General features: G+C 57.2%; 8 protein-coding genes across 15 annotated transcripts; 4 read left to right on the top strand and 4 right to left on the bottom strand.

Annotated features, from left to right (window-relative positions):
• Window positions 1–582: 582 nt before the first annotated feature.
• Window positions 583–8,430, top strand: MRPL4 (mitochondrial ribosomal protein L4). Of its 2 annotated transcripts, XM_007168998.3 has the most exons (9): window positions 583–905; window positions 991–1,057; window positions 1,144–1,294; window positions 3,384–3,435; window positions 4,569–4,686; window positions 5,493–5,599; window positions 5,691–5,800; window positions 5,898–5,974; window positions 7,252–8,427. In XM_007168998.3, exons 1-9 carry the CDS (start codon window positions 849–851, stop codon window positions 7,395–7,397), a joined length of 885 nt encoding a protein of 294 aa, XP_007169060.1. In that variant the 5' UTR covers window positions 583–848; the 3' UTR covers window positions 7,398–8,427. The 2 variants fall into 2 exon arrangements, with proteins under 2 accessions (XP_007169060.1, XP_057396709.1); XM_057540726.1 differs by lacking the exons at window positions 583–905; window positions 991–1,057 and adding an exon at window positions 2,169–2,290 and having other exon boundaries at window positions 1,169–1,294; window positions 7,252–8,430.
• Window positions 8,431–15,613: 7,183 nt separating this feature from the next.
• On the top strand, window positions 15,614–24,758 carry ICAM1 (intercellular adhesion molecule 1). 2 transcript variants are annotated; one of them, XM_007168997.2, is made up of 7 exons: window positions 15,625–15,806; window positions 17,441–17,701; window positions 21,596–21,904; window positions 22,275–22,562; window positions 22,643–22,897; window positions 23,106–23,354; window positions 23,438–24,758. In XM_007168997.2, exons 1-7 carry the CDS (start codon window positions 15,740–15,742, stop codon window positions 23,617–23,619), a joined length of 1,611 nt encoding a protein of 536 aa, XP_007169059.1. In that variant the 5' UTR covers window positions 15,625–15,739; the 3' UTR covers window positions 23,620–24,758. The 2 variants fall into 2 exon arrangements, with proteins under 2 accessions (XP_057396708.1, XP_007169059.1); XM_057540725.1 differs by lacking the exon at window positions 22,643–22,897 and having other exon boundaries at window positions 15,614–15,806.
• A 391-nt stretch (window positions 24,759–25,149) lies between these two features.
• On the top strand, window positions 25,150–26,209 carry ICAM4 (intercellular adhesion molecule 4 (Landsteiner-Wiener blood group)). The gene is made up of 3 exons (XM_007168996.3): window positions 25,150–25,543; window positions 25,662–25,967; window positions 26,091–26,209. The coding sequence occupies exons 1-3, from the start codon at window positions 25,150–25,152 to the stop codon at window positions 26,207–26,209; spliced, it is 819 nt and encodes a 272-aa protein (XP_007169058.3).
• Window positions 26,210–27,850: 1,641 nt separating this feature from the next.
• On the top strand, window positions 27,851–34,436 carry ICAM5 (intercellular adhesion molecule 5). Its single transcript, XM_057538862.1, has 11 exons — window positions 27,851–27,946; window positions 28,880–29,149; window positions 29,332–29,652; window positions 29,874–30,161; window positions 30,554–30,808; window positions 30,930–31,178; window positions 31,676–31,921; window positions 32,000–32,278; window positions 32,380–32,619; window positions 33,022–33,288; window positions 34,042–34,436. Exons 1-11 carry the CDS (start codon window positions 27,865–27,867, stop codon window positions 34,314–34,316), a joined length of 2,772 nt encoding a protein of 923 aa, XP_057394845.1. The 5' UTR covers window positions 27,851–27,864; the 3' UTR covers window positions 34,317–34,436.
• Window positions 34,437–37,572: 3,136 nt separating this feature from the next.
• ZGLP1 (zinc finger GATA like protein 1) lies at window positions 37,573–39,970 on the bottom strand. The gene is made up of 5 exons (XM_057540462.1): window positions 39,834–39,970; window positions 39,211–39,585; window positions 38,323–38,408; window positions 37,876–37,969; window positions 37,573–37,702 (listed from the first exon to the last, which is right to left on the bottom strand). The coding sequence occupies exons 1-5, from the start codon at window positions 39,968–39,970 to the stop codon at window positions 37,573–37,575; spliced, it is 822 nt and encodes a 273-aa protein (XP_057396445.1).
• A 487-nt stretch (window positions 39,971–40,457) lies between these two features.
• On the bottom strand, window positions 40,458–44,739 carry FDX2 (ferredoxin 2). 4 transcript variants are annotated; one of them, XM_007168994.3, is made up of 5 exons: window positions 44,403–44,719; window positions 44,261–44,315; window positions 44,010–44,113; window positions 41,085–41,172; window positions 40,458–40,886 (listed from the first exon to the last, which is right to left on the bottom strand). In XM_007168994.3, the coding sequence occupies exons 1-5, from the start codon at window positions 44,557–44,559 to the stop codon at window positions 40,730–40,732; spliced, it is 561 nt and encodes a 186-aa protein (XP_007169056.1). In that variant the 5' UTR covers window positions 44,560–44,719; the 3' UTR covers window positions 40,458–40,729. The 4 variants fall into 4 exon arrangements, with proteins under 4 accessions (XP_007169056.1, XP_007169055.1, XP_007169057.1 ...); XM_007168993.3 differs by having other exon boundaries at window positions 43,946–44,052; window positions 44,403–44,587; XM_057540265.1 differs by lacking the exon at window positions 40,458–40,886 and adding an exon at window positions 43,552–43,682 and having other exon boundaries at window positions 44,403–44,739.
• A 110-nt stretch (window positions 44,740–44,849) lies between these two features.
• Window positions 44,850–58,542, bottom strand: RAVER1 (ribonucleoprotein, PTB binding 1). Of its 3 annotated transcripts, XM_007168988.2 has the most exons (14): window positions 58,279–58,541; window positions 56,654–56,720; window positions 54,584–55,053; window positions 50,648–50,839; window positions 50,399–50,528; window positions 49,983–50,077; window positions 49,139–49,226; window positions 48,581–48,792; window positions 48,393–48,486; window positions 48,193–48,317; window positions 47,339–47,413; window positions 46,750–46,890; window positions 46,279–46,362; window positions 44,852–46,191 (listed from the first exon to the last, which is right to left on the bottom strand). In XM_007168988.2, exons 1-14 carry the CDS (start codon window positions 58,495–58,497, stop codon window positions 46,045–46,047), a joined length of 2,139 nt encoding a protein of 712 aa, XP_007169050.2. In that variant the 5' UTR covers window positions 58,498–58,541; the 3' UTR covers window positions 44,852–46,044. The 3 variants fall into 3 exon arrangements, with proteins under 3 accessions (XP_057396246.1, XP_007169050.2, XP_007169049.2); XM_007168987.3 differs by having other exon boundaries at window positions 48,193–48,486; XM_057540263.1 differs by lacking the exon at window positions 50,648–50,839 and having other exon boundaries at window positions 44,850–46,191; window positions 48,193–48,486; window positions 58,279–58,542.
• Window positions 58,543–58,604: 62 nt separating this feature from the next.
• On the bottom strand, window positions 58,605–64,234 carry ICAM3 (intercellular adhesion molecule 3). Its single transcript, XM_007168989.3, has 8 exons — window positions 64,133–64,234; window positions 63,928–64,019; window positions 63,000–63,266; window positions 60,617–60,925; window positions 60,011–60,292; window positions 59,484–59,738; window positions 59,115–59,363; window positions 58,605–59,026 (listed from the first exon to the last, which is right to left on the bottom strand). The coding sequence occupies exons 2-8, from the start codon at window positions 64,007–64,009 to the stop codon at window positions 58,833–58,835; spliced, it is 1,638 nt and encodes a 545-aa protein (XP_007169051.1). The 5' UTR covers window positions 64,010–64,019; window positions 64,133–64,234; the 3' UTR covers window positions 58,605–58,832.
• Window positions 64,235–64,783: the final 549 nt, after the last annotated feature.

Raw genomic sequence — 64,783 nt, 5'->3', positions numbered from 1 at the left:
ATGGGCTCGTGGCGCCGCCTGGAGGCCTGACGGGGAACGTGGCAAAGAACCTAAAAAATGAGCGTTTGGATTTCTGTTGGTGAGAGTGGACGAGGGAGGCAACGCAGAATCTGTGGACTCCCCAGTTTGCTCTCGGAGACCCCTGGCAGTCTGAGACGCGACAGGACCTTGGCCTAGGAGATGGGGGGAGTCACATCTCTTAACCTGACGCATTTGAGGGGGACGTGCCCTGGGGGAATCTAAGAGGAGAAGCACGATCCGCCAGGCCCTACCCTGAGGGCTTTCTGTGAGAGATAACGCTCTGCATTTAAACAAACAAGCAAACAAAACCACGTTCCTGGAGAAACCAACGGCTAGGGTCTGGGAGGCCCAAAGCGGGCGGGCCCTGGGGACGTGGCCGACAAAAAAAAAAGCGTAACAGTTATTGGCCATATTCCCTTAGGTGCCCGCCCTAGCACCGCCCAGCCACTTTTTCCAGACTTAACGCTCATTGGCTGAACGAGGAGCGTGCCCTTTGAGTAGGGAGGTTTCATTGGCTGGATGACCGCACCGGCTCTTTGAGGGCGGGACCGAAGAGGGGGCGGGGTTTCTTGCTGTGGGGTCGCGCTCCCAGGTGTTGCAGAGGGTTCTTGTGGCCAGCAGTGAAAATTAGCGTCTGGGGTTAGTCTTGGGGCGGAGGTGGGGACAGGCGTTAGCGGGCCCCGCCGTCTTTGCTCTTGCTCGCCCAACTTTCTAACGCCGAATACAAGCCCGGCCGGCGGTGTCGCGGGCGTGACGTCATCGCGAGGCGTCGAGAGAGTCCAGCAGAGGAAGCCTTGACCTCTCTAAGCGTGGGGAGCTGCGCGACAATGCTGCAGCTAGTCCGGGCCGGGGCGCGGGCCTGGCTTCGGCCCAAGGGCTGCCGGGTGAGGCCGGGGACTGAGGGCGGGGTCGGAGGACAAAGGTTGGAGGGTCCGGGAATCGTCTCTCACTCTTGCTCACCGTTTACAGGGCCTGAAGGCGCTGGCAGAAGAGGCAGTGCAGCCGGCGGAGAAACCAGAACCGGTGGCGAGCGCGGGTGAGGTTGTTGGGGTTGCCCTAGGAGGGGTGGCAACCGGAAACTCTGACCCTTGCCCCTGACCCCTGACCTCCCAATCGCTCCAGGTCCCCGGGTGCCCGTGCTGCGCAGGTGCGAGCTCCCGGTACTCGGGCACCGGCGTCCCGTGCAGGCCTGGGTCGAGACCCTGCGGGGCTACGAGCAGGAGCGCTTGGGTCTGACCGAGCTGCACCCAGACGTTTTCTCCGCGACGCCCAGGTGAGTGGGAGCCGAAATGGTGAACTGGGTGGCAGAGGGACGAGGAGCGGGGATTTAGGAATCAGGATGACCTGGGCTCGAGCCTCAGTTTCTCCACCTGTTAGAAGAGAGTGAGAAAAAAAAAGAGAGAGAATGATGGTTTTTCTTGCTGCAGAGTTGTGTGAAGGTGAGGGCTGACAGGTAACATCCACTGAGGGTTAGGGACGCAGAGCTCTGGAACCCGAGTGGCTGGATTCAAATCCTGCCTTCCCCCTTGTGCTTCAGTGTCTCTATTCTGTCAAACCTCAGACAATTAAATGAGATAATTCTGGCCCATAATATGGTCTGTAGAAATGTTGGTTATTGTTGCTGTTATTGGTTTTTGCAAAAATGAGCACTAACAGTGGTTAAATCCTTACTGTGTGCCTGGGACAGTCTATTTGTATTTTATTTTATTTTATTTTTGGCCACGTGGCTTGCAGGATCTTAGTTCCCCAACCAGGGATTGATCCTCAGCCCTCAGCAGTGAAAGCACAGAGTCCTAACCGCTGGACTGCCAGGGAATTCCCTTTTTGGGGGGGTTGGGCGTATTTGCATTTAAAATATATATATTTATTTAGCCGCGTCGGGTCTTAGTTGCCGCATGCAGGATCTTCGTTGCCGCACGCAGGATCTTCGTTGCAGCATGCAGGATCCTTAGTTGCGGCATGCAGAATCTTTTTAGTTGCGGCATGTGAGATCTAGTTCCCTGACCAGGGGTCAAACCCGGGCCCCCTGCATTGGGATCGCAGAGTCTTAGCCACTGGACCACCAGGGAAGTCACCCTACTTGCAGTTTAATTAACCAGATCCTCATAGCAACCCTAGGAATGGATTCTATTATTCTTATTTCGTAGGTAAGGAAACTGAGCACAGACATGTTAAGAAATTTGCCCAAGGTCACACAGCTTATAAACTTTAGAGCCAGATCTCAACCCTATATGGGCCAACTCCCAGGACCAAGTTTTCGCTTGCCAAGGTGTGTGATGTCTCTTATGTGTACTGTGTCTGGCACATAAGTGCTATTAGTCTATTACTTTTACTTATTTGTATGGTTTGCTCTCTGTCTTTACAGAGTCCCAGTCTGCTAGAGGGTGACAAAAAAAGATAAAAGCGACATATTTTGTTGATTCTGTAAATACTTATGAAGCACTTACTGTGTGCCAGCTTCCATTCTAGGTGTCAGGGATACAGCAGTGAATGAGCACTGAGGTTGCCGATGTTGCTCACAGTCTAAGCCGGGATCAGCAAACGTTTTCTGTAAAGAGCCAGAGAGTAAATGTCTTTGGCTTTGCGGGCTGTAACGTCTCCATGGCAACTACTCATCTTTGTTGATGTAGTACAAAAGCAGCCGTAGACAATGTGTAAGTGAATGAGCGTGGCTGTGTTCCAGTAAAACATATTTACAAGAACAGGCAGCAGGCCAGATTTGGCCTTACTAGCCATAGTTTGCCAACCCCTGGCAAACCAGCCTGGCAGCCCTGTCCAATGCGAGCCACACGTGTAATTTAAATTCTTCCAGTAGCCAAGTTTTCTTTCAAATAGTGAGAAACAAATGAGATTGATTTCAATAATATATTTCATTTAGCCTGATAAATCTAAAATCTTGTCGTTTCACCATGTGGCACTGGCCACCTTTCAGGGGTTTAGTAGCCCCACGTGTGGCCAGTGTCTACTGTATGGAACAGCACAGGGGTAGAGAGGCAAACCAGTCTGTAAAGAAGTGGCAGTAAGGAAGTCGTAATGGGAGGAAAGGAGTAAGGTAAAGCCCTCTTTAGCAAGGGGACTCCTCTTGGAGATACCATTTGGGCTAAGACCGGTAGGCAGAAAAGGAACCAGCCAGGGGAAGAGCATATCAGGCAGAGGGAACGGCAAGTGCAGAGGCTTGGAGGCTGGACTCCGTAGAACGGACACAGAGTGGAGCTGGAGGTGGTGCAAGATGGGCTCAGAGAGGGACCTGGGCAGGTGACACAGGGCCCTGGAAGTGGATGGGGAGGAGCCGGAGTTTTCATCTAGTGGGGCGGAGAGGATTTTAAGTGGAAGTGGGCCTGTCGTGTCTCCTTCCTCCACAGGCTGGATATCCTGCACCAGGTTGCCATCTGGCAGAAGAACTTCAAGAGAATTGTGAGTGCCCATAGTGGGGCGGGGCGGGGCTGGGGGGCAGAGGATGCCCCTGCCGTGTCCTCTCTGGACGGTGGGGCTCAGGCCCCATCCTCTCTCCTGACCCACTCGCCGATGGGCCATTTGCCGGGCGTTTTGTGAACTGCCGCTGTGCCCTGGGCATTGTGCTGGGGGACAAGACAGGCGAGGCCCCTGTCCTTTTGAAGCTCCCAGTCTAGTTGGTGAGGAGAACATGAATCAAGTAGTCATGCCTGTAAATGTATAATTAGGGAAACTGTCTCAGAGAAAGGGGCGTTGAACCTCAGGTGTGTGACAGGCGCTAACCAGGTGAAGCGGGCAGTGGGGCTGGGGTGGAGGGCGTTGGAGCAACACAGGCAGAGCCTCTGTGGCAGGGATCAGAAGGGGCCCATTGTGGCCATGGAGGTCAACAGGGGCAACGTGAGGTGTTTGGATCTTACGCCAAGAGCATTGGTGATGCTGTCATCAATCAGGGTCCCTGCCTTCCATCCGCCCACCTCAAGTCTGGCGAGTCCTCCCTGGCTCGCTGTGGCCCTGGAGATGAAGTCATCAGCCTGGCATTGGAAGCCTTGCATGATCCCCTACCCCGCACCTCTCCCTGATTCTCCCTAACCCCCATGTCTTTCCCCATGCCCCACCTTCCTTTTATTTTTGTATTTAATTTTATTCATTTATTTATGGCCACGCGGCTTGCAGGATCTTAGTTCGCTGACCAGGGATGGAGGGATCGAACCCGTGCACCATGCAGTGGGAGCTCAGAGTCCTAACCACTGGACCGCCAGGGAATTCCCCCAGCTTCCTTTTAGTTACAACCACATGGAAATCATTCAAAAAATACTAAGCACCTACTGTGTGTCAGGCAGCAGAGCCCCTGCCTCTCTGAGGCTGATGTTCTGGAGTGGAGGAGGGAACTCTTGATTTCTTTATCCCTCCCTCCCTCCCAAAGCGCTCCATGCTGTGCTTGTCCCGACGGAGCCCCAGTCTCTGTGTCTCCTGTCCGGCTCCCCAGCGGCAGGCCGGTCCACCCAGCTCACTGCTGTGTTCCTGGGCCTGGCACCTTCCGTCTGCAATGGCACCTCCCTTGTGAACCTGACTCCTTCCTCACTCTGTGCCTACAGAGCTACGCCAAGACCAAGACCAGGGCCGAGGTGCGGGGCGGTGGCCGGAAGCCCTGGCCACAGAAAGGCAGTGGGCGCGCCCGGCATGGCAGCATCCGCTCCCCAATCTGGCGAGGAGGTAAGCAGGTCTGCCCACGTGCGGTCAGAGGTTGGAGAGTCCGTCCACTTCGCCCCATTTCCCCACAGCTCTGGCCTTGGCCTCTCATCAGGCCATGGCCACAGCCCCTCTTGCCCCACCTCCCATCTCACCTCTCCTGGCCCACACTTCACACAGCACCCAGAGGGCTCTTCCTAAACCTCCCAGCTCCTGCGGCCTTTGCGTGAAGTCTGAGCCCCTCATCTTGGCCTTCCAGGCCCTGGTGGCTGCAGACCGCGCCCCCTTGTCCCTTGTACACCCTCTCTGACCAAACAGAGCTGACTCAGAGTCATCTCCCATTTGTCTGGCCAATCCCTCTCATCCTTCTGATGTGTTTGGGCCATGCCTCCTCCAGGAAGCCCTCCCTGACCCTCTTTGGGTCTCCCCACCCCCTGCAACCCCCTGTGCTGCCTGGCGCAGCCCTGGTTCCCTCTGGGATCAAGTCTCTGGCTGAATATGAATGGCATGAGGGCAGGGATCCTGTCCCGCATGTTCCCTGCTGCACTCCCAGCGCCCAGCAGAGGGAGGACACACGGGTAGACCATCCTCACCCAAGGTTTGACGGCTGAAGACACCAAGCCCCAGTGAGGTGAAGTTACCTGTCCCAGGTGATGCCCGATCCAACCTCCCCTCTCCATCCCTACCTGAGGCCCTGCCCTCTTTGCTGGGGTTCTGCCTGGCCGCGGGCAGCCTCCCTCCTACCTCCCCTGTGCCAGCCACTGGGGCAAATTTCTGACCTCCAAGCCCAGCTGGGGCCTTCACCTATTCACGTACCTCTGCCCCCGCAGGAGGCATTGCCCATGGCCCCCGGGGCCCCACAAGCTACTACTACATGTTGCCCATGAAAGTGCGGGTGCAGGGCCTCAAGGTGGCACTGACCGTCAAGCTGGCCCAGGTACAGCAGCAGTCCTGCCGGGAGCCACGGGGGTCCTGGGGTGTGGGCTGTGGGTGCAGGGTGGGCTCAGACTGTCCTTTCCTCCCACCAGGACGACCTGCACATCGTGGACTCCCTGGAGCTGCCGACCGCAGACCCCCAGTACCTGATCGAGCTGGCCCGCTACCGCCGCTGGGGCGACTCCGTCCTCCTTGTGGACTTGTGAGGGTGCCGGGCAGAGCAGGGGCGGCTGGGGCAGGGGGGCACGGGGGGCGGTCCGTCCTCAGCAGGGGCTCACCTCTTTTGGCCTCTGTTTCAGAGAACATGAGGACATGCCCCAGAACATTGTGGCAGCTGCCTCTGGGCTGAAGACCTTCAACCTAGTCCCTGCTATTGGTGAGCAAAGGGCCCCGCTCTGTCTCCCAGACCCCCAGAGAGTGCAGCATGGGCCAGTTCAAATCCTGTATCTGCAACTTGGTCACAGAGTGGCCTTGGGCAGTGACCACCCTCCCCCACCCAACCCTCAGTTTGCCCAGACGGAGCATTGGGAGAATGACGTGTTTCTTAAAGAAAACTTCTGAGGGGAATTCCCTGGTGGTCCAGTAGTTAGGACTCCATGCTTTCACTGCTGTGGCCCGGGTTCGATCCCTGGTCCAGGAACTAAGATCCCACAAGCTGCACGGTGCAGCCAAAAAACAAAAAACACTCTGAGATCACGTCTGTCCAAGCTTGGGCCACAGTGCCAGGCGTGGAGTGAGTCTGAGGGCCCACTGGCTGTCCCCACCCGGCTCCTCGCTCAGAGACTCAGGATCAGGGCTGTCCTGAGTACGTCACACCAGTGGCTGCAGTGACTAATCCCCAGAGCTCTCTCCTGGTCTCCTGATTGTGTGCCCTGATGCCTCCTGGACAGCGGCACGTGGGGTCTCCTACTCATCTTGGCACACAAGACCTTCCTCCTCCCAGCAGCTCTGGCCCCAAACCACACTGTCCCCCTCCACTTCGGTCTGTTAGCTCACCGCCAGCGCTGTCTCTAAACATATCCAGAATCCAGCCGCTTCTCACCGCCCTGGGCCAGCTCCCACCATCTGCCTGGACCGGCACAGTTAGGGCACAGCGGCCTCTGCCCTGGTCTCAGGCTCCTGCTGACCGACTCCTCCCCACAGTTTGTCCTGCACTCCCGTCCCCGCCACTCCCACTACGGCCACTAGAGGGCGCCTGAGCACCTGAGTCAGGTCCTGTCCCTCTGCCCACCACCCTCCAGGGCTCCCTTGTCACTCAGGGCAAAAGCCCAAGTCTTCCCCAGAGGACCACAGATCCTGCATGCCCTGCCCTGCCCTCCCCTTCCTTCCCCTCATCACTCACTGCAGCCCCATGGGCCTCCCTCAGTACATCGTGTTTGTTTATCTGCTCTGTTTACCGTCAGCCTAACCCACTGGGGTGTGAGGTGGGAACCGTGCCTGAGCACAGGGCAGAGTTGGGCACTCAGGATGCTCTCGGTTGGAAGTTGATGAGCTAAGGGCAGTCTCTTGCCCAGGGTCTTGCTGGGGGTGAGCGACTGAGCCAGGGTTTGAACCCAGGCTACGGGGCTCAGGACCGACCCTACACCAGACCCTAGTGCCTCTGTTGGGGGCAGGGGGGGCCCGCCCTGACTGTGCCTCCACCCCGCCCCCCAGGCCTGAACGTGCACAGCATGCTCAAGCACCAGACCCTGGTCCTGACCCTGCCGACCGTCGCCTTCCTGGAGGAGAAGCTGCTCTGGCACAACTCGCGCTACACGCCCCTCTACCCCTTCCGCCTGCCCTACCGCGACTTCCCCTGAGCCCCACACTGCACCCCCAGGGCCCATCGGCCACCCTCCTTCCTGCTCGCTGACCACACAGTGCGCCTGCTCCGAGCCAGGCCGAGCCCCTGGTGGGCTTGGGAGCCTCCCGCTCACCCTGCAAGGGCGGCCAGAACCCCTCATCCCGGTGGGAAGCTGAGGCCACTCACAGCAGCCAAGCAGGCATCACTACCGGGAAGGGGCCGCTGACTGGAGCTTGGGGCAGCTTCTGCCCCAAGTCTCTCTTTTGTGTAAGATAAATTTTACTTTTTAATCAAAGAGGAGAAACAGAACAACAGCTCATTGCCGTTTTGTGAATAATTCCATTTGGCGAGTTAGGCTCTTTCCCCGGTGCAGGGCACCACCGGGTACCCGGCTGCCTCAAGGCACTGTTTATAGAAATGACCCACCATCAACTTTTCTGGGGTGAGTCAGCCTCAGGGAGCACGCAGAGAACCAGCCGTTGCTAGGAACCCACTCGTGGTGCCTCCCAATCCCAAGCACTCTCACCGAGCGCTTGCATCCCTGACGGGGCTTGTGGTCCCATTTATTACGGTCCTTCAGTCCAAGTGTGGACCTGATTCCCCAAGTGGGTGCAGTGTGGAAACCTGAGCTTTCATCACAGTGATTTTCCCTAAGCACAGAGTATCAACGTGGTCAGTAAATGGGTGAATAAACATTTTTTAAAAACACCAAACCGGGGCTTCCCTGGTGGCGCAGTGGTTGAGAATCTGCCTGCCAATGCAGGGGACACGGGTTCGAGCCCTGGTCTGGGAGGATCCCATATGCCGCGGAGCGGCTGGGCCCGTGAGCCACAATTGCTGAGCCTGCGCGTCTGGAGCCTGTGCTCCACAGCAAGAGAGGCCGCGGTGATGAGAGTCCCGTGCACCGCGATGAAGGGTGGCCCCCGCTTGCCGCAGCTGGAGAGAGCCCTCGCACAGAAACGAGGACCCAACACAGCCAATAAATAAATTAATTAATTAATTAATTAATTAAATTAAAAAAAGCACTGCACTAGCCCAGGGGAAAGAAGCAGAACAGGCTAAATTAATAAAAAAAAAATAAAAAAATAAAAAATAAAAACACCAAACCGGTATCCTGATCCTTGAGTCTGCTGGCGTTATTTGCCCCCCACAAGTTGTTGTTGCTAATTGTCACAATACAGACTATAAAGTAACGTGGTCAGTTTCTTTAAAGTCAGCTGGGGGCTTCCTTGGTGGTGCAGTGGTTAGGAATCCGGCAGCCAATGCAGGGGACACAGGTTTGAGTCCTGGTCCGGGAAGATCCCACACGCCGTGGAGCAACAAAGCCCGTGCACCACAGCTACTGAGCCTGCGCTCTAGAGCCCCTGAGCCACAACTACTGAGCCCACGTGCCACTACTGAAGCCTGCGCGCCTAGAGCCCATGCTCTGCAACAAGAGAAGCCACCGCAACGAGAAGCCCGCGCACCGCAACAAAGAGTAGCCCCCGCTCGCCACAACTAGAGAAAGCCCACATGCAGCAACGAAGACCCAACCCAGCCTAAATAAATAAATAAAATTTATTTTTTTAAAAAAAAAGAAGGGGTGCAGGGGCTGGGTGGGAAATGCTGGGCTAAACCCAAGCCATTACCTACCTCTCCCTGTGCCTCTCACCAGCCCCACAGGGACACCGAGGCCCCAAGTAAGGCCCATCTGTTGTCCTGACAGCGCCCAGCCTAGTCGTAGCTATGCGTAATCAGGCTCAGTTGTCCACATCACAGCCGTCAGGAAACAGAGTGAAGGAAGGGGTCAGAACCTGTTGCTGACACTGGGATCCCTCGGCCAGATCAAGGATGGAAAAAGACATAAGAAAAAAATGATCCGGGGTCTAGAATGTGCTAATAATCAGGGCATAGTATGTGTATTAGTTTCCTAGGCTACCTTAACAAAGTACCACAGACTAGGGCTTCAGCTACAGAAAAGTACTGTCGCATGGTTCTTGGAAGCAAAAGACCAAGACCAAGATGTCATTCCTTCCGAGGCTGTGAGGCAGGCTCTGTCCCGTCACTCTCCCCTAGATTCTGGTGGTTTGCTGGCATCCTTGGTATTTCTTGGCTTGATACATCACCCTGATCTCTGTCCTCATCTTCACATGGCATTGTCCCTCTGTGTGTGTGTGTGTGTGTGTGTGTGTGTGTGTGTGTGTGTGTGTCTGTGTTCAAATTTCCCCTTTTTATAAGAGCGACAGTCATGTTGGGTTAGGGCCCACCCTAATGACCTCACCTGAACTTGATCATCTGCAAAGACCCTATTTCTAAATAAGATCAAAATCTGGGGGTTAGCACTTTTTTTCCCCCTGGGGAAGAGAGGTAGTTGAACCCATGACAGGGTGTAAGGGGAAGGAAAGCACAAGATTGGCCGTGAGGACCGTGGAAGTTGGCACATGTGGCTTCATCACATGTCCTCTTTGCTGTCTATTTTGAAATTCTGTATAATTTTTTTAAAATTTTTTTAGAAAGAGAGAGATGGGTGAAGACATTTCTTCAGGGGAGCTGTCGCTACCTGTACATCCCTATCACAGGGGGACTTCCCTGGCGGTCCAGTGGTTAAGACTCTGTACTTCCAATGTAGGGAGCACGGATTCAATCCCAGGTCGGGGAAATAAGATCCCACATGCTGCGCGGCACGGCCAAAAAAAAAAAAAAAAAAAAGCCCTATCACACCCTCTTGGGACATGGGTTAACCCAGAGCCTAGAGAGGAAGGTGACTTCACAGCCTTTGAAAAATATCCCTGAAGGCAGGACACCAGAGACTCAGGCTGACCCTGGCTTAAGAAAGCTCAAGTGAGTCAACGGGGCTGGGATCTGACCCCCAGTAGATCCAGGGGGCGAGGCAGGCGGTTCTCATGGTGGAGTCAGGGTGTCTGCTTCTTGGCGGTCAGCATGGAGGCCCACCAGGAGAGAGATGAGAGGGTAGGACCAGACCCCAAGAGCTGAGGGAAGAGCCACAACCCATATCAAAGATGCCTCCATGCCAGCGAAGGGGTCTCCAGGAAGAGGAAGCCTCAAAGAACCCCCCCAGAACACTTTAACACACTGCTGGGGTACCCAAAAGGGCAAAGCCACCAGCCATGGAGGAAATGCCCTGTCCCCTCCTCCTTGCACCTGGGCAGGAGGGACCCACAGGCTGGTGAGAGGAGGTGAGGGGGACAGAAAGAGGGTCAACAGCAGGGGCACCAGGCCCTTCTTCTCTACCAAAGCTTCCAGCCTGAAGAAGCCTGACCTGGGGCTCCCATCCAACACCAAGTTCCGAGATTTGAACGTGATGCTGATCGGGTCCTGAGTCCGGGGCGGTATTCTCAGCCAGGCGCAAAGCAGAGTCCACCACAGAATAAACTTTCAAGTGGAAGGAGAAGCCAAGTTATGTTTTGATCAACATCCAAACGTCATGCATTTTTGCTTTACACCCTGGGGCTCTGATGAGGAACCGTGATGCTAGAATGAACTAATCTGTGGGCACAGAGGAGGAAGTCTGTATTCCTAGGAAGTTTGAGGGGGGATTCTCAGAGCTGAGTCCTATGGAAACAGACAACTTGTAACTCCTGTTATCTGTTCCTGCACACGAATGGTCTTACTGAAATCTCGGGACTTCCCTGGTGAGGCAGTGGGTAAGACTCCGCCCTCCTAGTGCAGAGGGCCCGGGTTCGATCCGTGGTCGGGGAACTAGATCCCACATGCATGCCACAACTAAAAGTTCACATGCCATAACTAAGGAGCCCACGAGCCACAACTAAGGAGCCCACCTGATGCAACTAAGAACTGGCACAACCAAAGTAAGTAAATAATGTTAAAAAAAGAAAAAAAATCTTAGACCCACCCTTTGAGGGATGCATTACCATCCCTTTCTACAGCTGAGGCCATCTAGGTACCACCAGGGAAAGTGGCTTGCTCAAGGTCACAGCTGGTGGCAGGTGCACTTTGGCCACATCCCCTCGGTACTTGCTGGTCCGTGCACACCCCCAGTTGCCTTTGCTGCAGGATTGTGCTTGGCTTGTCCACTGGACAGATCAGAAGGACTGGGGAACCACAATGAGATACCACTTCCCACCCATTAGGATGGCAATCACCATAATAATAAAACAAAATAAATATTGGCAAGGATGTGGAGAAATTGGAATCCTGGAACCTTTGTACTTTGCTGGTGGGAATGTATTGATAAAATGGTGCAGCTGCCATGGAAAACAGTCTGACAGTTCCTCAAAAAGTTGAACATGGAATTACCATGGGACTCAACAATTCCACTCCCAAGGTATACACCCAAAAGAAATGAAAGCATGTTCATGCAACAACTTGTACCTGAATGCTCATGGCAGCATTACTCATAAGAGCCAAAATGTGGAAACAACCCAAATGTCTATCCATTGATGAATGGATAAACAAACTGATATAGCCTTACAATGGAATATTACTCAGACTATGGCCTGAACAGTATGAAGGTTCCTCAGAAAATTAAAAATAGAACTACCTATAACATAAATCAACTATATTTCAATAAAAAATTTTTAAAAATAAAAAATAAAAATAGAACTACCATATGATCCAGGAATTCCACTTCTGGGTATTTATCTGAAGGAAACAAAGTTGTTCTCTTGAAAAGACATCTGGGAATTCCCTGGCGGTCCAGTGGTTAGGACCTGGCACTTTCCCTGCAGGGGCCAGGTTCAATCCCTGGTTGGGGAACTAAGATCCCACAAGCTCTGTGGCAAAAAAAAAAAAAGAAAGAAAGAAAAAAAAGATATCTGGACCTTGTGCCCCTAGCCCTGTTACAACCTGGTAGATGAAATCCTCTGGTAACCTTTTGTAAAAGCGGTAGGAGGGGAATTCTGGGCTGGAGGAACAGCATGTGCAGAATGTTCAGAGAATAAGAGAAGTTCATTCATTCAACAAATATGTATTGACCATCTGCCTATAATGACCAGACATTGAATCAGATGCTGGGGCTGAGAGGGTCCCTGGCCTTCTGGAGCTCACGCAAATGGTGACACAAGTCAATCAAAAGAATTTCAGCAAGTGAGGGGCTTCCCTGGTGGCGCAGTGGTTGAGAATCTGCCTGCCAATGCAGGGGACACGGGTTCGAGCCCTGGTCTGGGAAGATCCCACATGCCACGGAGCAACTAGGCCCGTGAGCCACAACTACTGAGCCTGCGCGTCTGGAGCCTGTGCTCCGCAACAAGAAAGGCCGCAATAGTGAGAGGCCCGCGCACCGCGATGAAGAGTGGCCCCCGCTTGCCGCAACTAGAGAAAAGCCCTCGCACAGAAACAAGGACCCAACACAGCCAAAAATAAATAATTAATTAATTTATTTTTTTAAAAAAAAGAATTTCAGCAAGTGAATGAAGTTTCAGTAATGAAACCATAAGAGCGAGTGACAGGGAATGTTTAGGGTGTGGCCCAGGATGGAAGGAGTCAGGGAGTCGGGGAGCATCCGGGAAAGCTTTTAGGAAGAGGCTCAGGCCACAAGAAAGGGCTGGCCATATCAGGGATGAGAAGAAGAGCATTCCAGGTCAAGGGAACTGCAATGTGGTCACGCCAGACCTCAGAATGAGGGGCGAGCAGGCATGATGCCATGGAGTGGGGTTTGGGTACTTCTGCCCTGGGTCCACAGCCTCTGGTCTGCAGTGGGGCCATTCCCTGACCTTCCTGAGACTGCCTGGCACCCTGGAGGAAGCCCTGCCCTTCCTGGTGGCTGCAGCAAAGGGATGGGGAACATCTGCTTCCCTTTCTTCCAAGAAAACACAAAGGGAACGTAGACTAGGGGGTGCGTGCTTCTTCTGCCAAACTGCCCCCTATTATCACCCCATTCTCATCTCAGGAAATGGCCCTCCACCCTCCTAGGACCTCAGACCAGGACCTAGTAGTTGATCTTGACTCTGCCTGCCCCCACATCCCAGCAAACACAGTTGGACCTGCTGCCAAAATAAATGCCAAATTGGACCGTATCTCCCCAGTGCCATTGCCCACTCCAGGCTCCATCATTGCTCCCCTGCACTGGAGCAGTCACCTCCTTTCCAGTCTCCTGGCTTCCTTCTACCCTGTCCTCCCCACCATCTGACTCTAGCTCCTGCTGTCTCAGGAGGGTGCCTGTAAAGGCCTGAGTCAGGGCGTGTCCCTGCTCCGCTCAGAACCCTCCATGGCTCCCACCTCACTCAGAAGAAAGGCCAAAGTCCTCCCCAGGCCATGCTCTACCCCATTCCCTCCCTGCCCTCCTCTCTTCCAATTCTCTCCCTCCCTTACTGCATTCCAGCAACACTAGCCTCCTGGCTGTTCCTTAAGGCAGTTCCTACCTCAGGGCCTTGGCACATTCAGTGTTCTCTGCTTGGTACATTCCTTCCCTGATATTGTCAGGACTCTCTGCTCTTTGCTCAAACGTCACCTTCTCAGTCTTTCCCAGAATACTCTATTTAAAGGTTTATTAACCTTCACATTTCCTATTCCCTTCCCTGCTTTACTTTCTCTTAGCACTAATCACAAGCTATGTCTCCATATATCTTATTTTTGTTTCTGTCGTCCGGACTAAGACGGTCTCTGCATGATGGTAGGGATTTTGGTCTATTCTGTTCATTGCTGCGTCCCCAGCACCTGGAACGATGCCTGGCACACAGCAGGCTCTCAATCAACGCTGCGTAGCAAGTGTTGAGAGACAGAAGGAAGAAGCACGATTTTCCCGCTGTAAGAGGGACCAGAGCCGCGCGGGGGAGCTCGCCGCCTGCACTTGGGACAGAGGCCAAAGTAAGCAGTGATCTGAACCTGGTAAAAATTCTCCGTTAAATGACCCCCCGGCGGAGGATTTTCCTAGACCCTCCCAGGGACGTCCCCGGCCCCCGCTCTGCGCCTCTGCCCAGTCCATTTGGGGCGGGAATTCAACACCCTCCACCCTCCAAGAAGAAAGATCCCCGTGGAAATTCCTTAGGAACAACCGGGGCGGAGCGAGGGACTCTTTTCTGGCTGGCGAGTAATTCGCAGCCCCTTCCCCGGGAGGAAGGGGTCGAGCGTCCTTGAAGCCCCCTCCCTTCCCCGTCTGCTGCGCGACCTCCTTGGCCCTTCTGAGGTCTCCCTGGCGACGCGGCGCGCGCGCCACAACAGGAAGCCTTAAGCGGCGGGGTTCCGCGCTCGGAGACTCCAGGATCCCCAGCCTTGACATGGTGGATGCCGAGTCTTGGGCGGTCACACGCGCAGGCGTGGCTTGGGGGGAGGCGGTGGCGTGGGACGGCCTATAGACGCGGCGCGGGACCTCACAATGTCCCCCAAACACCCTAATGGGACAAGCCGGGGCAAACACCCGCACAGATTTAGTGCTGGCGCCCGGGGTTCGAGTTACAGGAGCTAAGAGCAGAGGACAGGGGTTTGAGCGCCCCCTCTCCCCGCCCCATTCCGGGGCCTGGGAGCTGCCTCAGTTTCCCTGCAGAAGGCAAGCATTCGAGCGCCCCCTCTCTCCTCCCCCGTCAAGGTCTGCGGCCTCAGTTTCCCCGCGGAGCCTGGGAACTGCAACGGAGGGGCTCGGCACGTCAGGACCACGCGGCTTCCTTCCTTTTTCTGGAAGCTGTAAAGACGCCCCCGCGCTGGAGGCCGAAAGGGGAAGCGAGGCCGCGGGGGAGTGGGAGCGCCCATCGGTGGGGGACGCGGAGCCCCGGACGTGATGCGCCTTGCGTCCTCTCCCCCAGGGTTCACAGGCGCCTGAAAGTGCCTGGGCTTTCTGCAGCCGCTTCTCAGGAAATCTCGGTGTCAGCTGGGCGGGGACATGACCCTTTGGGGAGGGGCACCCTTGATCGAGAGCGCCCCCGGAGGATTCCTGGGGCCCCACCGAAACGAGGGACCGTCCACTCGGTTAAAGAGGCCTGCTTGCGCTGGGGAGTCAGACTTGAGTTCGAATGCCCTCGCACCTTGGAGCCTCAGTTTACCCCTCTGTGGAACGGACACAATAGCAGTCCCTACCGTCCAGGGTGGTTGGCAGTATCCAATAAAGCGCTGTGTAAACGCAGAATCAAGGGTAGCCGAGCCCAGGGACGGAACCCCTAGCGCCGGGAGCAGTCTCCGGTTTGTTCTCTGGCCGCTGCCGCCAGGCAGCCCTCACTACTTCAATTCGGAAATTCCGGTGCGAGAGCGGCCAGCGAGAGGGGACAACCCTACTCGGCCCCGGCACCCTCTCAATCCGGAAATGCTAGAGCCCTCGTTCCGGAGAGGAAAGCGCGAGGTTTCCAGGAAGGCAGCACCGCCCCCTCGGCCCCCCTTGGCTGGCCGCTATAAAAGGACCCACAAGGTCCTCAGCGCCACAGTCCGCGCCCACGCCTCTGCGCCGCCTCGTCAGCCCTGCCTCCGCCTGCGATGGTTCCCGGCGCTGCCCATCCCGCGATGCTTGCGCTCCTGGCCCTGCTCGGGGCTCTGCTCCCAGGTGAGTCAGGGGTCGAGGGGCTGCCGTCGGGCTAGCTCTTGGGATCTGGGCTGCGCCCTGGGAGCGGTGGGAGGACCGGCTCCCCACCGACTGGGGACACTGGTACTTACGTAGCTGTTTATGGCAAGTTGGGGCTAGAGCCATCGATTGAAAGTCAACAGCCATGGGTTCAAATCCAGACCCTACATCATGGCTTGCTGTGTGCCTTCGGACTATGGGCTGCCCGTCCCAGAGGAGCTTCAGTTTTTCAGCTGTAAAATGGAGAAGTTAATAGCGTTCACCTCGCAGCGGTTGTGTCCTGGCCCCAGGAGGTGGTCAGACCGTGTAGAGATGTGGCCCCGTGCCAAGCTTAGGTAGACTGGGACCCCCCCCCCCCCGCAACACACACACACACAGACATTCTGTTCCTCATCCCGTGCCCTTGGGGGAAGTCCAGGACTCTGCTCAGGGGAATTCCAGGGCTGACTTGCCAAGGAAGCAGAGGCTAAGGAGTGGGATGCCCCAGCAGCCCTTCATCAACTCCAGCTAGGAGGGAGGGGAGAAGGGGGACAGTTGGTCTCAAATGGTGGTCAGTGTCGGGAAGCAGGAGAGTGAAAAATTCATGAGCAGAGCACACCGCGGTTACCAGCTCAATGAAGCCTTCTAATCCGGACTCTAATCTGGACTCTACCACTTTCTAGCTGAGTGACCTCCCTTCAGGTCTCACCATTTCCCTCTGTGAAATGGAAGCGACCCCAGAATCACCTTGGAGAATTCATGGAGCTGCTGTTTCCACACGCCTCCATCCCAGATGGAGTAGGCCCAAAGCTGAAGGCAGAGATTTTTGGGGCGGGGGGCTTTCAGATGGGTGGGCTCAGACGGACTTTGTTTTTTAGCTCTGGAGTCACCACAGTCTGCGGGAGCTAATCCCAACAAGCCCCCTCCTTCTTACCTGCAGCCACTCGCTACCTGCCCTGTGCTAGGAGTTACTTGCATCAGCAGGGGTTGGGGTGACTATATTCACCCACTTTACAGATGGGGAAAGTGAGGTCCTGAGAGGGGAAACCAGTTGTCCAAGTGGGTGAGGAACCAGCCTGATTGGAACCCCTTCATCCCTGGAGGACTGACTCCCTCCACCTGACCTCTTGGGGGGGAAAACAACACTGACTTCATGCCCCTCTTTTGCTAAAATCCTCCGTGGCTGCCCATTGTCCCCGCAGTGAAGAACACTTCGTTGGCATGGCTTAACACCGCTTGCATGATCTTCCTGACCTCATTTCCCCGCAACTCATCCCTGTGACTCTGCTCCAGCCACCCTGCCTCAGGACCTTTGCACTTGCTGCTCCTTTTGCCTGGAACTCATTTCCCTTTTCTCTAGATGGCCAGCCCCTGTTCATCATCCAGATCTCTGCTCACACATTACCCTGTCACCAAGGCACTGTCTGTTCTATCATCCCATTTTGTTTTTGCCAAAGCTCTTGTCAGCATCAGTTATTAATTATGTTGTTTGTTCATGAATTTTTCTGTCTCCCACACTGAAAGCAGAGTTTTGTCTTGTTCAAGGCTGTGTCCCCAGCACCCAGAACAGGCTGGATGCAGTAATGTTGATGAGCCCGATTTGTCATGCCTGACCCCTCCTCATCTTTTGGTTCCAGGGCCTGGAGGTGCCCAAACATCAGTGCAGCCTCCAAATGCCATCATACCCCGAGGAAGCTCCATAACGGTGAACTGCAGTACCTCCTGTGACCAACACACATTGTTGGGCCTAGAGACTCAGCTGGCCAAGAGGGAAGTAGACCATGGGAACAACTGGAAGATTTTTGAACTGAGTGGCGTGCAAAAAGACAGCATGCCAATATGCTACTCAAGCTGTCCCAGTGGCCAGGCATCAGCTTTGATGAACCTCACCGTATACTGTGAGTGCCTGGGTCCAGGGGCTGGACTAGGCAGACTGGGTTGGGGAGGTGGACAGGGGAGTCCCCAGCAGGTTGGAACAGCCTTTGTTACTTGGGGGTGGGGGGTCTCACTGAAGGGCAAGGGGGCCCACCTTCGGAAAGTCTCATTGTCATCTAGAACCCTTCCTTGAACTTCCTTGGGGGTGACTTCCAAGTATGGACTCGGTCCTCAAAATGTCACATGCGTGGGTCCTTTGACACAGAAAACCCACTCCTGGGAATTGGGCCTATAGGTGTCCCCACCCACAAGGGTACTGAGGGAGTGTGGGGTTATTCACTGTGGCTTGATCTGAAAGGGCAAAAGTTTGCAAGGCACTCAAATGTAGAGGGCTGGGGAGAGAAACTGTGGTTCAGTCATCCCATGGAATAGTATGCAACCGTGTAAAAGAATGAGACAGACGCTCCGAGATGTATTGTCACGTTCAAAAGTAAGGTATGCCCAGAATGAGTGGCATGCCAACCACAGTGTTAAGGAGCCATGGGGGCCGGGTTAGGGAGGCTGTGTTTCTGCATTAAAGAGCCCTGAAAGGAAATACAACAAGTGACAATATTAGCTGGCTGTGAGGAAGGTGTAGGGCTCCGGGAGAGCGCAGGGGGCGAGTTTTCTCCATGTGCCTTTTTTTTTACTTTGGGCATTTTGAAGTGTGACAGTGAGTTAGCATGACTGTAAGCAATAAATAGATAAATGAAATTGAGATGAAAACAAAACAAAATAAAAAAGGAAAAAAGAAAGCGAACTCGCCAACTGGCCTTGGAATCAGACAACCTTGGGTTCTGGTCCCAGCGTGGGCCTCACTAACTGGTGACTCTGATGTGGGGAGGGGGGAGGGGGGAATACGTGGCTTCCTGGTTGATTTTCACATGAGACCTCCTCGGAAGGGTCTAATGATGCAGTGAGGCCTGGAGGACATTCCACCTTCACGGTGCCTGCATAAAAGAAGCTTTGGGGCAAACATCAGCTTTGTTTCTGATTTGGAGGATGTCTGAGCAGCTGCTGGCCAAGTGAGGGAAGTCCCCAAACATTCCCAGTGGCCTCTGAAAACCCCCAGAAAACTTCTTCACAGGACCTTCTGCATCTCACCCTGAGAGTTGAAAGCCCAACCCTCCAGGTTTGAGTCCTGGCCCTGATACATTTCTCCCTCTTTGGGTGCCAGACTTTGCCTTAGTTTTCACCTCTGTGAAATGGAACAGACGGCTGCACACAGTAGCAAGGGGTCACCTAGGAGAGACTCTAGCTTGGTCCTGCCCCACTGCCAGTGTAAAGATGAGGGAGCATCTCTGGGTGGCTGAACTTTCTCTAGAAAGAGTTGTAATTCCTGCAGGAGGTGACCCCTAACTGGGCCTTGAAGGATGCGTAGGAGTTGGTAAAGACAGGCATTCTAGACAGAGGGAATAGCCTGGGCAAAGATTTGGAGTGGGGAAACATGCTGACCTGGGGTTGGGGAGGCAAGAGGGACTGAATATCAACAGATCGGTGTGGCTGGAGCTGAGTTTGGCAGGACCTTGAATGCCAGGGCGAGGAGCTGAGACCTTCTTCTTAGGGTGACAGGGAGCCATGGAGGGTGTGTGAGCAGGCCAGGGATCCAAAGCAGAGGGCTGACCTTACAGGAAGCCAGAGAGCAGCTGCCCGTGGACCCAGTCCAGGTCGGGCATGTTGAGGGCAGTTTCGTATGCAAGAAGGGAGGGGCAGACAAATATTTGAAGGGTGGAGTGACCAGGACTTAGTGAGGGACTAAAGATGGGGAGTCAAGGAGAGGCAGAACAGACCTCCTCCCCCAGTCTGGGCTTCAGGGCAAGGACCTGGGCTCCGAGATGTGAGTTCCATTTGGAGGCTGTGGTTTGAGGGGGCCGTCAGCTCTGCAAGTTGGAGTTTGCAACAGATGGTCAGAGGTAAGAGTTGGATGTCTGAGGGTTTTCTCAACCTTTTTTTTTTTTTTTTAACAGCTTTTAGCATACACTGCAATGCAGTTTGGAGTATTTATAGTGTTGTACAACCACAATCTAGTTTAAGAACATATATCTCACCTTAAAAAGTAACCACACAAAAAAAATTTCAGATGTGGAAAACACAATATATTGGCTTCAAAAAATTTTTTTAAAGTGTTTCCAATTTTTTTTAAATTTATTTATTTATTTTTGGCTGTGATGGGTCTTCCTTTATGTGCGAGGGCTTTCTCTAATTGTGGCAAGCAGGGGCCACTCTTCATCGCGGTGCGCGGTCCTCTCACTATCGCGGCCTCTCTTGTTGTGGAGCACAGGCTCCAGACGCACAGGCTCAGTAGTTGTGGCTCACAGGCCTAGTTACTCCGCGGCATGTGGGATCTTCCCAGACCAGGGCTCGAACCCGTGTCCCCTGCATTAACAGGCAGATTCTCAACCACTGCGCCACCAGGGAAGCCCCTCAAAATTTTTAAAAAGGCAAAATTAAAATGAATAAACATTTAATCAAAAGTCAAAAAAAAAAGTAACCTCATGCCCATTTACAGTCACTCTCAGCTTCTGAAGTGGATTAATAATAGTCCTAATAATAATAACAATAGTCCTACCTTCATTAGCCCCAGGTTACAGCTTAGAAAACTGAGGCTTCGTTTCTGTAGCCCCGAGGGCTGGGACTGTTCCAGTGTGCAAAGTCACTCCCCCACAGGCCATAGCAAAGAACCAGCAAAGCTAGGAATCAACTCCAGGCTCCTGACACTTTAACATCACTGCTTTTTTTTTTTTTTTCCTTAGGTTGGAAAAGGAAAGGTTGCTTTATTCAGGAGGCTGGTAACCTGGGGAGAAGGTGGACTCATGTCCAAACACCAACTCCCAACATCACTACTGTTTAAGTGACATTTCAGGGCCTCTTGAGAAGGGTCTAAAAGTGGGAGGCTTCAAGACCCCTCCTTAGGGAGTCTGGGGTGGGGGGGTGATTCTCAGGCTAAGCCACAGCTCACCAGGGCTCTGCTGGCAATTTCCACTGGCGATCCAGGCTTGGAATTCTGTTACCCCATGCAGAATGGAGACCCTGGCCTGCGGAAACCAAGCCCGCGTGTGGTGTTTTCAGGGGATATTCAGGGTTTCGTTTTGAGGGTCTGTGGGTTGTTCTTAGATTTTTAACATTTCAGGGGATCACACGGTTCATTCGGGAACCCTTAAAAGCAAGCTCCTGAAAGGCCTCGAATCACTGTGGGTGGCTCAACCTTATTCTTTCTACAAACATAGAGTGCCTAAGGGACTTCCCTGGCGGTCCAGTGGTTAAGACTCTGCGCTTCCACTGCCAAGGGCGTGAGTTCGATCCCTGGTCGGGGAGCTAAGATCCCGCAAGCCACGGGGCGTGGCCAAAAAAAAAAAAATAGAGTGCTTATCGGGTGTCAAGGATACAACAGGGAACAAAAGAGACAAAGATCCCTGCCCTCCTGGGCTGACATTCCATGGCAGGAATAGTGGAAAAGCAAATTAACTGAGGAGATGATCTTGTACCTCAGAGGTGAGGGATTCTATGGAGGAAAATGCTAAGGCCAAAAAGAGGAGAATGAAGAACAGGAGTCTTTTTACAACAACGTCTAGAGACTGGGCAGCTTAAACGGACTGTATTTATTTGCCGGGACTCCTGGCAATGGACTTCGAAACTCTTTCCCACTTTTCACTCTCAGATGCTGCAGTGAATAAAGATTGATTTTGCCTCCTTCACAACCACTTGGGGACTTCTCACTGGGTTATCCTGAAGCTCTTAACATTCCTCTCTAGCTTAGGTGGTTTGAGGTGTGTTCTGGGGAGAGCGTGGTGAGACTTCCCGAGCAGGTGTAGCCAGGGCCCCAACACTCCTGTGGGCGGGCGGCCAGCCAGTTCAAACAACACTCCCCTCCCCTCCAGGGTTCCCGGAACGCGTGGAGCTGGCCCCCCTGCCGCCCTGGCAGCCCGTGGACGAGCACTTCATCCTGCGCTGCATGGTGTCCGGTGGGGCCCCCCGGGACCACCTCACCGTGGTGCTGCTCCACGGGGAGAAGGAGCTGAGCCGGCAGCCAGCGGGAAATGGGGAGCCTGCTGAGGTCACGGTCACGGTGCTGGCGACCAGAGATGACCATGGTGCCAATTTTTCTTGCCGCACGGAGCTGGACCTGCGGTCCCAAGGGCTGGGACTGTTCCAGAACAGCTCAGCTCCCAGGAAGCTCCGAACCTTTGGTGAGGCACTGGGGAGCCAGCAGAGAGGATGGGATGACAGGGATTTCATGCTTGGGGTGTGGGGGCTCTGGGAAGGAGAGGCCCCTGGCCGTGGGTGCGCTGAGAAGGTGGCAACCTTGATTGCAAAGGCTTCTGGGAAGAGCATCTTCTTGGCCACTGGGGTGGAGTGTTCTGGGATGTGGTGCCTGGACTGCAGGATCCTCTGAGAAGGCTGTGACCCAGGGCAAGTGGTACACGTGTCCTGGGACAAGGGTGACCCAGCCACAGTTTCCCAGGAAGAGGGTGTTCCAGATGGGGGAATGAAAATGCCCCAGGAAAGGGCTTCAGGATGTCTGTCTCCTCTCTGTTTACACCCACTGTCTCTCGCCAGTGCTACCAATGACCGACCCGCACCTTGCTACCCACCGGGTACTGGAAGTGGGCACAGAGTGGCAGGTGAACTGCACCCTGGATGGGCTGTTCCCAGTCTCGGAGGCGGAGGTCCACCTGGCGCTGGGGGACATGAGGCTGCAACCCACAATCACGTACAATGATGACTCACTCTTGGCCAAAGCCTGGGTCAAGGGAAAGGTGGAGGAAGAAGGCGTCCAGTACTTGACGTGTGCGGTGAATCTGGGAGGGCAGAGCCGGAGGTCTCAGGAGAGCGTGACCATCTATAGTAAGTAGAAACCCAGGTGGGGCTTCCGAAGGGGTGGGGCTAATGCCAGGGGCGGGGCTCACTGTGCCCCCCACCTCCAGGCTTCCCGGCTCCCAACCTGACCCTGAGCCAGCCCGAGGTCTCGGAATGGACTATGGTGAACGTGGAGTGTGAGGCCCAGGCTGGAGCTGTGGTGACGCTGAACGGGGCCCCAGCCAGAACTCCGGGCCCAAGGGCCCAATTGCAGCTGAATGCCAGCGCCGAGGACAACGGGCGCAGCTTCTTCTGCTCTGCTGCCCTGGAGGTGGCCGAGCAGGTGGTACACAAGCACCAGACCCGGGAGCTCCGTGTCCTGTGTGAGTGGGGCCGCTAGACAATGACCCCTGACCTCCACGGCCCAACCCCTAAGACCCCAAGAGCTCCTGCCTTCACCAAGGCCCACTCCCACCCCCACCCTGGTGAGCCCCTTCCCCAGATTCCTACCTAAGTCTTCTTACCTAGACCTAGATGGTGAGTGATGTCCTGGTCCCTGACCCCGTCCCTCATCTTGCTGTGTTTCTTCAGATGGCCCCCGACTAAATGAGAGGGATTGCCTGGGAAACTGGACATGGCAGGAAGGCTCCCAGCAGACCCTGAGGTGCCAGGCCTGGGGGAACCCAACCCCCAAGCTGAACTGTAGCCGGAAAGAGGATGGGGCTTTGCTACCCATTGGGGACCTGAGGCCCGTCAAGCGGGAGGTGGCGGGCACCTACCAGTGTCGGGCCACCAGCACTTGCGGTGAGGTTACCCGTGAAGTTGTCATCAATGTGATCTGTAAGTGCTGGAGTTCAGGGCTGGGCAGGGCAGGGGCAGTGAGGGCAGCTCAACCCTCACTGCCCCCTGTGTCCTCCCCACAGACCACCAGAATAACATGGCCATCGTCATTCCGGTGGCATCTGTGATCATCTTGGGCACTGTGGTCACAGCCGCTTGCATCTATAACTGCCAGAGGAAGATCCAGAAATATGAGCTACAGAAGGCCCGGAAGGCCCAGGAAGAGGCTGCCATGAAACTGAACACACCAGCCACGCCGCCCTGAGCCTACCCCCTCAGGACAGGACCTCCTCAGCCCCCAAACCGTCACAAGCAGGGCTGCATCAAACAATGGTGGGCATATGCCATTCAGCTATACCCACCTTCCCAGGGTGCCAGAGGACAGGAGAGAGACCCCAGTCAGGATACAGACAGCATCTGGGGTCACGGCCCCTGCACACTTATAACCCCCAGGCCTCACACCTGATGTGGAGCCACAGGACTGAGACAAAAGAAGGGGCCAAGCCTCAGGGCATGAATGTGAGGGATGTCAAAGTCTGACCTGGCCGGAGGGTGTATGATGGAGACCCTCACCTCCAACATGGGGACACCCAACTGGGAAACATTGAAACTCACCCCCTACTGCGTGTGCTGAGGCCTTACAGTCCTAAGAGAGAAGTGGCCCTGCACAGTCACATGCAGCTCTGAAACACAAATCCCCACACGTCCTGACAGAAGCCAGCTCCAGCATTGCTGTCCACAGACTGTTCCCAACTCCTGATGATGACATATTTATTCATTTGTTCTTTTACTAGCTATTTATTGAGTGCCTTTTATGTGGGCTAGAATGGTAAACAAGAAGAACATTGATTCCCGCCCTCAGGGAGCTCTCAGTCTAATCTCATTCAGGGTCGCCAGCTACAGTTGTACTGGCTGTGCACTGCACAAGAGTGCCTGGCAAAAAGATTAAGTGGGGCTAGAATTTCCCACTCCACTGGCCAAGCTTCTTTCTCCCAGAAAGGGATTAGTAATGGTGACAAGGTATGGCTGGTGACATGCCCAGAGATGACCCACTGAGCCCTTACACCCCAGCACTGGCACTGACCTCTGCTAATCCACCTCTCCACCTATACCCATGTCTGCTAGTGGTCACAATGACACTTGGTGGCATGCCTAAACGTGGGTGTTCACTCCTTGATAGCTAAACCATGGAGTCCCATGAAACTGTGCCCAATCCCTGTGTGTCCCTGCCTTGTCCTACCTGTTTCCATCTCAGTGGGACCATGCAAGAACAGAGCAGTCTGCAGCTCCAAATTCCTGCAGCAACGAGGCTCCTGCAGGCAGCGGGGAGGAGAGGCCTGGGAAAACCCCCTCCCAACTGCGGAAGCCTCTCCCTTGTGCTAATAAAGCTATTTCATCTTTCCAGCCTTGTGTGAGTTGAGGGGAGGTGTCATGTCCAGTTGGAGCCTTTTCTAGCCTGTCCTCCCACTTCCTGCCCCAAGAGAAGGCTGCCAGTTCAAGGCCCAGCCCTCAGGCTCTAATCCAAATCTGGGGTTTATTAGGGCCTTTTGAGACTTCAGTGAAAATTAAATATCCCTCTCCAGAAAAACACGATGACATTTGATTTAGAATGGATTGGAGAATCCCATTCTTAAGCTGTGGGAGTGGGGTGTATACCGCAGGGCTCCGGGGCCCCTCGGAGCCTCTGTCTCTCTCTCCCCGGGGTGGGGCTGAGGAGGCGGTGCTGCGGGCCTCCTTATCTCCAGAGCCAGCCTTGGCTCCCTGGCGCGGGGCCTCTCAGTCCGGGCTTTTTGCCATGGGGTCTCTGCTCCTCCTCTTGCTGCTGCTTTTGCTGTCGCCCTCCTACCCGCGAGGCGGGAGCGCGCGGAGGCGCTGGGGTGCGCGGACACAAGGCTCGGGAGGCCCCTCTCCCGCGCCCCCGGAGACCTCAGCACCCTTCTGGGTGCGCATAAGCCCCGAGTTCAAGGCCGTGCCGCCAGGGGCCTCAGTGTGGCTCAACTGCAGCAGCAGCTGCCCCCAACCGGAGGGTTCCAGCCTCCGCACCGAGCTGCGGCGAGGCGACACGCTCAGTGGGCCCGGTTGGGTATCCTATCAGCTGCTGGATGTGAGGGCCTGGAGCTCCGATGTGCACTGCTTCGTCACCTGCGCGGGAGAAACGCGGGGGGCCACCGCCAGGATTACCGCCTACAGTGAGGGACAGGGGCTCAGGCCTGGCTGGGGTGAGGGGAGGAGGACGGAGCGGGGGTAACTGACAGTCGCGCTAGGGGGAGCCCTCGGACCTTGCCCAGCGGCCCCCTCTTGCTTTAGAACAGCCACGCAGCGTGATCCTGGAGCCTCCGGTCTTAATGGGCAGTGAGTACACTCTGCGCTGCCATGTGACGCACGTGTTCCCCGTGGGCTTCCTGGTGGTGACTCTGAGGCGCGGTGGCCGCGTCATCTACTCCGAGAGCCTCGAGCGCTTCACCGGCCGGGATCTGGCCAACGTGACGCTGACTTACGCGTTACGCGCCAGGCCCAGTGACTTCGGGCAGCCCGTTACCTGCCACGCCCGCCTCAATCTCGATGGCCTGGTGGTCCTCAGTAGCTCGGCACCCGTGACGCTGCCGGTCCTCGGTGAGGCACCCTTATAATCCTGGGAAGAGTGGGGAAGGGTTATGTGGGCCAAGCCAGAGCATGTCCATGCGGGTCCTCACACCTCCAAGTGCTCTGTTCCTAATTCTCCCCTCTTGTCTCCAGCTTGGAGCCCTGCGTCCAAAGCCTTGGCCTCCACCTCCATCGCAGCCCTTGTGGGGATCCTTCTTGTAGTGGGGGCCCTCTGCCTGAGAAAGTACCTATCGATGAAGTCTCGGGCATAGAGGCAGTGGTCCATGCTGGCTGAGCTGGAGGAAAGAGGAATCTGGAACATTTGGGGGAACCTTGCCTGGATCAATAAAGCCTTCCTCAGCCAGCTTCTGCCCCTGGGCATAAAGGTCCCCCATTAGTGCACCTCCTCTGACTGAAGTGGTCTTCTTTTTTGGCCTTGCCTCTATCATTTTCTCCAAATTCCTGTCTCCCTGAGGGCACCTGAGGTTTTTCACTCTGGTCTCCCTTGCCGGAGCCCCATTCCCTCTGCATTCCCAGCCGATGTAGTAAAAACCTCTCCCGCGGGCATTATCAGTGCGGTGCAGAGGGGCAAGGTATGGGCCCAGGGGGGCTTTAGCCTGTGGGAAGGCTGGTTCATGGTATGGCTTCTCCTGATTGGCTCCAGCGCTGCCACGCAGCAGCTCTGATTGGATGTTAAGTTTCCTGCCCCCCCCCCTTTAGACCCTGCACTTTCCTGGAGGGCAGGGGTGGGGAGAGAACTAATCCCCATAGTTCACCATTAGCTCTGGGAGTGAGAGCACAGGTGGGCTGGGTCAAATGTACATTGTGAGGGACGTGGATACGCAGAAAAGATACCCATGTGTTGACTGCGGGGAAGGAGCAACCAGATGGTGGGGTGGGGGGGGTGGTGTATGTCACAGATTCGCATCCTGGAAACGTCCCTGATAGTCACCGGGCCTGGTGAGCACATGGAGGGTGTCCAAACCTGGAACCCAGATGCGGAGTCAAAAGTATCACAGTTGGTCTCTTGGTCTCGCGTGGACGCAGAATCGGGGCCTGCAGTGGATGCCTGGCAAGGCCCTAGTGGTCCAGGGCCCCGCCCGCCGAGCAGAAAGCGGATTCAGAGGCGCTCTTTGGCGGCTCCTGCTCACACAAGTCGCGTAGACACGTGCCCGCTGCACGCTGGGTAAATACAGACCCAGAGCCGAGCCGACCCTAATTTAGACGCCCGAGAACGCTGCGCGCACGCACACATGTTCCCAACTCGCTGTCACTTTCGTCCCCGCCCCTTCTGTCGCGTGCGGGGGCGGAGCCAGAGAAAGACTAGAGGCGTAGCTGTAACCCTCAGCTCCCAGGGGTTAAAAGGGGAAGGATCAGTGAGGGAGGCGTCCCCACATCCTCCCCTAGAGCCTTCTCATCCCCAGCCTGCGCGTCTCAAATCTCTCCTAGCCCCCAACCCATCTCCGCTCCAAGGGGGGGGAGGCTGGTGGGAGGGGCTAAATGTGGAGGCGGAGCTCGGAGTCCAGCTTATTATCATAGCATCTGAGCAAGGGGTGGGGTGGGGGTTTGAGAAGGGCAACCCTGCATCCCCACCACCTCAGCGTCGCCGCCGGGGACGACGCTGGAGTGTGCAGCCGCCCCCAGAAGGCTCCGGGCAATGGGGCCGGCCTCCATGTAGACCCTGGGGGTCGCTCGCTCCTGCCAGCACGCCTTCATCAAGGCCGGTAGCCTGGTGCACGCTCGCCTTCCCGCCCTCCCCGCGCCGCCTCTGCTGCCGCCCCCTCCTTGGAAACCAAGTTACCAACGTTAAACCAATCCCCAAGCGCAACTCAGCCTCCTCCACACCCCACCCGCCGCGCCGCGCAGTCCTCTAGCCCAGCTCAGCGCTCGCGCTCCCCTCGCCTCCTGCGCTTCCCCCGCGGCGGCGATGCCAGGACCCTCGCCAGGGCTGCACCGGGCACTGCTCGGCCTCTGGGCTGCCCTGGGCCTGGGGCTCTTCGGTCTCTCAGGTAAGAGCCGGTCCGGCTCAGGGTGGACAGGGCGGGGTCGTAGTTTCTGGACCTGAGAAGCGGCCACAAGCCCCTCCCCGCTGCGCCCTCGCCTCGCTCCCACGCTTCTGCACCCACCTTGAGCCCAGGGCCTTCTTCTCTATCCCTCTTCCCCCCCCAACACACACTGGAGACCAAGCTTCCTGACTCCTCGCTCACTCAGGTCTCTACCCTACCTTCTTCGAGATCCTGGGTGCTCTTCTGCACCCAGCCTCGAGCTCTGGAGACTCCATTATCTCCCCTGTCCCCTCCCGGGGTACCTCCTCACGCTCTGCTATGCACCATGGTCCACGGACTGGCATCTTCACCACTCGAAATCCACGAAGACCCAATCTCACCAACTGCCGTGACTCCGAGGCGCTGTTCCCGCTCCACCCGGAGCCCTGGCAACCGAGTCCATCGGCTGTTCCCGCGGTTCCTTTCATGAGCCCAGCCCCGCGTCCTCTCTCCGTACTCTTCACCCGGGTTTGGAATCCTCCCTTAGCCTTGCTTGACTCAGCCTCATCTCTCTTTTGCCCTCGCTTCAACCACAGTCTCCCCTATCCTGGCGAGAACCGTGAGAACCAGTTCGCTTCCCTTCCCCCACCTGGGGTCCCCTCTTCCCGGCATTGCTGTGTGCGTTGAAAACCCCATGTTTCATCTCATCTCTCCCCTCCCCCCATTCTTCCCCGTCACTCCATCCGCACCTTGGAGAGAAGGGCTCTCCGCTGCCATGTACCAGAGACACCCTCGAGGTCTGGACCGTGGGAGCGCGCTTGTAAACCTGAGACCTGGGCAGGACTTGGGACTCCTGGCTGTGGCCTCTGCTCGTTCCCTGGGAATCCTGAGTCTCCATAGGGGCTCTTAGATCCCAGGGAGGTGGCTCCCAGGCTGAGCTCGCGTTTCTCCGGGCAGTGGTCGCGCAAGAGCCTTTCTGGGCGGACCTACAGCCCCGCGTGGCGCTCGTGGAACGTGGGGGATCGCTGTGGCTGAATTGCAGCACCAACTGCCCACGGCCCGAGCGCGGTGGCCTGGAGACCTCGCTGCGCCGGAATGGGACCCAGAGGGGTTTGCGCTGGCTGGCGCGGCAGCTGGTGGACATCCGAGAGCCGGAGACCCAGCCCGTCTGCTTCTTCCGCTGCGCGCGACGCACACTGCAGGCGCGTGGGCTCATTCGCACTTTTCGTGAGTTCTCAGAGGCCAAGCTACTTTCCCTCCCTTCCAGGCCCCGCCCCCTGGGTCACGGGGTCCTCTCCTACAGGCCCCACCCTCTGGATCAACACGCCCTCCCCTTCTTGGCCCCTGGGTTCCAAGCCATGTCGTGCTGAGCCCTGGCATTTCCAACAGCCGTGGTTCCCCCCTTGCAGAACGGCCGGATCGTGTAGAACTGGTGCCGCTGCCTGCCTGGCAGCCAGTGGGCGAGAACTTCACCCTGAGCTGTAGGGTCCCCGGCGCTGGGCCTCGTGGGAGTCTCACATTGACCCTGTTGCGGGGCGCCCAGGAGCTGATCCGCCGCAGCTTCTCCGGAGAGCCACCCCGAGCGCGGGGTGCGGTGCTCACAGCCACGGTACTGGCTCGGAGGGAGGACCATGGGGCCAATTTCTCGTGCCGTGCGGAGCTGGACCTTCGGCCGCATGGCCTGGGGCTGTTTGAAAACAGCTCAGCCCCCAGAGAGCTCCGAACCTTCGGTGAGTGGGTGTGAGAAGGGGACCAAGGGGGGTCGGGCCGATGTTTAAGAAGCTTGGAGACAGAGAAATCTGAATTCTAATTCTTACCCTAACACTCACCAGCTGAAAGTTATTTTCCTCTCTGTGCCTTGAGGATAATACCATAATAGAGTGCCTGTAAAGCGCTTAGAACATATTGAGCGTTCAATACATAAGTTCAAGCTCTGTTCTTCTACTCCCAGCCCTGCCTCCGGAACCCCCTCGCCTCGCTGCCCCCCGGCTCTTGGAAGTGGGCTCAGAAGGACCCGTAAGCTGCGCCATGGACGGGCTGTTTCCAGCCTCGGAGGCTGAGGTCTACCTGGCGCTGGGGGACCAGAGGCTGAGTCCCGATGTCACCCTCGAGGGGGACGCTCTCATGGCCACTGCCACAGCCACAGCTAGCGCAGAGCAGGAGGGCGCCAGGCAGCTGGTCTGCAACGTGACCCTGGGGGGCGAGAGTCGAGAGACCCAAGAGAACGTGACTGTCTACAGTAAGAGCTAGTGAAGTGGGGCCTCGGCGGCTCGGGGATGGAGCCAGAGGAAGGCGAAGGCGGGGCAAATAGTGGGTGGGGCCCTGGTATCGGAATAGAAGTGGACCGAGAGTCCCGAAGGGGCGGGGCAGGTGGAAGACAATAGTAGCTGGAGAGGCGGAGTCTGAGCTGCCCAAAGGGGAAGGTCGCAAACCCGACAAGGATCCCTAGAGATGTGGCCTGACCACCTCAAGGGGGCGGGGCGAGAAGGGAGAGGAGCCTGAACAGCCCGAGGGGCAGGGCACGATACCCACGGTTTGCCTGAAGTGGGGAAGGTTCGGGCTGATAAGGGGCAGCCTTGAACCGCAGGAGGGGCATGGTCAGTGGTCTCCCGGCCAATGCCCCGCCCCCAGGCTTCCCGGAACCCCTCCTGACCCTGACCGAGCCCAACGCCTCCGAGGGGAAGATGGTGACAGTAACCTGCGCAGCCGGGGCCCGAGCCCTAGTCACACTAGACGGAATTCCAGCCGCGGTCCCGGGACAGCCCGCCCAGCTCCAGCTAAACGCCACCGAGAACGACGACAGGCGTGTCTTCTTCTGCGACGCCACCCTCGAAGTTGACGGGGAGACCCTGAGCAAGAACGAGAGCGCCGAGCTGCGCGTCCTATGTGAGTTGGCCTTTAACCTCTCGCCTACGTCCGCCTGCCTGGTCTCTGGCCGTGTCATGGAAGTGGAGGATTTCCCCACGGTCCGCGTCTAGCCTCTTGTATCCCATGCCCCTGCCCGCAGACGCCCCCCGGCTGGACGATTCGGACTGTCCCAGGAGCTGGACATGGCCAGAGGGACCAGAGCAGACGCTGCGCTGCGAGGCCCGCGGAAACCCAGAGCCCTCGGTGCACTGCGCGCGGCCCGACGGCGGGGCGGTGCTGGCCCTGGGCCTTCTGGGTCCGGTCACTCGCGCGCTCGCTGGAACGTACCGCTGCACCGCGACCAACGTCCAGGGCCAGGCGGTCAAGGACGTGACTCTGACGGTGGAGTGTGAGTGGAGGTGCATAGGGCGCACCTCTGTCTGGTTCTCAGGGTCTAGGGGTGGCCTGACTACAGAGGAGGGTGGAAACAGGGTCTGAGGCGTGCCTTTGAGCAGGATTTTGAGAAAGGCAAGGGGCTGGTGAGCCGGCTTAAGGCAAGATCTTAGAGAAGGATGGAGGGGAAGGGGTGGGGTGGACTTGTCCACAGGGGCCTGCGGCCTGGCGTTCGAGCTGAGTCTTGGAAACGTGGGTGCTCCAAACTGGCTAACAATTTTTAAGCTAAAGATTGCGGAGGGTCCTGTGGGCACTTTGTAGGAATCAGGAAAAAAAAATCACACTTCAGGGCTCAGGAAGTCCCAAAACAGTGCACGGCTTGACTGGAGAGGAACTCCTTTGCTTCGGTGTCCCTGTGCAGAGCGTAGCCTACCCGCCTGGGATGGGAAAAAGGGTCTAGGGACATTAGACCTGTCCCTAAACCCCAAAACTCAACAACACTCCCCTCTCTAGACACACCAGCGCTGGACAGTGTGGGCTGCCCTGAACGCATTACCTGGCTGGAAGGAACAGAGGCTTCCCTGAGCTGCGTGGCCCATGGGGTCCCGCCACCCAGCGTGAACTGTGTGCGCTCTGGGGAAGCCAGGGTCGTCGTCGAGGGCCTACTGCGTGTGGTCCGGGAGCACGCGGGCACCTACCGCTGCGAAGCCACTAATGCTCGAGGGTCTGCAGCCAAAAATGTCGCCGTCACAGTGGAATGTGAGTGGGGACGACACAGGGCAAGATGGGGTACGTCAGAATAACCCTGTCCTGACGTCCAGTCCCTCTGCCCCCCAGATGGCCCCAGTTTTGAGGAGGTGAGCTGCCCTAGCAATTGGACATGGGTGGAAGGATCTGGGCGACTGTTTTCCTGTGAGGTGGATGGGAAGCCAGAGCCAAGCGTGGAGTGCGTTGGCTCCGGAGGCACCAGTGAGGGGGTGCTGCTGCCGCTGGCACCCCCAGACCCTGGTCCCAGAGCCCCTCAAATCCCTAGAGAACTGGCACCCGGAACCTACATCTGCAACGCCACCAATCAGCACGGTTCCGTGGTCAAGATGGTCACCGTGAGCGCGGAGTGTGAGCGAGGCCCAGGCGGGCGGGGAGTAGGGGGTGTTCCAGGTCCCGGCTTCTCCCTGAACAACGAGCCCCCCCGCCCCCACCCCATGGCTGTTTTGCAGCGCCACCGCAAATGGATGAATCTACCTGCCCAAGTCACCAGACGTGGCTGGAAGGCGCCGAGGCTGCTGCGCTGGCCTGCTCCGCCCGGGGTCGCCCCTCCCCACAAGTGCGTTGCTCCCGGGAGGGCGCGCCCCGGCCACAGCGGCTGCGCGTGTCCCGACAGGATGCAGGCATCTACCACTGCCTGGCCACCAACGCGCACGGCACTGATGCCCGGATCGTCACCGTGGGCGTGGAATGTGAGTTGCGGGCAGCACCAGATAGAGGGCATCCGGTCTCTAGAACAGTGACTAAAGGAGGTGGGATTCCCCGGGGGAGTTCAAGGGCACCTCCCCAGTCCCATTTCCGGGGACAAGGAATCCTGGCCTTAACATGAAATGTTAAGGGTAATGAAAACTCTAGGGAACAAGAGCCCGCCCCCGCACCCTCAAGTTCTGGGTCTGAAGGGCCCTGGCGTGGGTCCCCACCTCCTTCCATTCAGTGAAGCAGGGCTCAGGATTTTAGTCCCGACAGCAGTCCAGTCGTAGGGGGAGGGGGCTCTGAAGCGAGGCAGGATCTTCGCCTGCTCATCTCAGGAGGGGCGGTCTCAGAAGGGGGCGCTCGGTCAGCGACTGGCCCCTTCAACCTCCTGTCCCCTGTAGACCGCCCCGTCGTGGCCGAGCTGGCTGCCTCGCCTCCAGGAGGCGTGCGGCCAGGCGGGAACTTCACGCTGACCTGCCGAGCCGAGGCTTGGCCCCCAGCCCAGATCAGCTGGCGTGCGCCCCCGGGGGCGCTCAACATCGGCCTGTCAAGCAACAACAGCACGCTGAGCGTGGCGGGCGCTATGGGCAGCCACGGCGGCGAGTATGAGTGCGCAGCCACCAACGCGCATGGGCGCCACACCCGGCGCATCACCGTGCGCGTGGCTGGTAAGTAGCAGCTGGGGAGGGGGGGGGGGCCTGGGCGAGGGATCTACAGGGGGCTGTGCCCTGCGCCTTGGGACTCTTGATCCCGTCCCTGCCTCCCTCTCAGTTCCCACAGATGAGACAGAAGTGAGCCAGGGTGGAAATTAGGGGAGCCCTTGGGGCTTTGATGGCGCGTTGGGGGTGGCAAGTGGAAGGAGAGGGAGCTGACTGGAGCCCAAGGGAAGGGAACCTTCGGGGCTGTGACTGCTGTGAGGAGGGACTTAACTTTGCGTGGGTTCTGCGTGGTGAAGGCTTGATGCAATTCACCTTCCACCGTGTGGCTGTGGAGAAGGGGGTTTGGAGAGGGACAGGGGCAGAGGATAGTGGTGGGGGCCCAGCAAGATCCTGCTCCTGCTTCGCGTATCTCTGGGGCTGGCTGGGGTCTTTCTGGGGTGGAGCAATGACTGGGTTTCCCCCACCCCACCATCCTTTTGAGGGTGAGGAGAGTTGGTTGACTTCCTGGGTATCTCTGGGGCTAGGGGCTTATATCCTCCCTGTGATGGGGTGGCCCATAAAATGGGTCTGGGGCCTCACCCGAGCTGGGGTGGCCTTACTGGGGTCTCTCCTTTCCTCCAAGGCTGGGTTCCCTGGGGCTCCCTGCCAGGCGCGTGAGAACTGACCTCATGCCAGTGGGGAGGGGCAGAAGTGGCCCGGGCTTGGCGTGTTGGACGGGCGGGGGGAGCTCGACCACCTTCTTTGAGCGTCTGCACCCCGCAGGTCCGTGGCTATGGGTCGCTGTGAGCGGCGCGGCTGGGGGAGCGGCGCTGCTGGCCGCGGGGGCCGGCCTGGCCTTCTACGTGCAGTCCACCGCCTGCAAGAAGGGCGAATATAATGTGCAGGAGGCCGAGAGCTCGGGTGAGGCCGTGTGTCTCAACGGCGCGGGTGCCGGCGCCGGCGGGGGCGGGGGCGCCGAAGGTGCAACTGAGGCTGCGGGCACCGCCGAGGCGCCGGCGGGGGGCGGGGTCTTTGCCATCCAGCTGACGTCAGCGTGAGCCCGCGCCCCTCTCCCCGCGGGCCGGGGGACGCCCCCCAGACTCACACGGGGGCTTATTTATTGTTCAATGTATTTATTTATTTATTTTATTTATTCAATTCCAGGGGCGTCACCCCCCATTTTCTACCCCCCTTCCCCAATAAAGTTTTTATAAAGGACTCCGGCTCCATCTGTTTCAGTCTGCGATGCAGAAGCAACGCAGGGTTCGAATCCCAACCCTGTGGGTTATTTATTCAAAAAACCCTTTTTGCTTTTGAGGGCCTACTATGTGTCAGGCACAGTCCAAGCCGCCATTTCGCGATGTGACCGGGAGTTTGCGCTCTCCGTGCCCTGTTTCGTGCTCTCCCTGGACCCTTGGGCGGGGGTGGGGACCTGGCTCCTTCCTCCCTCTCTACTGCTTATCTCTTCCGCCCAGCGCTGCCCTCTAATCCGGCTAATGTTCGGGGTGGGAGCTGGGTGCTTCCCCCAGGCCTGCTTCCAGGCAGAGCTGAGGCTGCCTTCCCTGGATGGGTGGAGGCCCTTTCCCAGGGCTCTGGGCATCGCCCCAGCCCTGAGGCCTTGCAGGGATGGGTAAACGAAGCTGCAGCTCCGAGTGTCAGCCGCTGCGATGTCCCTCCTATTACAGGGTGCACCCCTGCCCCACCCTCAAGGCCTCCTCCATCCTGTGCCCATCCGCGGTGCCTCAGTTTACCCACAAGCTGCCTTTCGACTTGGCCCATCACGATTCAGAAGAGACACACAGGGTATCAGCTGCACCCCCCCCCCCACCGCCCACCACCAGTCATCCCCCTCACCCCCCACAGCAGAAGGAGAGAACAGCTGGGCCTCATCCACCCCCAGTTTCCTCCTCCCTCAAAAGCAGGAACACAGAGCTGCCAGAAGGAAGCGGGCCTGGACTGCTCCAGCTCCACCGGCTGCCCCCCACAAACATTTCGGGAGCAAAAGTGAGAGCAGGAAACTGGGGCACTAGAGGCTAAGCCAGTGTCGGGTGCGAGGTACAAAAGGCCACAAGGCCCAAATGTGGTGCAGCCCCTGCTGTCCGGCCCCCACCACCTCTCTCCTTGCCCACCCGCATCCTTGAGGTTCCTTGAATCCCAAAGTCCTGCCTGCCACAGGGCCTTTGCTCTTGCCATTACCTCTGCCCCAGGTGTCCTCACCTCAAATAGTCCCATAGCTAGTTCCTTTTTTTTTTTCTGGCCGCACTGCCAGCATGTGGGATCTTAGTTCCCTGACCAGGGATCGAACCCGTGCCCCCTGCAGTGGAAGCACGGATTCCTAACCCCTGGACCGCCAGGGAATTCCCAGCTAGTTCCTTATTGTCAGGTCTCTACACAAAGGTCACACCTTCTCAGAGAGGCTTTCCCTGAGAACACGGTAGCAGCCCAACTCCTCACCTCCTTACATACTTTATTTTCTCTGTAGCATGATCACTACTTGACATTCTATTACTTATTGAATACCTGTTTACTGTCACTCTCGAATATTGGCTTTGCTAGGGATCTTTGTTCTATTCACAACTGAGTGCCTCATTGGAACCTGGTACACAGTAGTTGCTCAATAAATGTTGACTACGTCGATAAAAACAGCCAGGGGTTTGTAGACACACAGTCTGAGACCCTCGTGTGCTGTGTCTGTCCCCGAAGAGCTTCTCCATGCTGGGCACTGGTGGTGGTGGGGGGGGGGTATCACGGTCAAGAACAGAGAGGTGGTGACCTTGGACCTCTGAAGTCATGGTCCAGTAGGGGAGATGAATGTGAATGAAATAACCCTGGACCAGTAGAGAGGTGAAACTTCTGGTAGGTTCTAAGAGAGAGATGAGCAAAGAGCTGAACTAGAGCCTGATGTGGGGTGGGAGGGGGGCTGTCCATTTTAGGCTGGGTGGTCAAGGAAGGGGTCTCTGAAGATGTGGTGTTGGGGCAGAGCCCACCCTCACTCCAGTGATGCAAAGGCAGCAGCTACGGGAGACCTGGGGGAGGGTGTTGTGAGCCAAGCAAGGGGGGTACTGAATGAGTCAGGGATCCGAGGCTGAGGAATCTGGACCCAAGCCTTCCCCACAGGCTCACTCAGGAGAGTCAAAGGGGGTCTCAGAGGGGCTCCCCTTCCCAGGGCCAGTGGACCTGCAGGCCTCACTCACCCCTCACAGCAGCGACCACCCCTGCCCACTCTGCATCTCACCCATCCTTGATGCCCCCCTCCCAGTGAGTAGTGGTGGCCTGTGTGTCCTGGCAACAGGGGTAGAGCTCAGCGTCTCCCATGTGGCTTTTGGCTTCAGGTTGGGGACACACTTTGGTGGGGTTAGAGAGACCTTGAAAGGGAGGAGGGGGGACACAGTAGGGACTGGTGTGTGGAAGGATGCAGGACGGGGACATTCTGTAGGCAAGGGTGGAGCTGCCAGATAAAGGGCCCACTTGTGTATCACCGTGGGCCAACGTGTGCCACCTATGTGTCTTTCACGTGTGTCTGTATCGTGCATGTGTATGTGTCCTGTGTGTACGTCAACACGTGTGTCTATCGGTGGATGTGCGTCTGTCAATGTCTTTCTGTCTTGTGTGTGGTCTGTGTGTCTCGTGAGTGTCGGCACATATGGGTCTGCTGATGCGTCTTTGGCCATGCCGCGAGGCATGTGGGATCTTAGTTCCCTGACCAGGGATCGAACCTGTGCCCCCTGCAGTGGAAGCACGGAGTCTTAACCACTGGACTCCCAGGGAAGTCCCACTGTGTGCATCTTTCTGAACGTGTTGTCTGTCTCTGCATGCGGTGGCTGTCGCCCTGTATGGGGTGCTGTAATGAATGTGGCTAATTCCCAGGTGGTGCCTGTCTCCGTGACTGTGTGTGTCCCTCAGAACCCCACTGAGAAAACCCCTCCCCCACATTCCTGGGCTGGGGGAGAGGCGGGTGAGGGCGTGCAAGGTGGGATCCCGAAGTCACAGCACCCCTTCTCTGAGTAGTTCTGTTCTTTATTGTCACTGATATTAACAATATGAGTTTCACTGCCATGAGCATTTCCTGAGGGGGTGAGGTGCTCAGCCAAGCCTGACTGAAGCAGGGGCCAAGGAGGGGGCCAGTGACCCCCTGAGCCAGGAGCTCTGGGCCTGAGGCCTGGGTCTTCCACCTGGGGTCTCTGAATGGGGAGGGGGCAGAGAGGAGGCAGGCTGGACCCCTCAAGACCCAAGCTCTTTCCCGTAGGAGGCCTTCAGCCCATTCTTCCCCTGGAGCAACTGAGGCAGGACAGGCTCGGCTGGGTGAGGAAGGGCTTACCCTTCCTGAGTTGGGACTGGGGGGGGACCCAGCGACACCCCACATCTGCCACACAGTCTCTTGGGCTGGACACTTTTCCTGGGCACCAGCCAGCAGCTGGAGCACCGGGTGCCGTATTTCTTGTACCTGGGACGGGGGTGCAAGAAACCAACATTCAGCAGGCAGCAGGGGCCCAGAAATCACCACGAGTGAGCCACGTTCCCCAAGAGGTGGGTGTTTTCTCTTCCCAAAACCCCACACCGGCTAAGCATGGACTGATGCGAGGACCCCACCCCAAATCCCTCCTCCATTTTGAGGACCTGATACCACAGGCATTGCAGAGGGGGGTCCCATCTTCGGCATCTCTCCAGAGTGGGGTCCTCTGGGTCCTACAGGAAGCACAGCGTCGGCGCCCTGAAAGGGAAGAGGCCAAAGGGCAAGGGTCAGAGGCCAAGAGTCCGAGCTCAGGAGGCCTGTGTGGGGTGGGCATTTTGAGGGGGGTGGTCTCTGTGAAGGCCCCACCCAGCTCCGGGCCAGCCCCGGTGTTGCCAGATCTAAGACAGAGGGAAAGCCAAGAAGGGAGACAGATGGCAAAGCTCAGCAGAGGAAGAAGCCGGGGGTGTGGGTGACTCAGCCTGAGTGGAGGGGGACGCTGAGACTCCTCCTGGATGGGTCTAAATAGGGAAGCAGGATGGGGAGAAAGACAAGGAAGAAATGAAACTGCCCCCCCCCCAAGTATTTATAGCTCTCAAGTCTCCAGGACTCACCCAGGGACTCGCTGCCTCCTGCGTTGGCCTCTGGGCCTCTGGCAGGGCCTGGCGGGGGACCCTGAGAGCGGGTGCTGCAGGCCAGGCTGGGGAGTAGACAAGGCATTAGCACCGAGGGTCTGTCTGTATGCTGTCCCAGATAGCCCCCAGTTGAAGATTTACAATCAGGCAACCCCCAAGGAGGCATCTGATGTCTGAAAGGCCTGGCCTTGCACCTCATTAATATCACGGACATAATCATTTGAAAAGACAGTAAGCCTGGGGCCAGCCTGCGAGGTTTGTTTTTGTTTTGTTTTGCTTTTTTTTTTTTTTTTTTTGGCTGCGACGAGCGGCTTGTGGGAATTTAGTTCCCCGACCGTGGATCGAACCCGGGCCCATGGCAGTGAAAGTCCACATCTTAACCACTGGACCGCCAGGGAATTCCCCAGCCTGCCAGGTTGAAAGCTCAGCTCTCCCACGTCCTGGCCGTGTGACCAAGGACAAGAGATCTCATCCTCTGCGCCTCAGTTTCTGCATCTGTAAAGTGGGCCTCACGGGGTTCAGAGAGCCCATACACACCAAGTGCTACCTGTTACCTCTATTACTGTTGTCATGTCTGACAAACGGTAGCTATTATCATTGCTGGAAAAACTAACAGAAGCAGCAGCCCCGGGTATGGTCAGGCCTCTTAGGAGGAGACCCGGGCTCAGACCTGGATATGACTGGCTCATAGCAGCAGTTACAGGAACTGACACCAGCCTGAGGTCTCGCTCAGAGATGGGGCCATTTGTAAGGCAGGGCTGAGGTGGGAGTCCATGAGGGCATTCCTGGGAGCACCTGCCCCCAGGCCTCTGCACTGTTACCACTACTACTTGCATAAAGGGTGCCCTTGCCCAGGCCAGCCCCTACCTGTAGATGGGTATGATCTGTAGGCTGGAATCTGGCTTTATCTGAAACTTCAGGGTCACCCCCTCGAACCGGGGGTCCACTTTCTCGGCGCCCCGCTGGGGGTTCGACTGCTTCCGGGGTCTCCTCTGTGGCTGGGCTGAAGAGGCCGGGGGACCCACTTGGGGCCCCAGGCTGGGGCTCTGCTGGCTGACTGGGGTCAGCATGTTCTTGGCATCCTCGGCCAGAGGTAGGGCTCCCAGAGTCTCCAGGGCCTTCGGCTCCCAGCAGGGCCCTAGGGCCTGGGTGTCCCAGGTGGGGGACTGGGCCAGCCCCTCTGCTGGCTCTTGGAGGAAGTGCAAGTCGGTGACCAAGTCCTGGTGTGCAGGCCAGAAGGACCTGGGGACAAGGGACAGTGTGGTCACCCCATTCCCTGGGCGGCACCTACATGAGTCTCAGGCACAAGGGGCAAGGAGAACTGTATAGCCTCTGACCCCCATATGACTCCAAGTATCCCTGGGGACCGGGACCTCTTCCTTGTAAGTACCAGTAACTAACATTTTGACCCTTGAGTAACCCCAGGAACCAGAGGTCATGATCCCTTGACCACTGGGCCAGGTTGGGGGAAGGGCCGCTCCTTAACGCACCTGCCACTGGGTCTGAGGCATCCTGGAGTCCTTGGTGCCTGCTGGGTGGGGAGTTCCGGGGGCGGTTCGGGGTCCAGACAGGGCGGCGTCAGCAACTCTCGAAGCATCGACAAGTCCGGGGCTGGCTCGGCCTCCATTGTGCCCCAGCCCTTACCCACTTCCCAAATCTCGCCCGGCCCCGCCCACGCCGGGCCCACTCGATGAGCCCCACCTGCTTGGGGCGGGGGCGCTTCTGGCCCTGGGTGCAAGGAGCTCCACCTGAGGGGGGCGGGGCCAGTGGGATCGGCGCCTCTGGCCGGCGATATTGGGGACTGGCTTCGAAGCCTCCACCCTCAGGCTAGCCTCCGTCCCTCTGTCCCTTCCGACCCTGCTCAGGTGACCTGATCACCCCTTGCGGCCAAGAGCAGCCTGGACCCCTCCAAATCCCTCCGCGGCTGAGGGGCGGGGCCTTGCCACGCTGATCCTCAGGCTCGCGGACCCTCACTATGAGGCCTCTTTCTCAGTTTCCCGCTGGCCCATCACCACCGTGGGAGGGGAAAGCTGGAGGCCTGGAAGTTGCAGTTGTAGACGCCAGGGCCTGTACTCCCTCCCGCACCCCCCGCAAGGACATTCAAGATGCTGGAAGTCTGTGAGACGGTTTTATTATCTCTCCGATTAGAGTCCACCCCTATCCACACCCCCATTCTCAGGGGTTTGGGGGAGGCTGCCCCAACAGGGGCCCTGTCCCCACCAGAGCCTGGACGTGGGATCTCTCTGAAGCAGGGGTTCTGGCCTTCCGGTTCCTTCCGCCATCTCTCCCGGGCCTGTCCCGTGCTCTGGGCGGGGCTGGCAACTTGGCTATTCCTCCAGTCCTGGCCCTGGGGCCGTGAGTGTCTGGGACCATCCAGCTGCCGGTGTCAGTGGGGCTTGGGGACGTGGCCGTCCACGTAGAAGTTCCTGGTGATCTTGGGCAGGGTGAATTCAGCCCCTTCCAGCTCAGGTGTCAGCACAATCTGGCAGCCCAGCCGGGAGTTCTCTTGGAGGAGGGGGGCCATGTCCAGCATGTCGTCCTCCCTGGGGCAAAGGGGGCAGCGATTATTAATGGGTCCGGGGGAGTGGCCAGAAAGGAAGCTCTCCTGCCAGCAGCCGGAGCAGGGAGAAAAGCTGGGGCTGCCCTCTGCTGCTGCAGAGGTGGAACTCTGGACGCCCAGAACGCAAAGGCTCAGCAACCAAGCCCTGCAGCTCAGAGCTGGGAGGGGCCACCCTGCTCACCTCTCATCAGGAGGAGGCAGAAGGTCCAGGTGGTCCTCGCTCACATACACGTGGCAGGTGGAGCACGCCAGGGAGGCTTCACAGGCCCCTGGGGGCAGCAAGTGAGGGAGCATTGGTAAGGGGAGTGGTCAGGCAGGTGCCGTGCAGTGAAGGACATAAAGGAGAATCCCTTTGTTTCTTTATTATTTTTTTTTTAATTTTTTTTTTAGCCACACCACATGGCTTGGGGATCTTATTTCCCCGACCAGGGATCAAACCCAGGTCCACGGCAGTGAGAGCCAAGTCTTAACCGCTGGACCACCAGGGAATTCCCAAGAATCCCTTCGTTTCACCACTCGACCCTCATTTCTCCCTCCCGGGCCTGCACGCCCACTGTGGGCACCCTCCACCCTGTCATTGACTTAGCTGCTTCTTCCCAACCTGCCCATAGTTTTTGCAAAAGGACGTCCGGGGTTTCCCCCAAACTCCCCAGCAGGCTGAGGACCAGGCTGGATACCTGGAACCGGTAATGAGCGTGGACCTGACTTCAGTGTAGCTGAGAGGGTACAGGCCAGGCAGGTTTCCTGTAGCCTGTGGGCCCTTGCTGTGACCCTGCCACTGTGCTGGGCTTCCCTGCTGCTGCTGACAGAGGGACTGGCTCACTCAGCATCTAATGCTGCAGCAGGGGAAGGGGTTAGGGAATAAGGGTTGGAAGATGGAGAGTCTGGGATTTCCTGCTTGCCCCTGGACACATTCCCAACCTTCTGATTGATCACTGGGAACTGTGCTCCGGAATAATGTTCCTCCTGGCCTAAAGCCTTCCAAAGGGTTTTTATAGCTAGAATAAAATCCAAACTCCTCCACTCAGTCCTTGAGATGCTCCCACCCCTGCACTCACCCACTTCAGCCACACCGGCTCCCCTCACTCAACTCCTCCGTGCCAAGCTCATCCCCACCACAGGACCGCAGCATCTGCCATACTCTTGATCTGGAATGCTCTTCTCTCCACTCTTTCCATGGCTACGTCCTTGTTGTCTTTGGGGACTTAACTGTCCTCCAAGTGCCCCATTTCTTCTCCTTCCCCTGACCCTTGTTATCTCTTTAGTAATTTCTGGACAGTGTTTATCACAGTCTGAAGTTACCATCATCATTTCTAGGTTTACCTGTGCTCTGTCAACCTGCCCTCTTCTCTCTGTACTCAGCACTGAGCCTGGCAGGTTGTAGATGCTCGAGAGATACTTGTTATAAGTGAACGGGACATAATTCTCTTTTCTCTTTCAGACATGTTGGACAATAAGGGTGGTGCTGCAAGGCAGCCTCCTGAACCAGCAGACCATCCCTGTGGGCTATGGTGACTAATTTGCCCACCCTTCCAGTCTCTGGGGAAGAAACTCTCTGGGCCTCGAAACTGCCAGTAGTTCCCAGGCATCTCTTCCTCAGCCCTCTTTCCCAACTCGTTGGCGTCCTTACCCCATGAGACAGAGATTATCTAATATAATCGTCCCAACTACTCACTGCACACCAACTATATGCCAGGTACTACACACTACACATGAGATCTGTTTAATCCTCACAGCAACCTGGTGAGATAGGAACTAAATTATCCCATTTTATAGATGAGGAGGCCGAGAGATGCTAAGGACCTTGCTCAGAGTCACACAGTTGGCAACAGCAAAATCTGAACACAGGCCACTTGCCTTGAAAATTCATGTTCTAATCTCTGTCATGAACTGCCAATCACTGGATTCCAGAACAGAACTTGAGGTAGGTTTGCTATGACCCCCACGCCCCACACACACATTCCTACAACTCTCCCCGTCTAATGATTAAATCAGCTCCCTATTACATACACCCAACAGATAACCCTGTACACTTTTTAAAAGACTGCTCTTCCCAGTTGCTCATGATATAATCACATATTTATGCATGGGATTATTGTCCCTATTAGGTTGAAATTGGTGTGAAATGACAGGGGCCTTATCTGTTTTTTACATTGCTACCTGGCACACAGTAAGTGTTCAATGTTCATAGAAGAGCAGCACAGATTAGTGGCTAAAATAGGCTGGGTTTGCTTGAATCTAGTTTTGCCACTTACTTGACCTTGGACCAGGTCTGCTCAACCTGGGGCTCAGTTTCCTCACCTATAAGACAGGATAATATTCTCCCCTACTGCATAAAGTTTTCATGGAATAGATTCAATCAGTTAACATGTGTTAACAGGCTTAAAGTAATGTCTGCTATTATTATATTTCCTTTAACAAATACTGATTTAATACCTGTTACCTCTAAATACCATGACAGGCAACAGATAAGTGTGAACAAGGCAAACAGGGTTTCTGATCTGATTCTGGGGAGAGATGACAAAGAAGGAAACAAAACAATGTGAAGTGCTACGCAGAGAATGAAACACACTGAGATGACAGTTATCGGGGCATGGGGACTTTAGTTGGACCGAGGGGGATAAGATTGTCAGGAAGATGACATTTACATCGGGACCTGAAGGATGAGAAGGAGCCAGAAGATCTGGTGGGAAAACACTTCTGATGGAACAGCAAATGCGAAGGCCCTGAGGCAGGCATGAACTGGGCTGTTTGAAGAAGAGCAAGAAAGCCAGTGTGGCTAGAAGAGAGGGAGGAAAAAGGAAGAGAATACAAGCTCCTGGAGGGCAGGAGTTTTAGTAACCTCTAGCAAATGCTCAGTAAATAACTGATGAATGAATGAAGGTTAAGAGGCAGGGAATGAGACTGTAGTGAGGGGTCTGAAGTTTACCCATGTTTGGTGGGAAGCCATGCAGGGTTAAGTAGTGGAGAATCATATCTGACTTGTGGGGTTTTTTAACGAATGAATAAGGGCCTCCCCAGTTCCCTGTGCCCGGCTCCCACCTTCCAGATCCACCCCATGGCGCTGGGCCAGGTAGAGAACATTGTCCCCGACTCTGCCGCTCACCGGAATCCGTTGGCCTGACCGGTCTACGAACACCACGTTCACCCTGGGGACAGATCGGGGTGCAGATGACGAACTGGATGATGGGCACAGGAACCAGGTGGAATCTAGGATTAGGGAGTCGCGTTTGGGGCTTGATGGACAGGGGAATAGGGTGATACAGAAAGGGGACCCAGGGATGAGGCTGTAGGGCAAGGTGGGGACCGGAGAAACCTCGTGAAATTAGTAATGGGGGACCTGGCTCCCACACTCACACGTCCCCAGGCCGCTCGGGACAGCCGGCTTCTTCCTCCCCCGCCGGGCGCGAGCCTAGAAAACACGGTTGGGTGAGCAGCCATGCCGCGCCCGGCCGGCGTCCAATGGGTCAACGCTGCCCGCCCGAAGCGCCCCAGGTACCTGTCGCCCGGAACTTCTTGGCTATCGCAGGAGCCGCCGCCTCCCCGGACCCCCAAAAGCCCCCGGATCGGCACCACCAGGCACCCCTGGCAGCCCGCAGCAGGAACCCAGCATTCACGCCTCCCCAGGCCACGGAGGCGGCCATGACAGGCATCATCTGACCCGGAGACTAAGCATGCGTCGCGGCGCACACGCGAGAGAAGGGTCCGTAATTGCCCGAATATACGCGCCGACGTTTTTGCGTGGGGGCGTGCGACAGAGGTGAGTCCAGGAGGAGGCTGCCAGAGTGAGGAGCCGGGCAGGCGCGGCTGCACCAAGACCTGCAGGGCTTTCCCAGACCTCCCACCAGGCCCACTGTTATCCCAAGAACCAGACAGGTCTGCTTTCTTTAAAACCATTTACTTACAAACTTTAATTCAGCAAAGGTCTGTGTGAGAAGACTGGGGAGAGGACACCCCCCCCCCGCCCCCGGAGTGGATGTGGACCCCCAGAGTCAGGGGAGGGAAGCTGGTGGCCCAGCCGGCCAGGACCAGGGCCCAGGGTCACCTCAGGCTGACATGTCCTGCTGGTGGGCAGGGGCAGAGCTTATTGGCATGTTGTTGAATTTTCTAGCACTGGGCCAAAGGGAGGCCAGCTCCGGGTGATCTGGCCTGGGGATGAAGAGGCGGAGCTCATCTTCAACATGGAGGAGACAGCAGAGGCTCAGTGAGATGTACAATGCCTGACAGATGGACAGCAGGGGGACTAATTTAAGCTGGCAGAGAAAGCCCATCCCTGCACCTAAGCCTGAGCAGGAGGGCTGGTGGGACTGGTTTGCCAAGACCAAGGCTTTGGCCTTCTACTGTCCCCACCATGGGGGACCGCGGGTAGAGGGGCCCAATCCCCAGGCCAGAGCCATTTGGTCCTGAGTCAAGCTTCCGGAGCTCAGCATCTGAGAGGCTCTGGCCAGCGGGGCCTGGGGCCTGGAGCCTGGCTTTTAAGGCATCAGAAGGCGAGGGGACTGTGGTAGGGGGCAGGGGACCTGGAGGTGGAGTACAGGTCAGAGAGGGCAGGCAGGGGCAGGAGACAGCCATGCCTGCAGCAGTTGTGGGAAAAAGAAAAAAGGGCTGAGCCATTTCAAACCGAAAAGTGTGGAATGGAGGCCCAGACACGCTGGGCCTTGAAGGAATCAGAGCTGGGGGTCGTCCTGGATTGTTTAAAAAATAATAAAAATTAGAAAAGGAAACCAAAGTCAACTGTCAAAGTTAAAAAAGGGGGACAGTCTCTGATCCTCACGGGAGGTCAGGGAAACCTCCAAGGCACTCGAAAGGCCAAGATACAGGAGCGACGAGGCAGGAGAGGACTCCCAGAGAGACGAACACAGGCGGACACAGGGGTGGGGAGAAAGAGCAGGCCATGGCCTCCCTCTCTTAAGGCTGCAGGGTCTCCACGCTGGGAGCAGGCCAGAGGCGCAGAGTGGCTCCCAGACGCCCCTACATTCCTTGGGCTCCTGCTGGTTGGTCAGCAAAGTCTTTCAGAAATTGTTCTATTACCGAAAGGAAAAAAAAAAGAAAAAGAAAAAAGAAAAATAACACAAGACAAAACACCAGAAAACCCAAAAGCGATTTGGTGCAGGCCCTTGAGCATCTCCAGCACTGGCCCCTTAGAAAATCCTCTTGCGCTTCAGGTAGGAATCTGCGTAGTGGCCTCCAAGGCCCTGGGAGTGCTGGCCCACGTAGCTGCCTTCTGGGCTAGGCTCGGGCGAGGGCAGCAGGTGGGCAAAGCTGCGTTTCTGGCCACCCAGTGGGGTCTGAAGACAGAGGGGAAGGGGTGGTGGGTCAGGGGCCACCCAGGGGCCACCACTCCCCAGCCAAGTGTCCCCACCCCTTGCCCGTACCTTCAGCAAGTGGCTGTGGCCATTGGGCCCAGGGCCGAGGCCCAGGAGCCCTTCTCCAGAGCCCAGTGGGGAGGAGCCGACCGCCTGGGAGAAATGGGAGAGATGTGGGATGGGAAAGCAAGCAGCCCCCAGAGCAGAGGCAAGGGTTTCAGGTTCAAATCTTGCTGCTGCCACTTACTAGCTATGAGACTGGGGTCAGATTACTTCATCTCTCTGGGCCTCAGTTTCTTCATCTGTGGATTGAGGCTATACCACCCACACCCTGGGCTGCTGGGGGAGGAAGTGAGAGGCCAAGAAGCCTGGGCAATACTGGGTGCAAGACACATAGGCTCAGGGAGAATGGCTTGTTTCAGCTCGGCCCTGAGCAAAACTGACCCCTGCCACCACCCTGGCCTTGGCACTGAAGGTCACAGGGCCCCATGCATCCTGGCTGTCCCTGGGGACCTGTGCTCAATCAGGGAGGCTCCTCACCTTGTTAAGGTGGCTCTGCTTGAGGCCAGCCTGCAGGCCGCTGGTGAAGTAGGAAGTGGGTGAGCCCAAACAGAAGTGGGAGACGGGCCCACCGCCACCTCCGCCACCCCGCTCACCAAAGCCACTGGGTGGGGGGGACATCTGCAGAGAGGGGGCTGGCTGAGTAAGACAGATCATTGCAGTATCACCCCCTTTTGTCCCCAAACAACTCTGGGCTTTGGCCAATATGACAGTGGTGTGACAATGCCAGCAGAGGGGCCTGCCCTCCCTTCCTCCTCCAGGGAACCACATGCATGAGCACAGGGAGGCCTGCTGGAGGATGAGCTCCATGTGGAGCAGATAAATCACTGCAGCCGAGGCTCTTCACCAGCCTACTGACTGCCAGTTATATGAAGGAAGCCACTATGGACTGCTGAGCCCCAGCTGAACCGCCAGGTGACTGCAAAGAACTGCCCACCCACCACCCCACAGAATGGTGAGAAATAATAAAATATTTGCTGTTCTAAGTCACAAAGTGGTGGAATTGCTTGTTATGCAGCAAAAGCTAACTGATACACCCAGGAGGTAGGGTGGAAAGGGCAGCTCTTACTTTGTGTCGGCTGGGTCCGTGAGGCCCGAGGGTTGGCTCCCGTGGGTGGGAGAAGAGCCGCCGAGGTCCCACATCCTGAATGAAAGTGGGAGAAGCACGTTGGGTTGGGGTCTGTAACCAACCTCACCCTTGATTCAATTCCACGGCACAGCTGTCACTGGGGAAGTCAGCCCCCTCCAGGAGAGGGCAAACTCTAGTGTATGGGGGCAAACTCAGCCAGCAGGGTGGGCAATGAGACAGAATAGGTACCCAGTCCCAGGGGGGTGACTGTACCTGGACCCCAGAGGGCTGTGAGAGTGTGTGGCCCCAATGGGGCCAGGGGTTTGGAGTTTTCAAGGCAAGCAGGGCATCCAGGTTGTGTGAACTCCTGTGTTTTTTTTATGTTGGCACTGGCATTTATTTCGGTTATTTTTTTAAAAACCCACTGTGGGCCAAACACAACACAGGTGGCCAACCTGCAACGTCTGGCCTAGAGGAAGTCGGAATCATAGAAGGAGCAGCTCTCCAGGGACAGAGACATGAATTGCAGAGGGGAGGAGGGGGAGAAGGACAGAGAGACAGAGAGGAGGCTGAGCCCTGTCTCTAAGGAGAAGCAGAAGTGTGGCTGCAGGCCTCTCGGGAGAGAAAAACCGACTGACAGGAAGCGAAGCAGGGTTTGATGATGCGCAGAGACAGACAAGAGACTTAAGGGCAGGGACTGCGTCCAGCATGTTCCCCGCTGTCTCCCTAACGCTTGGCCTGGCACAATCAGTACTAGAGAAATGTCAGTTTGGAGAGTGACTTGCTCCCAAGGGACAAAGGGCCACAGCAGCCGGCCTTTGGGAGGGCTGCCCCCAGGGCGGCCAGGTACTTACTGAGGGGTAGTCGAAGCCATAGCTGTCGGGCAGCCCTGGATCGGGGGGCAGGCGGGCGCTGGTGAGGGGGCTGAGCAGGCGGGACTTGAGCTGGAAAGCTTTGCTGCTGCCACCACCTCCAGGGGCTGGGGGGTTAGGCAGGGGGCCCTCAGCTGGGCGGCGGCTTCTCCCAGCGCCTCCCCAGCCCCGGGCCTCCTTACCCGCCAGATTGCTGGCCGGGAGCAGGCTGTGTAGGTTCAGGTAGGGATTCAGGGGGATCCGGAAGTCCTTGGGAGGCTCCCCCAGCAGTGAGACCTGTGGCGGGAGGGCCGGGTTCACGAGGGCCCCTGGCGGGGGGCCCTCGCAAGGCAGGGGGCTGGAATGGTGCTGGGTGCAGGTGGGGCCTTACCCCAGTGGGCGTTGGCAAAGGCCCACTGTCCTTCTGCAGGCCTCTGAGACCAGTGCCTCGAAGCCCCACAGGAGCAGGGGGCGGAGTGAGCTGGGGTGCTGGGGGACCCAGGCCCATGGGTTCCCGGTCACCCCCAGAGGGGCCAAGCAGTGGCGGCAGCAGGGGCGGTGGCTTCCCTCGCCGGGGCGGCAGCTCCGGGGGCAGGCCCCCTCCTACAGAGAGAAGGAGGAGGGTGTCAGCAGCCCGACCACACAGGCCCCCTCCTCCCAGGGCCCTACAGCTTCCACTTGGATCAGGGCCAGCAGCCAGGGGGTAACTGTGTGCTGGACACTGAGCAGGGCCCTCAAAGTGCATCAACTCCCAGATGTTCATGGCTCCCCAGGGAGGTGTGCACCCACGCACTCAACTGACAGGCGAGGACACTGAGACCCAGAGGGGTTAGGTCACTTGCCCAAAGCTGCACAGCTGGGAGTTTACCACGCCCAGTGAGGAAAGGGGCCCAGGAAGGGGAAGTGGGATGGGACCCACAGGGATGGGGAGGAGCGGGGTCTGCATTACCTGCAGACAGCTCCCCGAGGAGGGGGTTGGCCGGCTGGGCCCCGGGCTGGAGGGTGCCTAGGGGAGAGTCTCCCAGGATCCCGGGTTTCTAGGGACAGAGCACAGTCAGCTGGAGACGAGGGCAGTGGGTCACAACGCCCAGCACACTGAGACTCCAGCCCACAGCCAATCACAGGCAGACACACAGGGTGTCTCCCAATGTCTGCGATAGCCCGGCCGTCACCCACCCAGCCGATGGTGACCGAGGCCTCCTGCATGCCAGGGCCTACCCGAGGTGCTGGGGAGACCCAGGGAACATGGACCATGCGCAGCGGGTCAGAGCCTGTCACCCACCATCTCACACCCAGCCCCCTTGCTGATTATCACGGAAGCACAGTGTCTTAACACGCACACCACCACGTCGACTTCAGGCACACGGCGTGTGACAGCCACATGTGGATTCAGTCACTCTTAGCCACACAGGGCCCAAGCCCACAACCTTACCTTCTGTCAGTTACCGTCAAGACACATCTGCACCACTGACTTGGCCCCAGTGAATCAAACCAGACAGGGCAGTGAGTGTGTGCCAGTGTGTGTGTGTGTTGTGTGTGTGTGTGTGTGTGTTTGAGGGGGTGGGGATGAGAGGCCCCTCTACTCCCCTGTGCAGCCTCAGCTTTGACTGAGTCACTTCCTGAGTCCTGAGCACCTGCGACAGGCCGGGCCCCATGGACACAGTCTGATGGTCCACAACCCCACTGACGGTGAACCACCCGTTGGTGGGTACAAGCGGTGTTGGAAATGGAATGACGAGGGGCTGCGGGATGTGAGTGAGGAGGGAGCCCGTGGCCCCACGGCCTGCCGTTACCTTCTGACTCTGGGTCTGCAGGGCGAGCTGCAGCAGCGCTGTGGACAGGGCGGGCCCGTTGAGCAGCGGCATGGCCGGGGGTGCGCCCAGGAGGCCTAGGGGGAGACCCAGAAAATGGGAGGCGGGCCCCGGGTGGAACCCCCCCACCAATTAAACACAGCCCCGGGCCTGTGGAGAGCAGGAAACTGAAGCTGCCAGAGGGCAACTGACAACCACAGAAAAGGGCCTGGGAGATGAGTCCCCCCGGGAGCGGACGGTCCCTCCCGCCACCACCCCCTGCGAGGGGCTCAGGGCACCAGCTCCGTCGGGGGAGCATCACTCCACCCCAGCCGCTGCTCACGGGCTCGTGTCACCCGCAGCTCAGGTGGGAATGGTTGCGGGAGGCGCTGAGAGCGCTTGGCCCCTGCTTGCCTTACCCTGCTTGCCACCCGCGCCACCGTGCAGCAGGGGGTTGAGCAGCAGCTGGAGGGAAGCGGAGGGCCCCAGGTTGTTGAGCAGCTGCAGGATGTTGGGCTCGGGCAGGAGCCCTTTGCCCCGATTGAGGGCCTGCAGAGAGGAAGAGAGGCGCAGCTCAGGGCCCTGCCTGGCCACAGAGGGTGCCCGCCGGGTCCCCTGGCTCCCCCATCTCCACCCTCTGGGGCACCCTCCCTCTGGCACGCGCTCACCGTGGCCTGGGCAGCAATGAGCGCAGCCAGCATGCTGCGGCCAGGGGGCCCAGGGGCGCAAAAGGAGACGCGCAGGTGGCTGCCCCCCAGGGCCAGGCCATCTGCCCGCTGCTGTGCCTCTTCCGCCATCTCTGCCGTCTCGTATTCCAGCACGGCGAAGCCCTTCAGCTGCCCGTCCTGGCCGTACGCCAGCTGGGGGGTGGGGGGAGAGGCAGTCATAAGCACCTGGGTGGCAGTGACCACCAGCACATGAAGTGACCACGGTGACCAGATGAGGATCCTGATGACAGTGACACCCCAGAGAGAATGGACTCGGGGCCCTGCACTGTCCCGTGCCTGGTTTCAGCATTAGCTCGTCGAATCTTCTGAATGCCCCCAGGATGCTACATCCTGCCCATTTTTCAGAGGGGGCAACTGAGGCTCAGAGAGGTCAGCACGCCCAAGGTCACACTGTTGGTGGGAGGGCAGAGCCAGGACCCACTCCACACGGGTCAACTCCCCCAGGCCTTGCGCCAGCGCCACTTTGGGACTTTGCCTGGGATTCCCGAGCACATGCTGGTGGGCTCAAAGAGGAGGGGCCAGCGGGAGAAGCAGGTGGCTCGGAAGTGCAGCCCTGCCACAAACCTCAGGCCGAGGATGCAGGTGGGGCTGCGAAGGGCACACAGCCTGGTGGTGAGGCAGATGGCCACCAAGCTCGGGTTTGAGGCTGGTGGAGCTGGGCTGGAGGGTGGAGTCACACAGCCAGTGAGTGGCGGGAACAGGGATGTGGTCACAAGCAGGCCAGAGAGGCCCCTTCACCCCCCTTGACGCAGTCATTTGATACTTCCGGCCCACAGCCCCCTCTCCAGACCCTGGGGCCAGATATGTTCCAGGATTGAGGCTGTTTGGGAGATGAGAAAGGAGGGTGCCGCACACACCCTGTATTAGGTATCAGTCACCCCCAGTGGGTTCTGAGGCGCCCTGGAAATCGAGCTCGTGAATAGCTCGGCAGCAAGATGCAAAGACAAAGGCCACAGACGACCCCACGTCAGTTCAACTCAGGCTTTGCTGCCCAGTGAGCCTGCCCAACTCGGAACAAAACTCTTGGTTTTCAGGGTGTTGTAGGTGCTGGAATTGTGGGCCGGGGCTGTCCCAGGGAGAGCAGATACTGTGAGAGCACTCAGCTGGGCCCTGCACGCCCACGGGCCAGGTGCCACAGGCGCTGTTTCAGCACACCCAATTTGCAGGTGAAGTAACTGAGGCTCAGAGAGGGGCAGTCCCTTGCCCAGGCCACAGAGCTGGAGCTGGGATCAGACAAGGCCAGGCAGAAGCCCTCAATAGGACTGGGCACCTTGGCGTGGCAATGGCTATCCTGAGAACCAGTGCTGTTCCTCTTGGGTCCAGAATGTCGCACGGATGACTGCAGTGTGGTTTGGAGCAACGCACTGCCCACCAGTAGGGCATAGCACAGAGTCCATAAAATGGAATATGGTGCAGCTACAGGAGAAATGAGAAAGATCTCATTTCTGAACATGGGAAGACACCCAAGATAAAGTCAAACCAATGCAGGCATGGCAATATTTGAGTCAAGAAAAGGGGAATGCAGGAACATATACACGTATCCATTTGAAATGCATAATAAAATCTCACTGGAAGGACACACACAAACTGCTCTGAGAAGGGGCTGCAGGAAAAGACCCTGCGGAGCCAGGAGGGAGTCTTCACCGCAGGGCCCTTGTGGACATGCTAAATTTCGAAATGGGCCTGGACTGCCCATTCATAAAAATAAATCAAGTTGAAAAGGCTTTTTACAACAACCCAGGGTCTTGGGACACCTGCTTTATACACATCCATAGCATTCAAACATTTTTAAGCAACTTTGCAATAAAATGAAGCAATTAAGATACGTAGGGACTTCCCTGGTGGTCCAGCAGTTGCGGCTCCGTGCTTCCACTCCAGGGGGCACGGATTCGATCCCTGGTCAGGGAACTAGGATCCCACATACCGCGCAGCAGTAAAGGCAGTAAATACGTAAATACAAATTATATATACATATAAAAAAAGATACGCCAATTGGCCTGTGGATAACTGGCAAAGTGAACTGGACTGGGTTGCTGTGGGCTTTCCTTCACGATCTCCTCCTGATTACGTCAAAAATAAAACACCCCCCACATGGGCAGCAAACTCCCGTCGTGGGAGGCAGGGGCGCCCAGTTGAGAGCGGGGGCCCCAGGGTCAGCTGCCTGATCTTGGCTCCCAGCCCACTGCTTACTGGCTGGCCAGCCTGTGGAGGCCACTGCACCTGCCCGTCCATGGCCCTCAGTTTCCTCCTCTGTAAGATGGGCCCAGCCACTAGACCCACCTGGCAGAGTGGCGGTGGGGGTTCAACAGTGTGCTCAGCAGGGGCGGGGGAGGATGTGGGCGTGGGCCCAGTGCCCACTCTGAGTGCGCAGGCAGGGCAGGCTCGGGCCTTCAGCCCACCTCTAGCGAGCACTTCACCTTCGCCTCTAGCCAGGCCCGGCACCAAGGCCTGGATGTGCTTCTTCTCACAGTCACGCTCGTCTCATCAGACAAATAGAGAAAGGGGTCAAAGAGCAACCAAGGCCACAAGGCTCCTAAATAGGGGGACCGAGGCTCACACCTCAACCTGCCTGACTCCCAAGCCCAACCTCCGTTCAACCAGCATGCCCAGCATGACTGGGCTCCTCGGAGGAAGTCACCTCGAGGCCGGGGCCTCAGCAGGTGCTCAGCAGACATCTGGTGAATGCATATGTGGAGGAATGCGTGAGCAGCCGTTCGCAATAACCTAGTCACAGAGCACGGCCAGACCCATTTTGAGACGGGGAAATCAAGGCCCAGAGAGAGAACCTGTAGTTGGCCACAGCCCTACAATCTCCACACGAGAGGAGGTAGCTGCTAAGCTATATGCATATGTCATCTGTGTCCTGAGTCCCGTCCAGGGCCTGGCACACAGTAGGTGCGCGGCAGAGGCAGCAGTGAGCAAAGAGAGGGGCTCCCATCAATGCCAATTCCCCAGCACCAACACCCAAGGCCACAAAGCTGGGGTGTGAGCCCAGTACCAGCCTCCTCCAGGGTGGCCTGGGGTTCCAATGCTGGCTCTGCCACACCCCGGCTGTATGTCCTGGGGCATGTCAACTGACCTCTCCATGCCTGTGTCCCCACCTGAAGACGCGGATAACACCTGCCTCTCCAGGCTGTTACAGGATGGAGGGATTGCAGGTAAGCCCAGTGAGTGCTGAAGGAATGTCCACCCTGGGGGTCTGTGGGCACGACCACCTGGGAGCTCTCCAAGAGCTGGGTCTGGCCTATTCTCACCCCACCGCGCCTGTCACGGGGCTAGACACCCTCACAGAAGGGCCCAAAAAGTGAGACTGGAATGAACCAGGGATTGTTTTGCTAAACCAACGCATGAGTATTGAACCCCTTCTTACAGAGGAGGGAAACAAAGACTCAGAGAGTGAGTGACTTGCCACAGAGCAGGGCTGGGATCTGGCCACGTCCAACTTCCTGACCTCGAGGCTTAAATGGACTATGGGCTCCTCCAGAGTAGCCTCCTTGATGCTGGGCCCGGGGCCTGGGACCCAGGAGGCGTGAGCGCAGAAGTGGATGTGAACACAGGGTGAGCAGGCCTCACAGCCATTTTTTTTTTTTTTTTTTAACAAAGGTAGCCTCGCCTGCATTTTACAGTGGGGAGGTTAAGCAAGTCGCCAGAGGGTGTGCGGGGATCTGAAGCCCAGCCAACTGGCTCCTAGGTGGGCTGTCACCCACTGCACCACGTGGCGTTTCTAACAAGAAGCCCATTCAAAGTGGCATCGCTTCTGCCTTCCTGAAAGGGGACCCAGGAGACTGGAGAGAGCAGGTGACTCAAAGGCCCCTCTGAGGTGCTCTGGGCTTCGCATCTGCTCCCCGAGATCCCCGCACCGGGCACAGGGCTCACCTGGCAGAAGGTGGGCGCGTGGACAGCCGAGAGCGCCCGGCGCAGGGCATCCACATCACTGAAGCCGGGCGGCAGGCGGTCGACACAGAGGCAGCGGGAGTGGAGCAGGGAGGGCGTCAGCTGCCCGGCGTCTGTCCAGTGCACGTAGAGGGTGCGCGGGCCCAGCGGCTTGCCCAGCAGGTCCGACTTGGCGCGGGCGGCCGAGTCCTTCTTCATGTACTCGGCAAAGCCATAGCCCTTGGAGTGGCCGGTGCACTCGCTGTAGACCAGGAAGCAGCGCTCCAGGCTGCCAAAGGGCCGCACCAGCTCCTCGAACTGCTGCTGCGTGAGGCTAGGGGGCAGGTTGGCCACGCACAGCAGGGCGTCCGTGGGCTGCAGCTGCACCGACAGCTCGCGCTCCCGCAGGCGGCTCTGGTGGAAGGCGCTGATGGCGGCCTCGGCCTGCTCCCCATTCAGCAGGGTCACGAAAGCTGTGGCGGGAGGGAGTGTGGGTCAGTGGGGCCCCCGAGGGCCTGCCCCTCCACCCCGTGGTCGCCCGCACCGACCTCCCTCCAAACCACACGTGACCTCAGAACACCGAACAGCCAGGACATCACAGGCATCAACTGAATGGAACAGTCGCCAGCCTTGAGCCACAGTAGCCAGCGCCTCCGGGCTCTTCGAGGCTTGCTCCTTGCAACCCACGGTGACGCTCACCTACTGGGAGCCTGGCCCCATCCTAAGAACTACATGTGTAACTCGGGTGACACACAGGGTAGTGGTTAAGCATGTAGTCACTGGAGCCTGGGTTTCAACTCTAGCCCCTGAGTGGTTTTGAGGTCTATTTCCTCGTCTGTCAAACGGGAATAACTTACTCCTCACAAACACTATTTTTCCAGCAATGAAATGGGCCCAGAGCAGTGCCCTGCCCAAGTGCCTGGACTTGAACCCAGGCAGGCCGGCTCCCAGGCACCCACAGTTTTTCAGGTGTTTTAATACGTTTGGCTTCACGATCAACTCCAACGGGTCATGTCCAATTTGCTGAGAAAACCGAAGCTGAGGAGGGTAAATCACTTGCCTATGGCCATAGAGTGAGGACCAGGACTAGAACCCAGGTACATTCGCCTCCAGGGCCCAAGATCTTAAGCACTACTTCCAGCCCACCAGCTAGGTCTCAAGGGGTCACCAGCCCTCAGTGCCTTCTCACCCATGTTATAGTTCACAGGCAAAGGCCCTGGCTGGTTTAACACCTGGCACAATGCCTTGTGGGCATAGACACCCACCGAGAGCCTCCCATGTAGGGGGCCAAGGCTGATAAGACCTGTCCCTGTCCTCACAGAACTGACCACCACATGCAGGAGGCAGGTGAGTGGGCTGGCAGCGACAGCCTAGGGTGGTCGGTGCTATGATGGGGTGGGGGGGTGCGCTCAGGGCACTGTGAGGAGCTGCCTGATGCCAGCTGGACGGAAGAGGAGACAGCTAAGAACAGTGGCAGAGGGAACAGCCTGGAACCTTAGGCACCTGAGGAGACGGTGAGGCTGAGGCACATCCTTGCAAGGCAGTATCAGGAGGAGCCTCAGACAGGTTTTGAGGAGAGAGAAGAATGATCAGGGTTAGGACCAGGTATGATCAGATTTGCAGTCAGATCAGAGCTGGCGGTCTGGGGGAAGGCAAGCAGGGGAGTAAAATCGTGGAGGCAGAGAGGCCAGAGGGAGGCTGCCATTTCGGCAGAGATGTACCCTAGGTCCAGCGCAGGACAGACTGTTGCCCCAGTCTATCCCTCATCTTGGGTGCCCATCGTGGGGCATCCTTGATGTTCCTCTTCCAGGCTACCCAGCAGATACCTGGGCACTGGGTACCCATTCCCAAGCCATCCCCCCAGCCGGCCAGTCACCCACGCCTGTCTGGTCTTCTCCTTCAAGTCCTCCAGAACAACTAGTGCCCCTCCCTTCTCTTGGCTTCCTTCTGGTCCATATCCCCTCCATCACTGCTGCATGTTGGGCCTGAAGTTCATGAGACACTGGGCCAAGATTCTCCCAGCTTCAGGGGCTGTCATCCCCTGCCCCTAGCCCACCCCACAGTCCCACAAACCTGTCCCTTTGTATTTGTCCACAAAGCAATACTTGAGCTCATAGTCGCCGAGCAGGTCGTGCACCTCCTGTGGAGACAGAAGCCAAAGGACAGGGAATCACCGAAGGCTGAAGGGAGCAACCCAGTGCCACCTTCACGTGGACCAGCTATGAGGGCAGGTCAATTACCATCCTCATTTTACAAAGGAGGAAACTGAGTCTCAGAGCAGCTACTTGCCCAAGGCCATTGAGGCCATACCTGGCAGAGCTGGGATTCAGAGCTTAGCTGCAGATCCCATGCTTTTAACCAACACAACACACTCTTATTAGAGAGTCAGGTGTGTCTGAGTTCAAGTCCCAGCTCTGCATACACCCACAGGGAAGATGTTTAACCCATCTGAACCTCGGCTTGCAAGACTGACCCTTTCCAACAACCTTGCAAATCAAGTATTAACAAATCCATTTTGTACATGTGGAAACTGAGGCTCAGAAAGGTGAAGAAAATTGTCACAGGTCATGCAGTTGGTCAGCGCAGCAGTGGGAATGCCACCCATGGGTACCTGACTGGGGACCCTGTGTACTTAATAAGCCCACACTGTGTGGCTTCACGTGCCTCCCCATTCCCTCCTACGGGCAGGGCTGCCTTCCTGCAAGCCAGCTATGGAGGCGAGGCTCTGGGGCCTGCTTGTGCCAGACACACTGTGCACCCTGCAGGAGAGGCAGCGTGTTCCCAGCTGAGAGATGGTGGGCACTAGGAGGATGGCTGACTCTAGAAACAAACCAGACTATGCTTAGGGGTGCCTGCCCCAGGTCTGTCCCCAAGTCACACCCCTCCCAACACTCCTAGGGCCCCACCAGCCATGTGACCACCCATGGGCAGAGAGAGCCAATGGCAGGTGTGTTGATGGGCCAGAGACCAGAGATTCTCCATAGCAGGGACAAAGAACCCATTCCATCGCTGATGGGCAGGGCAGACCAGATGCAATCTTCCTGGGTTCAAAGAGCACTGGGAAGTCCTGCTCCATTTGGCCCCAACAGAAGAGCACCCTTGGCCAGATCAGCCAAGGGGGGGCTACATGGAACAAACCCCCCCCTTTTCTGCAGGTCTGTGGCATGGGGACAGGAGGAGACTCCATTTTTCCAAATTAATCCCGAGGCTTTTGGGGAAAAAAGACCCCAGAAGCTGCTACGACTTCCGGATCTACCTCTAAAAGGAGTTAATAAACGCTTGCTAGGAAAAGGCATAGTCTAGTCAACCATGAAACTTATGGATATGAGGTCCCACCACTCCATGGTAGAGCAGGAAGCAACTGGCGTCCCAGTTTCCACAGTCCCGATCTGGCTGCCCATTCACAATCCCCCAACGTGGCCAAAGCTGCCCGCCCCCTTCCATTCCCCGCCCCCTTCAATCACTTGGTTTCGTCCAAGCCTGTGGTCGCCCCTAGCAACGTCCCCTCAATCAAGTTGGTTTCACCCTCCATCTCCGACCCCCCACATCCCGCTCTTGGTCTCTCCCGACCCCGCGTGGATCCCGCGCATGGACTCAGCCTACGCCCTCCGCCAGAGCGTTGGTGGCGCCCGGTTCCCCCCGCGCACGCGCACGGTGGTATTTCCCGCCACGCTCCCACACGGCCACCCCCCCCACACCTGGTTGGTCACGTCCCCCGGGAGGCCCCGGATCAGTATCTTGCGGCGGTTACGGAACTGGCGCTCGGTGTGTTCCAGGCGTTTCCGGATCTCCTCTGGATCTAGCGGCGGCAGTTCTTCTTCAGGCGCCCGGCGCTCCGCGACATCGTCAGCTTCAACCTCGGCCCCAGCCTCCGGGCTCAGCGGGGGCCGGTGAGTAACGGACACGTCGGCCGCCATCTTGGGAAACCCGGCGCCTTCTGGGACCAGCGAGCCGAGGCGGAGCGGCATAGAGCGGCAACGAGGGCACGTCCGCCGATTCGCCGAGAGAAGCCCCGCCTCCTTCCCGACCCCTCAGCCCATTGGGTAAGGCCCCGCCCGCCTCTCAGAGTTCAAGCCGCGTCTGGGCGCTACAGGCTCCGCCCTTTTCCGCTATCAAGGTGTCACTCAAAGGACGCGCGGAGCAGTGGAATGGCAAGCCACAGTGTGCGGATTTTAAAGCCTTTATTAGTGCGGAATTCGGGGATACAGCCAAACCTCCGTCGTCTTCGCCCAGTATCATGGCACTCTGATGCTCAGGATAACTCCACTGCCACAGCCTCGTCGGGCTGTTTAGGCGCGAGGGGCAACCGGGTGCTGCTTTGCCTCACATAGTAGATGTCACGCCGCTTCTGCACCCCAAAGACATACACTGAGGCCGCAACGAGAATCACCAGGCCCAAGATCGTTAACACCGCCAGGACAATGGTGATGGCGATGGGGTTCCGATCTGTGCAGAAAAGCGAGGAATAAATACGCGCGTCTCGGCCCCTCCTAAGCTTGCCCGTCTAGAATAAATACGCCCCGCCTAGGCTCACCCTGAACGTCCATCATCACTGTCAGAATGTCCGTGCCCCGTGAGCTTGCCGCTTGGCAATAGTAGGTGCCACTATGGTTTAACCTGACGAGGAATGGGATGCCGACGGGCACCTTGAACATGGAGCCTTCCTGGAGACACTGTAGTTTGGGGTTCGGGTTGCCCCGGGCCTGGCACTGCAGGATATGCATAGTCCTCTCTTTCCACGTCAAGCGCTGGGGACATTTAGCTCGGTCAATCTTGGGGCCGTCTGTGGGACCACCAAATGATCAGATACACCCGACACACCCGAGGCACAATGGGACAAGGGAGAGACAAGTCTTCCCAAATCAAGGAAGCAAGGGATTAAAGGTCAGAGTGGCCTACGCACACAGGACACGCAACTGGACGCTCCTGTTACGGTGCAAGATCACCCCATGCACCTCGAGGGTGGCATTGCAGAAGAAGGTGCGCCTGTCGTCCTTCGCAGTGGCGTTTAGCTGAAGGTGGGCAGGCTGTCCCGGTGCCGCGGCTGGAACTCCGTCCAGCGTGACCTGGACTCGGGGTCCGGCCGCGCAAGTCACAGTTACTGTGGTCCCCTCGGTGGCGTTAGGCTCTCTCAGTGTCAGGTTGGGCCCCTGGAAGCCTAAAGGCGGGGCATTGCCCAGGAGTTTGATGACCACACACCTACCTTGGGTCAAACCCCGCCCCCACCCGCCTCCTTCCCCTCGGGGTATCCAGGCTACGCCTTCATCTACTCCGCAGCCCCCGCCCAGATTGGGGTGCTCAGGCTCTTCTTCTCGGGTCACTTAGGTCCCGCTCCTCTCCGGTTTAGTCTCCGCCCAATGCCACGCCCCCTTGGGCTATGGAAGCCCCGCCCCTTGCCTCCTGAGCTATTTTGGCTCCGCCCCCTCTTACTGTAGGCCTTCACGTTCTCCCGGGTCTCGCGGCTCTCGCCCCCCAAGGTCACGTTGCAGACAATCTCCTGAGTGCCCTCCTGCTCTGCTTTCGCTGTGGCTGTGGCCGTGAGTGTGTCACTGTGGCTCACGACTGTGGCATTCAGCATCTGGTCCCCCAGCGCCAGTTGCACCTGGGCCTCCGATGCTGGGAACAGCCCATCCAGGGTGCAGTCAACGGTCCACGACGTTTCCACCTCCGAGAACCGGGGTACAACGAGGCGCGGGAGGGTCATGGGCATGGCTTGAAAGAAGGGTGGGAGTGAGCGGGAGGAGGTCTCACAGCCGTGGAGGCCCCTTTTCCCATGACACTCATCCTCACAAACCAGGGTCCTTCTTTCCCAGGATACCTTGCGGCCTGGGTCACCCCCTTCCCAGGACACACGCTCACAGCCTTCTCCAAAGGTCCCATGGCTGCGAGCCTCCCATATGAGGCTACCCATGGCTAAAGGCATGTTTTCCCAAAAGCCCTTGAGGTCCAGGCCACCCCCTTTTCAGGAATCCCTCGGCCAGAGCACCCTTACTCTGGCTTCGCTCATCACCCACCGTCTGCAGTCCCTTCTCTCACCAAAGGTTCGGAGCTTCCTGGGGGCCGAGCTGTTCTGGTACAGTCCCAGCCCTTGGGACTGCAGGTCCAGCTCCGTGCAGCAAGAAAAATTGGCACCATGGTCATCTCTGGTCGCCAGCACTGTGACCGTGACCTCGGCAGGCTCCCCCTTTCCCGCTGGCTGCCGGCCCAGCTCCTTCTCCTCACGAAGCAGCACCACGGTGAGGTGGTCCCGGGGGGCCCCACCGGACACCATGCAGCGCAGGATGAGGCGCTCGTCCACGGGCTGCCAGGGCGGCAGGGGGGCCAGCTCCACGCGCTCCGGGAACCCTGAGTGGGGGGTATGAAGGGGAGAGTAGAACTTATCAGCCAGCCTGGCAGCCTCCACACTAGGGAGTGGCGAGGAGTCAAGGGTGGCCCAGTGCAGGACTGTGAACTTTGAGTTAATAAACCCCCAGGGCTTAGAAATGTGCTAGTATAAGTGTTTGCTATTATCATTAGCATCATGATTATTATTTCCTGTTTTGTCGGACACCTTGCCAGGCACTGAAATAAAAGTCAGATTTTCTGTTCCCAAGGACCTCACCGTTAAGGGGAAAAAAAAAAAAGGAAGGAAGGGGACTAAAGTTTATGGCCACTTATGATGTTAATAGTAATCATAAAATTTCCTGTTTATTTTGAGTTTTCCTTAGACTTTCCAGATGTCATCCACCTTCATTCACACAGCAACCAAGTGAAATCTCATCTATTATTCTTCCCTTTTATGGATAGAGAAACTGAGGCCCAGAGAGGTGAGGATGAGGTGATCTGCCCAAGGACGCACAGCCAGGAAAGGGCAGAGCCAGGGTTAGACAGTGGTTTTCCCAAACTCCAGACCTGTGTGTCCACCTTCCTCCTTGATATCAGGTCTAGGAACTCCCCTGACCCCTCCTCCCAGCTTCTGGCCTGGACTCTGGTCTTGGCCTTTCCCAGAGTTTGGTCTAGCCCTCCCGAATCAGTCCCAGCTGCTCAAGGCCTAGGGCAGCATCTCAGGGTGCTCTGCACAGTCCTGGGGGACTCAACAGCCCCCGGCTGCGTCCTCTCCCAGCTGCAGCTGCAGTGGCCCTCACAGGCACACATACCAAACCCTGGGCCTCCTTTGGAGGAACATCTCTCAAGCCTGGATCTCAAGCTGTCACACACAGGCCTGCGGACTGGCTGCTATGGAAAATAGTTAACATCTAACTACTTATAATTTTAGAATATTTAACAAGGAGGCCCCCCATCTTAACCTCTGGTTAAGGGACAGTGGTATGCTGGCCAATGCTGGTTATGCTTGGGCTCTCTGGGGTGAGATGGGGGAGCCCCAACATGGAGCATTTGCCAATTTCTGTGGTGTAAATACTTTGGCTGATTTCAAGCTACTCGGTGTGACACATTGAGTAGCTTGAAATCAGCTATTCAATGAGCTGGGAGGAGATGAGCACCATGGGCTCTCATGAGCCAGGACCAACAGACTCCTGCACAGCACTGGACAGAAGCATCTCACGGTCACACAGATGGGGGGACCCCCAGATACATACATAGGCAAACAGATATACACACACAGATGTACATGTTACAACAGAAATACGCACAGAGACATATACAGACACGTACTGACACAGACATCCACACATGCTCACACACAGAGATACACAGGTACACAGGCACAGATACCGACATACAGACATATACAGACATTCACACACAGAGATATACACAAATCCAGAGACACATACACACAGGCACACACAGACATACAGACAGACACATATACAGACACACAAGTACGCTCACACAGTCTCACAGAGATAATGACAGATACAGAAGCTCACAGACACACACATAGGTACACAAACACGAATACAGACACTGGTGCACACAGGAGGAGCATACACACAGTTACACATGTACACTACACTTTTCTATGGCTTCACAAAACAGTAGGCACCATGAGTGATGTACTCTGCTACTTTCTAGTCTATTGTATTTTTTTTCTTTTTTTTTTTTTTGGCCACACTGCATGGCTTGTGGGATCTTAGTTCCCTGACCAGGGATTTAATTCAGGCCCTCGGCAGTGAAAGCACGGAGTCTTAACCACTGGACCGCCAGGGAATTCCTGAGATATTTTTTAAATGCTTATTGGGACCCAAATAAATTAATTCACAACTGCTGCCCTGGCATGTGGTCGAGACGCATCTCTCTGTCTCTGTCTCTGTCACACACACCCACACACACACATTCAGGTCCGAGCTCTGGGTCAGAGGCCGGGTCCATTCCTGCAAACTCAGGGCCCCCACGCCCGCCCCACTCCCCTGCACCGTTGGTTATCTAACCCCACTGCTGCCCGAAGCCAGTTCCACCTCCAGGCACAGCCACTCACGGTACACTGTGATGTTAGAGAAGCCTATCATCTGGGAGCCATTGCAGAAGCCAGAGCAGAGGAGCTGGGTGTCACCAGTCACATTGCTGAGATGGAAGGCTGCCCAGCTCAGGCCACTGCCCACCGACTCCTTGAGTAGGGACGTCTCCAGGGAGATGAGTTCAGCGCTGGGGCAATCTATACTGCAATTTACCAAGAGGGACTCTCCGGCAGGCACCACTGGGTTCTGCGGCTCCACTCGCAGCTGGAACTCCTGCCCTTGGGTACCTGAGGGAACAGAAGGAAGCTCTCCTGGGGGTTCCAGTGCCCCCCAACCCACCCATTTGCAGGCTCCACAATTCAAAACTTCCTCTTGCCGAGATATGATGGTCTCTGCCTTCATGGTGCTTCAGTTTAGTGAGGAAGACAGATGATGGATCAGGAACCAAGGAGAGCTGGGAGGGAGGCCAGGGGAAGCCCTGATCAAGCCTCTAGGAGGAAGTGAGTCAGGGAAGGCTTCCTGGAGGAGGGGACCACTATGGTCAGTTTTAAAGGGTCAAGGAGGCGTTAGCCAAGTGAAAGGGAAGAGTGATCCTGGCAGACTGAAGAGCATACGCAGCGGTCGAGGGTCCAGATGGACCAGGGAGGGAATGCGTGCATGCATGCGTGCTTGGGTGTGTATGTGTGATTAAGTGTGTGGGTGTGTGTGCGTGTGTTGTGCAGGGGGAGAAGAACAAGTCAAATGCAGGGACTGTGCCTCCGGGAGCCCTGAAGGCTGTGCTAAGAGGCCACCACTTTCTCCTGAGGACACTGGGGAGCCCCCTGGCCGATCTGAGTTTAAGAAGTGTTATTGGCACAGCCCAGGCAGCAGGGTGTGAGGCGCTCTGTTCTCCTTCCCCTCCGCCACCAATCCCGCAACTCCAGCCCTCCCCAGGTTGCCAGGCCTCACCTGGGGGCAGCAGACAGCAGACTAGAAGCAGAGAGATGAACGAAGTCCAGCAGGCCCTGGGCAGCGGCGCTGAGGGCATCATGGTGGCCAGCCTGTAGGAGGAAGTTGCCTTGATAAGGCTCTGGGCACCGGAGAGCAGGCGGGTCACCCAGGGGAAGGAAGCACAGCCACCGCAGTTAAGAATGCAGAAGTCCAGGGGCCACACCTTGCCCAGGCCTAGGGAGGGGCAGGGGGATATTGTGCGGCCCCAGGGGTCCAGAGTTGGGGGCCCAGGGAGGTGGAGGGCGCTGGCCAGTCTCCAGGGAGTCTCAGGTAAGGCAGACCTCAGTCACCGCCCCTCCCCACACCCCCGGCCCCCAGATGAACCCACAGGAAGTGCTAATGCAGTCTTCTTCCTTTGTTTTTAGCACGGGAAAGCCTGGAGGGGGGAGGGGGTGGAGGTGGTGAGACACCTCCTTCCTGTTGAACTTAGGTGAAGGGGGGGGTGTTCTGTTCCCAGAGAGGAAGTTAACGGGGGATATTCAGACACTTTCCTTGAAGGGATAGGGTGGGATTTCAAGGCAATATTTCAAGGAGGCAACAATGGGTGGACTTCTAGGCAGGGCTTCACGCAGTTAGCGCGAGATCCCAACATTCCTGGGGGGCAAATAAGAGATTTGGGGGGTGATAATGAGGGACCCCTAAGATGAGTGAAGCCATGAAAATGAACAGAGCCCACATTTATTGGGGACTTGTGCTAGGCTCTGTGTTGGCTGGCTGGGTAGCTTTTATAGGACCCCTTATCTTTGAAGATCTTGTGGGTGGGGTCCCCCGTTCCCTGTGTGCAGTGCTGAGGTGGAGTGTTTGGGGGACAGCT

The sequence above is a fragment of the Balaenoptera acutorostrata genome, chromosome 2, assembly GCF_949987535.1.
Source record: "Balaenoptera acutorostrata chromosome 2, mBalAcu1.1, whole genome shotgun sequence".
Taxonomy (NCBI): Eukaryota; Metazoa; Chordata; class Mammalia; order Artiodactyla; family Balaenopteridae; genus Balaenoptera; species Balaenoptera acutorostrata.
The sequence above is the reverse complement of the archived record's forward strand: the minus strand, read 5'-3'. Positions and strand labels throughout refer to the sequence as shown.

Excerpts from the sequence above, each read along its gene's own strand:
- MRPL4 (XM_007168998.3), top strand. The coding sequence starts at position 849 with ATGCTGCAGCTAGTCCGGGCCGGGGCGCGGGCCTGGCTTCGGCCCAAG. Across the intron at positions 906-990 it reads TTCGGCCCAAGGGCTGCCGG|GGCCTGAAGGCGCTGGCAGA; the intron begins GTGAGGCCGGGG and ends CACCGTTTACAG. Across the intron at positions 3,436-4,568 it reads AGAAGAACTTCAAGAGAATT|AGCTACGCCAAGACCAAGAC; the intron begins GTGAGTGCCCAT and ends CTGTGCCTACAG.
- ICAM1 (XM_007168997.2), top strand. The coding sequence starts at position 15,740 with ATGGTTCCCGGCGCTGCCCATCCCGCGATGCTTGCGCTCCTGGCCCTG. Across the intron at positions 22,563-22,642 it reads GGAGAGCGTGACCATCTATA|GCTTCCCGGCTCCCAACCTG; the intron begins GTAAGTAGAAAC and ends CCCCACCTCCAG. Across the intron at positions 23,355-23,437 it reads AGTTGTCATCAATGTGATCT|ACCACCAGAATAACATGGCC; the intron begins GTAAGTGCTGGA and ends TCCTCCCCACAG.
- ICAM4 (XM_007168996.3), top strand. The coding sequence starts at position 25,150 with ATGGGGTCTCTGCTCCTCCTCTTGCTGCTGCTTTTGCTGTCGCCCTCC. Across the intron at positions 25,544-25,661 it reads CGCCAGGATTACCGCCTACA|AACAGCCACGCAGCGTGATC; the intron begins GTGAGGGACAGG and ends CTCTTGCTTTAG. Across the intron at positions 25,968-26,090 it reads CGTGACGCTGCCGGTCCTCG|CTTGGAGCCCTGCGTCCAAA; the intron begins GTGAGGCACCCT and ends TCTTGTCTCCAG.
- ICAM5 (XM_057538862.1), top strand. The coding sequence starts at position 27,865 with ATGCCAGGACCCTCGCCAGGGCTGCACCGGGCACTGCTCGGCCTCTGG. Across the intron at positions 27,947-28,879 it reads GGGGCTCTTCGGTCTCTCAG|TGGTCGCGCAAGAGCCTTTC; the intron begins GTAAGAGCCGGT and ends TTCTCCGGGCAG. Across the intron at positions 31,922-31,999 it reads TGTCGCCGTCACAGTGGAAT|ATGGCCCCAGTTTTGAGGAG; the intron begins GTGAGTGGGGAC and ends TCTGCCCCCCAG.
- ZGLP1 (XM_057540462.1), bottom strand. The coding sequence starts at position 39,970 with ATGGAGGCCGAGCCAGCCCCGGACTTGTCGATGCTTCGAGAGTTGCTG. Across the intron at positions 38,409-39,210 it reads CAGATCATACCCATCTACAG|CCTGGCCTGCAGCACCCGCT; the intron begins GTAGGGGCTGGC and ends TCTACTCCCCAG. Across the intron at positions 37,970-38,322 it reads AGGAGGCAGCGAGTCCCTGG|GGCGCCGACGCTGTGCTTCC; the intron begins GTGAGTCCTGGA and ends CTTCCCTTTCAG.
- FDX2 (XM_007168993.3), bottom strand. The coding sequence starts at position 44,559 with ATGATGCCTGTCATGGCCGCCTCCGTGGCCTGGGGAGGCGTGAATGCT. Across the intron at positions 44,053-44,260 it reads CCCGAGCGGCCTGGGGACGT|GGTGAACGTGGTGTTCGTAG; the intron begins GTGAGTGTGGGA and ends ATCTGTCCCCAG. Across the intron at positions 40,887-41,084 it reads CTGCCTCCTCCTGATGAGAG|GGAGGACGACATGCTGGACA; the intron begins GTGAGCAGGGTG and ends CCTTTGCCCCAG.
- RAVER1 (XM_007168987.3), bottom strand. The coding sequence starts at position 58,497 with ATGGCGGCCGACGTGTCCGTTACTCACCGGCCCCCGCTGAGCCCGGAG. Across the intron at positions 55,054-56,653 it reads GGACAAATACAAAGGGACAG|CTTTCGTGACCCTGCTGAAT; the intron begins GTTTGTGGGACT and ends CTCCCGCCACAG. Across the intron at positions 50,078-50,398 it reads TGGCGCGGGTGGCAAGCAGG|GCCTCCTGGGCGCACCCCCG; the intron begins GTAAGGCAAGCA and ends GTCTCCCCCTAG.
- ICAM3 (XM_007168989.3), bottom strand. The coding sequence starts at position 64,009 with ATGATGCCCTCAGCGCCGCTGCCCAGGGCCTGCTGGACTTCGTTCATC. Across the intron at positions 63,267-63,927 it reads CTGCTGTCTGCTGCCCCCAG|GTACCCAAGGGCAGGAGTTC; the intron begins GTGAGGCCTGGC and ends CTGTTCCCTCAG. Across the intron at positions 59,739-60,010 it reads GGAGAACGTGAAGGCCTACA|GCTTCCAGGGGCCCAACCTG; the intron begins GTAAGAGGGGGC and ends CCCCGCCTTTAG.